Source organism: Cervus canadensis, chromosome X (genome assembly GCF_019320065.1).
Source record: "Cervus canadensis isolate Bull #8, Minnesota chromosome X, ASM1932006v1, whole genome shotgun sequence".
NCBI classification, from domain to species: domain Eukaryota; kingdom Metazoa; phylum Chordata; class Mammalia; order Artiodactyla; family Cervidae; genus Cervus; species Cervus canadensis.
In genome coordinates, this window is record NC_057419.1 from 118,674,213 (window position 1) to 118,735,160 (window position 60,948).

The 60,948-nt window shown below is 39.2% G+C and overlaps 2 protein-coding genes and 1 long non-coding RNA gene across 3 annotated transcripts in view; all 3 read left to right on the forward strand.

Annotated features, from left to right (window-relative positions):
* The window catches only part of LOC122435708 (fibrous sheath-interacting protein 2-like), a 32,251-nt gene extending 21,221 nt beyond the window's left edge, over positions 1 to 11,030 (forward strand). Inside the window, exons 8-12 of the mRNA XM_043459836.1 lie at positions 3,303 to 3,371; positions 6,114 to 6,211; positions 8,885 to 8,930; positions 10,025 to 10,110; positions 11,010 to 11,030. Coding sequence (XP_043315771.1) covers positions 3,303 to 3,371; positions 6,114 to 6,211; positions 8,885 to 8,930; positions 10,025 to 10,110; positions 11,010 to 11,030 — 320 coding nt within the window. The remainder of the gene's footprint in view (positions 1 to 3,302; positions 3,372 to 6,113; positions 6,212 to 8,884; positions 8,931 to 10,024; positions 10,111 to 11,009) is intronic.
* Positions 11,031 to 11,914: 884 nt separating this feature from the next.
* LOC122434476 lies at positions 11,915 to 20,191 on the forward strand. The gene is made up of 3 exons (XR_006267377.1): positions 11,915 to 12,021; positions 16,006 to 16,042; positions 19,422 to 20,191. It is a non-coding gene; the product is annotated as an uncharacterized LOC122434476 (long non-coding RNA).
* A 12,087-nt stretch (positions 20,192 to 32,278) lies between these two features.
* LOC122435710 (fibrous sheath-interacting protein 2-like) lies at positions 32,279 to 55,937 on the forward strand. Its single transcript, XM_043459837.1, has 8 exons — positions 32,279 to 32,796; positions 43,295 to 43,456; positions 46,070 to 46,561; positions 47,704 to 47,804; positions 49,178 to 49,224; positions 51,291 to 51,334; positions 53,420 to 53,486; positions 55,792 to 55,937. The coding sequence occupies exons 1-8, from the start codon at positions 32,749 to 32,751 to the stop codon at positions 55,935 to 55,937; spliced, it is 1,107 nt and encodes a 368-aa protein (XP_043315772.1). The 5' UTR covers positions 32,279 to 32,748.
* Positions 55,938 to 60,948: the final 5,011 nt, after the last annotated feature.

Genomic DNA, 60,948 nt, shown 5'->3' on the forward strand with positions numbered 1-60,948 from the left:
CTAGGTAGATAGATAGGTAGAAAGAACAGGTTTGTAAAGGAGAAAGCAGTAGTAAAGATAATAGCAAAATGTATAAAGAAAGGGAGAAGGAATCAAAGAAAATGTTTTGAAAAAGAAGTAGTATAAACAAAGCAAAAGAAGAATGGAAGGAAGGAGGAAGGGAAGAAAAAAGGAAATGGGAGAGAGAAGGGGGAGGGAAGAGGAAGGAGACAGGAATGAACAGAAGGAGAGAAAAGCAAATGAAAGGATGAGAGAGAGAGCATGGGTGGATGCATGGAGAAAGGAAAGGAGGAGGCAGGGGGAAGGAAGAAAGACATGAGGAAAGGGTGAATGGGCAGTGGACAGCAAGCAGGGAGGAAGGAATGAAGTGAGGGAGGGGAGGGGGAAGACATGCATGCAGGCAGGGAAAGAAGAGAGACAGGCAGAGACCATGAAAGAAATGGAGTGAGGAAAAGACAAAGAGGAGAAAGTGAGAGGAGGCAGGAAGGAGGAAAGAAGGAAGGGAGGATGTAGGGAACAAGGAGAGAAAGCTCTAAAAAAGAGGAACTCAGTTAAAAACAAATAAATAAAGATTCATGGAGAACAGCTAGGTAGTTTGGTAGGTTGATGGACAGACGGGTAAGTAGACAGGATTTTATGTGGAAGATCTAGTTTTTAAAAGTCAATATTAAAAAGATAAGTGAAGAAGAGAAACAGGTTTAAAAGAGGAAACCCAAAAAATGAATATAAGAGGAAGAGAGGGGGAAGGAAGTAAAGGAGAAGGAAGGAAAGGAAGAAGGAGGTCAGGAAGGCAGGAAGTAGGGGAGATGGGGAGGGAAGGAGGAAGGCAGGCAGGCAATAAGTTTACAAAGGATGGGACTTGCATGCTGGCTCAGTGGATAAGAATCCACCTGCCAATGCAGGGGACACAGGTTCGGTCCCTGGTCCAGGAAGATCCCACAATACGGTGCAGCAACCAAGCTCACGTGCTGCAACTACTGAGCCCACACTCTAGAGCCTGTGAGCCGCAACTACCGAGCCTGTGTGCTACAATTACTGAAGCTCTCATGCCCTAGAGTCTGGCTCTGCAATGAGAAGCCTGCCCACCGCAACTAGAGAGTAGGCTCTGTTTGCTGCAACTAGAGAAAGCCTGCAAGCAGGAACAAAGACCCAGCACAACCAAAAATAAATAAAAATTTAAAAATAAAGGGTGAGTCAGTAGGAAAGACAGCTAAAGAAGGGAAGAGAATGTAAGAGTGAAAATGTAGGAACCATTCTCCTACAAAAAACCTAAAACAGTTGTGTGGCAGGGGACAGATTGTAAAAGTAGGAGTCAGGAAAGCAAAGACAAAAATAAAGACAAAGATAAATGGTTGAGAGCCGAATAGGTAGGTAGGCAGTTATACAGATGATAGGTAAGTAGGGAGGTAGGTATATCATTTTTAAAGTGGAAGCCAGTAAGGAGGAATGCATGAAAAAGAGAATGAGGAAGATCAGGAAGGAAAAAATAAAAGGGGAGCCAGCAGAAAGAGAGTAAAAGGAGGATGGGAGGAAGGAAGACAGGAGGGTGGGAAGGGTAAAGATAAAGAAGGAAGGAAGGAAGATAGGAAGAAAGGATGGTGGAACAGAAGTAGGAAATAATGAAGAAAGAAAAGAGGTTTATAAATGATGAGTCAGTAGAGGAAAGTGAGAAAAAGCAGAAAAAGACAATGTGAGAATGAGGGGGAGAACCAATAAAGCCAAGTACAATTGTGTGTGATGGAGGGAGATGGGTTTAAAAAGTAGAAGTCAGTTTTTTTAAAAAGAGAATACAATATAGATGGATAGACGGCTAGGTAGGTAGAGGGATGGGTAGGTATGGCAGATAGGTAGGTAGATGATAGGTAGAAACATACATACATACATACATGCATGCATACATACACACATAGAACTGATTTGGAAAAGGAGAAACCAGTGAAAAGTCAATATGTGAAAGGTAGAGAGTTGGAAAGAGAAGAAATGAAATTAAAAGTGGATCACTAAGTAGTAAAAAGAAAGAGAAAAGAGAGGACAGGAGACAAGATGTGTTAGGAGGGACAAAAGAGAAAGAAAAAAGAACCAGATAAAAAGAAGTTTTAAGGGAAAGCAGAAAAGACTTCACTTTTTAAAAAAATGAGCAAGAGAATGGGTTCAAGAGAACTTTTAAAAAGGACCAGTCAGTAAACACAATGTGAGAGGGAAGAAAGAACGAAAAGTTCGTGAAGGAAGAGTCAGTAACAAAAGCTCACGGTTCAGTTCAGTGAGATGAGGCTGTAACCTTCTGCCTCTGAGACAGTGCATCACTTTAGCAGCCAGCTTTCTCCCTCCATCTTCAACTGTTAACTTCCCCTTCCAGTAGGAAGAAAGTTTCAGGTAGGCACCTTAAACAGTGCCCACCTCAAATGCTTTTTGAAAAAGAAAACATAAAAGAACTTGATGTTCACAGTATTACAGAGGCGACAGGAGAATGAAGATGTCTATTTCACATGTGAAATTGACATATCACTGTAACAAAGCCATCATGTTCTACCACGTCGACACCAAGGAATACACATAACTCTAATGAAAACCCAATTAGCACACATATAGTTTAGAATCCTTTTGTCTATTTCTGAATGATTAGAAACAGGAACAGCAGTCATGTTTTTCACAAATCAGGTATATATATGTATGGTTGCCTCAGCCAGATTTTTGAGGCACAACCAAGAATTGTCATGGCCATTGTGGGGTCTCCAGCACATGGCCTCCAGGGTCTCTAGCACAGGTATTATACTGGTCTGCATCCCTACACAAAGAAAAAGCCATGTGCTTCTTGAGCAGGACAGAGGGATGGAGTTTTTTCCCTTTTGCCAGAAGACAGTTCTGCCCCCCACCCCCGAGTAGAGCTTTAACTATACAAGATAATATTATAAAAGTGATTGTCCTGCCTCCCCTTCACATCTATCCTAAGGTTTCTTAACCTTGCCACTATTAGCATGTTGCACTAGATAATTGCTTATTATGGGGACCATCCCATGCATTGTAGTATGTGTAGCATCATATGTGGCCCCTATCCACTAGATGCCAGGAGAAATCCCCCTCTCTGATTTGTAACAACCAAAAATGTCTCCAGACATGTCCCAATTCCATTGTCCTCTGGTATACAAATTTGCCTCCCACTGAGACCTACTACGTACCCTCTCCATTTTCTCCCCATATACAGATTAGGATATGGTTCTCCCCCTAGTGGGCATAAAAGGATAAATAGAATCTATCTTGAATAACTTTGTCATCACCACTATTTATTTTTTTTTTATTTTAAGCTGCTTATCCAAAGATCAAGAAAATGAGTGTCACTGTCGGTCACCAGACGTCACACCAAGGACAAAAAAGTAATTGAAATAATTAGAAATACTAAAATAGTCATTTGTGCTTCTTTCCCAAAGGTGTTGTCTGGGGCAAGAGGTGTGGCTTATGTTTTTACTCCTCTAAGTGTCAGCAGTATGGGCATCACTGAGGCACAGTCCTAGGCACTGCCCCAGTACTGAATCAGAACCTGCATTTTCACAAGACCCCAGTGCATGACATGCACATTGACTTTTGGGGAACACAGGCTTCCATAGCTCCATGAAGGCAGAATAAAGTAAGGGTGCTTGGATGACTATTTGTCCTCTGCTTCCTCTGGTCTTCAGAGACATGCCCTATCTCCACTGAGATAGTGCTTGGCCTGTCATCATTCACAGTTAAATTGGCTATCACTGCAGTGACTCATGGTCTGCTCTCGCTGGGCTTACTAGAACCGTCTGGATTTCCCACTCCACCTGAGTCCTGACTGCCTGCTCCATAACACTCTGGGAGGAGCCTTCTTACCCCCAGCCCAATGACTCCTCTTGACGAGCTTCCCAGCTAGACCCTCAACCCTTTCTCAGCCACGTGTATACCACATGGGAACCAAGAATGGCTTAAGAAAGCAAAACTTCAATCTGTATGTAACATTCTTATTTAAAAAATATCTGAAACAAAAAAACAAGAAAGCAAAAACTCAAGGGGAAATAGGGAGAAGTGGGTCAAATGGTACATATTTTCAGCTGTAAGATGAATAAGGTCTGAGGATCTTATGTATAACATGGTGACTATAGTTGAAAACACTGTACTGTATAATTGAAATTTGCTAAGAACAACAACATGATAAATATGTGAGGTGATGGATGTGTTAATTAACTAAATGGGGGGGAGAAATCCTTTCACGGTATACATATATATCAAATCACCACAATGTACACTTTAGCTATCTTACAATTTTATGTGTCCATTATATAAGTCAGTAAAGCTGAAATGTTTTAAAACTGAAAGAAAAAGAAAGCAAAACCTCAGCGAGAGCCTTGCTCTGCCTGACCACACTGTATTACAAAGTTTGGAGTCCATGACCCCGGTGAGGAGGAAGTCGGAGTAGGGGTAGCCAAGGAAATCTCTTTCTGGAGTCTTAAACAGAGAGCTGAGCAATAGTTCTTTTCTCTCCATTAACCTCAGTTATCAGAAGCACCAAGGCCCAAAGTATGTAAAATGTGAAGCCCTGTCTGATTTCTTTGGTCTCCACTCACTCTCACACCTTCCCATTTTACCACCACCTCTGAGATGCTAAAGGAGTGGACATTTTCCCCCTAACTTTCCTAAAGTTATATCCTTTTTCTTCCTGAGCCCAGATAACTCTTATTTGGTAAGCTAAGGGTATCTCCAGGACACTATGAAGAATTTTCTCAACTAAGTATTCCAGGATGTTTCTACACAAAAAGGAAGATAAAACTTAAGGAAATTCTTGAGACAACTGCATGGCTTGCAAGGCATAATGTCTTGGTTGTGTCATCATTTTGGGGGATGACAGATACTGAATATTACATGGATGTTCATCATGGCATTTGTCCTGTTAAAAATTCTAACCTCTCCTTCCTTCCCTAGCTCCACCCCCAGTAAGTGAAAGCCTATGAAAGATGAGGGTAGAGATCTTGAGGGTAGAGATCTTGTACTTAGTCAAAAATGAAAAAGTAATATAAAATTTAAAATATAGCCCTGTTGCATAATGGCTGTTTCTCACTTCTCAAGCCCCAAAAGTGAGTACAACAAAAGGTGGTCTCCAGACCTACATCTAGAAGGCATAATCACCATAAAAAAAAAAGTAAAATATAAAAAAAAAAAAAAAAAGTAAAATATAGAAAAACATGTAATATATGTAATGTGACACTGAAATAAACTTGGGCAAAAGCCATGAACAAACATTTTACTGAAGATACACAGATGGCAAATAAGCGCACAAAACACTGTTTAATATCATTAGTCCCTAGGGAAATACAAATCAAACCACAATGAGATACCACTACACACCCAGTAGAATGTCTAGTAGAATTTAAGTAACTGACCATACCAAGTATTTGCAAGGACTTGAAGCAACTAGAACTGTCTGACATTGCAGATGGGAATGTAAAATGGTACAACCACTGTGGAAAACATTTTGGCAGCTCAAGTTAAACTACATCTGCCATGTGATTCAGTCATTTCACTCCTAGGTAGGTGCCCACAAGATATGAAAATGTATGTTCAGATAAAGACTTGTACATCAGTGTCCATAGCAGCATTATAGTCAAATTGGAGACAACCTAAATGCCCTTCAGCAGGCAAATGGATAAACTAGTGTATCCATACCATGGGATACTACTCAGAAATAAAAAGGAATAAAGTGTTAATACAGGCAACAATATTGATGAATATCAAAATATGCTGAATGAAGGAAGCCAGATCACTACCCTCCCCCGACAAAAAAAAGGGTGGTACAACCCCTGTTTGATTCCATTTATAGCAAACCCTAGAGAATGCAAACTAATTTATAGTGAAGCAGATCAGTGATTGCCTGGGAGATAGGAGTAGAGAGAGGGATGAACTATAAGGGGACACAAGGAAACTTTTGGGGATGATGTAAATGTTTACCTTGATTATGGTGATGGTTTCAAGGGTTTATATATATATGTATATATATGCCAAAGCTAAATGGTATATATTTAAAATATGTTCAGTTTATTGTATTTCAGTTACAGTTCACTCAAGTTTAAAAATTAAATGATTTCTCTTCCATTTGCCTATAGGACCATCCCAGCATTTGTATAGTTCTCTAAAGACTCCTGAAAGATCAACCTCCTTGCATTCTCCACATGATATACAGAGTAACACAACAGAACAAAAGGTAGAAAGCTGTATGTCTCAGGTGCTTTGTATTGGCCACTCATTTATCTGGTTAATTTTTCTTCCTAGGGGAATATCCCCATTCACTGGGCATGGTACTGATTGGCTAGAAATAATGGAGTTCTACACAGATCTGAACCGTCTTCCTGGTAGAGAAGGTTCTGAGTCAGCTTCATGCTAAATGTACCATGTAGTTGAGCAGAAACTAACAAATATTTGATGATGATAACGATGATGATGACGATAGCTAATGTTTATTGACAACCTGCTGTGGGCCAGGTCCTAGTAGAAGGTAGGGGAAGGTGGAAGGAAGGGAAAGGGGGGAAAGTAGGTGACATAGGATACAAAGATAGAAAAGACATCACTGCTCTTGGGGATGCACTGTCCAAGGATCAGACACATAAACAAAAGTCCTTACAGTCAAATGAGAGGAGACTTTCATTTTGTATAAAATATGAAGCACAGAAAGTGTGGAGAAATAGCCCTGCCTAGAGAAATCTAAAAAAGCTTTATAAAAGGAGGGCTTCATTGAATAAGGTCTTGAAACATGAGTGGGACATTTTCAGATGAGTAGATGTGAGGATGTAGTGAGGCAGTATTGCAGACAGGCTTACAGTGTTAAGTAAAAGCATGAAAGTTCAAGCCAGCAAAACCAGAGCAGTGGAACAGAAGAGACTGAAATGGCAGGTTGAAGCCAGAGCTTTGTATCCCTTGCTGAAGTATGAATTTATTCTCTCAGTAGTAGAAAAACATTGCCGGTTTTTGAGTAGGATGTGAAATAAGAATGATTTGGGTTTTAAAAGATACTCTAGTTGCAGTGTGAGATAGCTACACAGAGGAGATTAGAGGCAGGATAGTTATGAGTCTACTGGGATAGTCCAGGTAAAAATGATAAAGGCCTGAACTAAGGCTGTGACAATGAGGGTGAACCAGAGGCCACAGATTTAAGATATTTCAGAGTCAGAGTATTTCAGGATTTGGTGACTCAACAGATGTGTGGACCCAGACAAAAGGAGATGACAATGATGGTGATGATTTAATTTTTGTGTGCAGGTTTTGTATGCTCTCATAGTGCTGAGGCCTACTTCTATCTCAGAACTCATTATCCTCCATCATATTTGTCTGTCTTTTCTACTGGGTGATAAACTTCTTGAGGTCAGGAATTATGTATCTTAGTTCCAGGCAGTGTACTCCATAAATATTAGACTGGATTAAACTGGCCTTATCTGAAATAAACAGAACAATTCTATGCTTTCTGGAATGGAGCACTGGATGATTATTATTGGTTATAGGATTATTATACCTATAACCAAAATGTGGAAGACAGACAAGTAGCAAGTTTGAAAAGATAGGAAAAGATAGTGTCAGTTCAGTTCAGTCGCTCAGTCGTGTCTGACTCTTTGAGACCCCATGAATCGCAGCACGCCAGGCCTCCCTGTCCATCACAAACTCCCGGAGTTTACCCAAACTCGTGTCCATCGAGTCAGTGATGCCATCCAGCCATCTCATCCTCTGTCGTCCCCTTCTTCTGCCCCCAATCCCTCCCAGCATCAGGGTCTTTTCCAATGAGTCAACTCTTCACATGAGGTGGCCAAAGTATTGGAGTTTCAGCTTCAGCATCAGTCCTTCCAATGAACACCCAGGGGCTGATTTCCTTTAGGATGGACTGGTTGGATCTCCTTGCAGTCCAAGGGACTCTCAAGAGTCTTCTCCAACACCACAGTTCAAAAGCATCAGTTCTTCGGCGCTCAGCTTTCTTCACAGTCCAACTCTCACATCCATACATGACCACTGGAAAAACCATAGCCTTGACTAGACGGACCTTTGTTGGCAAAGTAATATCTCTGCTTTTTAACATGCTATCTAGGTTGGTCATAACTTTCCTTCCAAGGAGTAAGTGTCTTTTAATTTCATGACTGCAATCACCATATGCAGTGATTTTGGAGCCCAAAAGAATAAAATCTGACACTGTTTCCACTGTTTCCCTATCTATTTGCCATGAAGTGATGGGACCAGACGCCATGATCTTAGTTTTCTGAATGTTGAGCTTTAAGCCAACTGTTCACTCTCCTCTTTCACTTTCATCAAGAGGCTTTTTAGTTCCTCTTCACTTTCTGCCATAAGGGTGGTGTCATCTGCATATCTGAGGTTATTGATATTTCTCCCGGCAATCTTGATTCCAGCTTGTGCTTCTTCCAGCCCCAGCGTTTCTCATGATGTACTCTGCATATAAGTTAAATAAGCAGGGTGACAATATACAGCCTTGACATACTCCTTTTCCTATTTGGAACCAGTCTGTTGTTCCATGTCCAGTTCTAACTCTTGCTTCTTGACCTGCATATAGGTTTCTCAAGAGGCAGGTCAGGTGGTCTGGTATTCCCATCTCTTTCAGAATTTTCTACAGTTTATTGTGATCCACACAGTCAAAGGCTTTGTACCTGGGTACAATATAAGCTTCATTTTAAACTAGTTAAAGTGAGGTACCTGTAAAAGATATCCAGCAAGAGGTTAATAATGTGTATTAGCATTGAGACCAGCACCTAGTAGAGAGGTAGAGATGAGGGGAAGGGGGAGATAAGATATTGTATTATTCTGATTGCTTTGGAATCAGCAAAAGTGTCTTTTAGAAGAATAAGTACTAATTAATTTTTTTCTTGAATGTTAAACCATACAGAAAGATAGAGAAACAATTAGGACATCATATTCTTCAAATGATGGAGGTAAGAAAATAAACAGTATTTATAATTGCTCTGATATCTTTTGGTTAAATAATTCATTTTGTCATATAGTCTTCAAAGTTGTGCTTTTTTCCCTGATTATAAGATACATGATTAATTTGATAAAGGAAGATAGAAGAATTATTCATGGTGGTAAATATAAGCATCACCTTTATAAGTGATTGCTGGGAGAATAGGCCTTCTGGAATCGACAAGGTGTGAGGAAGTTAGAGTCTGCTGTGCCTGCCCCTGTAAGTTCCCGACAATGTGGCCATTAGAGAGTGCCAGTGAAGAGAATTCTCCCCAGGAAGGTCTCTTTCACCATCTTTTCTCCCCAGACATAAAAATCCACCCTGTTTCCCATCTCCAGGGCTGGGCTAGAGATTAGCTAAGTCTCTATTCATCTCCGTAAAAGATTCCCATGCATACCCTCCACACTTACTAAGAGCTCTGGGACATCTTCAGCTGGGCGGCCCATGAGTACCTCAGATCCAACACGTGCAAAAGCAAATTCATCCCCAAACCAGCGCTCTGCTCCTCTTAACTTTATTCAGGCACAAAACCTGAGTCATTTTTGACTCTTTGCTATTTGCTCCAGTCTAGTCTGCCTCCTTAAATTCATAACTTTCCCTTCCTTTCCATTCATACTTCCTGTGCCATTAAGCACTGTAATAATTAGTCTCCAATCTCTTTTTCTTGTTGATCTGTCCTACATTTTGCTATGAATGTAACCTTCCTGAAATACAGCTTTGGACATATAATTCCTCTACCCAAAAGTCCTCTATGGTTCCCCTTTGCTTACTGAATGAAGTGCAGAACAGTTTGTTCTAGGGCAGGGGAGTGGTGGGAAGTTTAGCTGGCAAAGTAACTTAGAGCCAGTAGTCAAGGAGTTCAGGCTTGTCCCTAATGGCAGCAGTGGGCCCCTGGAAGCTGGTAAGCAGCGGACTTCAAAAAAAGGCATCTTATACTTAGAGATACTGCCTTAACTTCCATAAATAAATATATTCTTGATTATGGTAATTTTAGACTTTATGGCAGCCCAGCAAGAAGAACTACATAATTTTTTCATATTTAAAGTTACCTCTTCTTTTCCCTAGAAACTACTACACTTCAGAGTCCAGATGTTTCTGCGAAAACACCAGGTGTCTATAGATACTCTCTACAGGATACTTCAAAACAACAGGCAAGTATACTTTTCTTTTGTCCCAGATACACATAGAACCAATGAAGTATAAAATGAGGATCAAGATTGACATAACACAATTTCATTCATTAAATAACAATTCAGAACAGTCTTATCCCCTGAAATTAACCATCCTATAGTAAGATTTTATTTTAAAAAATTGAAATGCAAATCCGCAGTAATAATCTGTTACTTCAGACTTCCAATGCTTATGGCTATCTGTTGGGTTAGTGTTGCCATACTCTAAGTGTAGGGAATATCAATAACAACTAGTAAGCTAACAAAAGAAAAATGGTGAGCTTGAGATTTTAAATGTGTTAAATAGATCCAAAATTTGAATATTTGTCTCAATTCTTAATAGAAATTACCAGAAACAACGTGAGTGTTCTCACTTAGCTCTTAGGTATGTAGGCTTCTTAAAAGATGAGCTTCAAGTCCATTCACACAGGAAGCAACACATTGGACTTTCATGAATCATTTCTCTTCTCATGCTGATGGGTTGTACAGAAACAGCCATACTGCCTCATCCTCTCCCCTTTGTAGTCAGTGATCACTAAGTTGATGGTGGGAAATTGACAACAAACATTTAGGGTACAGCCTCTGGTCACAACATCTGTCATCTCTGTGGGTCACCAATTGGTCATTCACTTTCAGACTCAAACCCACATCCTTGGCTCCGTTAGCACTGTATTAAATGACTCACCTGTTCTAAAAAGTTAACAGATTTTCCTATATCCTATGTTAAATGCATAGTAAGTGACAGACTCAATTATATGTAACTCTTCAAATGTAACATGTTAGCCACGATATGCTTTTCTATATAAACAAATATTTATGAAACACCTGCTATGTCCAGGGTACTGTGCTACTGTATTAACATCCATAATCTGTATTCTCAGTATCTGAAGAAAGAATCTTAACTGCCTTAAGACAGTATATTAGTTGCACATCAGGAGTTAATAACTTTTCTCACTTGCCTCACTGTGCATGTATGCTAAGTCGCTTTAGTCGTGTCCAACTCTATGTGAGCCTATGGACAGCAGCCCACCAGGCTCCTCTGTATACAGGATTTTCTAGGCAAGAATAGTGGAGTGGGTTGCCATTTCTTTCTCCATGCCTCACTATAGAGTCAGAAAAAAAAAGTATTTTCTGAGTGTAGTATGGATGGCAAACTTAATACTACCAGTACATATGTTACCCCCAAAATAAGCAATAAACAAATTTAGACCATTTGTTTTTTAATGCTTTAAAATACATTGGACAATATAAGTCAAATTGTCACAAATACCTAATTCATTTTGATAAATAGTATGACCACTTTTATCACAACAAAATCCAGTACTATTTTCCAGCTTATCTCACCCATCCATCAGTGTCAAGAAATGTACTTCTGGTGGTTTGTGTTCAGTTCTCAGGCCTAGGGACAAACAAAGTCTACTCTGTTGGATTTCTCTTCCTGTATGATTACCTAAGCAGATAGAGCTCTTGGCCAGCTGAGAGAGCCACATCCCACCTAGGCAGAAATGCTGCTCTCTGCCTTCCAACTCCCTCACAGCATTCCCCCTGTGCTTAACTTCCTTTAAAACCCACACATATTCTTTTTAGCTGTTCAACTGATTACCTTCCATGCTGGTCAGTGCACTTCAGTTAATTAATTTTAGCATACTAGGAATTCTGTAAGCCTTTGAATTATGTAAGTAATGGAATCCAAATAAAATATGAATATTTATGATAAATAGACTTCTAAAATCACTTTATTAAATTTCTGTGAGACATAGGTGGTGTTCAAATTCTTTGAAAACGCCTTTAAGGATTTTTTTTTGTTTTCATTTTTCTTGTGGCATGTATAGGTGACACGTGCTGATTTGAATGAGGAAAAGGCCAAGAAATCAAGCTTAAACTATGAGCCAGGTAAACATTATCAACAGCTATTAAGGAAATCCTGCAATCCATTAATACACTCGACTAACATTTACTAAGCTTTTGCTACATGCCATGCACTGTACTAATTATTGAACAAAGTAGAGAAACCATGGTTCCTACCCTGGATTTTACAGTGTAGTATAGAACAGTCATGCCAGTAATCACAACACAATATAATAAGTGCAATAAAGGAAGTAAATACAAAGTCCACTGGAAGCATAGGGGAGACAAGGAAGCTTTTACAGAAGATGCCACAATTGAGCTGAGACATGAAGGATGAGAAAGAATTTTCTAAGCAAACAAATGGAAAGAGAACTTTCAGGAGAAAGGAATACATTTACCAAGATATATACATTAGAGCCTAGTGGGTCTGTGGAAATGCAGATTTTTTTTTCAGAATTGTTTTAGCTAAAAGTTCAAGTCAGAGAATTACAGAAGATGAAGCTTGACTGGTAGATATCGGTTGATCATTAAGATTCTGGTAAGTTGTGCTAGGAGATCTACCTTTTATTCTATTATCGAAGTGCAACTATCGAAGAATATTGACAGGAACCTGAAATGGTCCGAATTTGCGTTTTCTACCCACAGAGATAGAAAATGAACTTCTGGTTACCAAAGGGGAAAGTGGGTTGGGGGGATGAATAAATTAGGAGTTTGGGATTAACAGGTACACACTACTATATATGAAGTAGATATACAACAAGGACCTACTGCATAGTGTGGGGAACTATATTCACTATCTTGTAATAACCTATAATGGAAAAGAATCTGAAAAGGGATGTGTGTATATATATATATCCACACACATGTATATATATATATATACATATATATCTGAATTACTTTGTTGTACACCTGAGACTAACACAACATTGTAAATTAATTATACTTCAAAAAATGACCCAAAAAAGAAAGAAAGAATTTGCCTTTTCTAAAAAAGGAAAGCAGAATTGGAGGTAAGGAGACTTAAGACAATGAGACAATAAAAATAATAGCATATTGAACACTTACTATGTACCAGGTACTATGCTAAACTGTATTCTATCATTTAACCCTCTGAACAACAAAACTATTTTACCTACCATTTTACACATGAATAAACTAAGTCTCAGAGTTGTAAATTATCATGCCCAAGATTTTACATAATATGTGGCAAAGCCAAGGTTTTAAAAGCCAGGTCTATCTTACTCAACCAATCCTAACCACAATACCACACTGCCCCTTATTACAATTAAGAGGCTATTATAATAGTCAAAGCTAGAAATGAGTCCTGAACAAAGTCAGTGGCAGTAAAGATGAAGGGCTGGGCACAGATTTGACTCAGACTAAGAAAGTCAAATGGATGAGATCTGGCTACTGACGGAATATGGGAGAAGAATGAATTGAAGACAATGCCCATATTTCTAGTACGGGCAACTTAATGGATTGTGGTGCCACTCAATAGATAGGCAATACAGAAAGATGAACAAGTTTGGAAGACAAATATTTAGTTCAGCTTTGAATATATTGAGTTTGAGCTGCCTGAGGGCATCCAAGTGGGACATCTAAGTGTAGCAGTCAAGGGGGCAGTTATAGATATTTGTCTGGGATGCATGGGAGAAGAAATGAAAGGAACACCTTATGTCAAAACCTATGGGAAATAATAAAAGCTGTTCCCATAGGTTTGATATAAATGTTCTTTTTAAGGTAGATTATACTTTCTTCTCTTTATTCCATCTTTGATCTAAGAGTTATCCTTAGGTTATGTTTCTTAATTATAAAAAAATTCATATTTTCAGTCACATTTTAAAGGTTAGATTCAGAGAATGTAGCCTGTAAATATTTGACACATTGAAGTTGTTGATGTTTTCTTTGTGGCCAAATATGTGATTGATATTTTGAAAGTGTTCTATAGACATACAAAAAATATATATTCTCTATTTAAAGGCTGTAAGGCTCTAAATGAATTTTAAATTCTATTTATTGATTATATTATTCAACTGTTATACATCTTTACTGATCTTTTGGTCTACTATTTGCTGAATAACAAATCATCCTAAAACCTGGCAGCTTAAAAAAACATTATCTCACAGTTCCTGTGGTTAGGAATACAGAAACAACTTAGCTGGATGGTTTGGATTCAGGGGCTCTCATGAGGTTACAGTCAAGATGTCATCCAGGGCTGCTGCAGTCATCTAAATCTTGATTGGGACTGAAGAAGTCACTTCCAAGGTGGCTTACTCACATGGCTGTTGGCAGGAGCTCTCAGTTCCTCACCATGTGGGCATCTGCATACATCACTGAGTATCCTCATGATATGGCATCTGGCTTCTCCCAGAGTGGGTGGTCCAAGAGAGAGGGGCTGAAGCCACACTATATTTTATAGCTTAGTCTCAGCACACTCTCACTTCCACTCATCACTTCCACTCTCTTCATTGGAAGCAAGTCTCTAAGTACAACCCACACTCAAGGGGGGAAAGAATTAACCTCCACCACTTGGAGAGAGTATTATCAAAGAATTTGTAGACATATTTAAAAAACACCACAACAGTATCATCTTTACACTTATTTTTTCAGGTTTGTGCACTATTAATTCCAGCTCCTTCCTTTCAAAACTGTATACACTCAAACATACACTCACAAAGAAACTTAAGAACGTACACAGAACTGAAGTAAACTTTGATGCAGATCATTGGAATTCATTGATTATTCAAAATACATGTTATACTTATTGGGAGAAAAACATCTATTCACCTTGACTTTGAACTGACTTTTAATTGGTAACATTACTTTTTATTATTCAAAGTGTTCTGTTTGTCTATGACTGTTTAGTCATGTATATGCATAACTGATGGCCTTCCTCAATGACTCAGAGGTAAAGAATCGGCCTGCAATGCAGGGGACACAGGTTCAGTCCTTGAATTGGGAAGATCCCCTGGAGAAGGGCACGGCAACCCACTCCAGTATTGTTGCCTGGAGAATCCCATGGACAGAGGAGCCTGGCAGGCTACAGTCCATAGGGTTGCACAGAGTTGGACACGACTGAAGTGACTTAGCACGCACACACATGCATAACTGACATACACCATACCAGTATTCCTATGGACATACTCTACATGAAGACTTGCTTTAGTATCATTATCCAGAAATAGTTATTAAAATCCACGTATGGAACTTTGCTAGATGGCATACAAAGCATGTTAGTATTTAAGTGGGAAGAGATTAGTGACAGAAAGACTAATGAACAAACATTGAGCCAACACATATGTTAAAGAATTAATTGAACAGACAAATGTTCTTGAGTGCTTACTATATGCCAGGCGCTGTAAACTAGTACAATACAGCATAGTAAGTCCTATAACAGAGGGATGTACAGGGCGCTTCAGGAGCTTGACAGAGAACACCTGTCCATCTGGGCAGATATAAAGGAACACTCTCTGAAGGAGGTGACACAAGCTGAATGAGTCCTAAAGGATGGGAAGTTTTAAAAAGGGACACTCGAGTTACAAGGGAAATAGTGAAGGCAGAGGAACTGTATGTTGTTCAGTACTTCTGGAGCAGAGAATATATGTAGAATGGTGACTATAGATGAGGCTGATGAGGTAGGCAGTCACCCCAGATCTTAAGGTATATTTGATGCCTGTCTGGTAGTCCCTGGAGGATTTAAAAAGAGTGTTGACAGCAGGGAATGAAAGACCTATTAAGGGACTTCCCTGGTGGTCCAGTGGGTAAGACTCCGAGCTCCCAATGCAGGTTCGATACCTGATTAGGGAACGCGATCCCACATGCTGTAACAAAAAAATCCCATATGCCACAACGAAGATGGAAGATCCTGAGGCTGCAACTAAGACCCAGCACAGCCAAATAAATAAAGCATTTTTTTTTTTTTAAAAAAAGACCTACTAAGATATGTCAATTACAATTTTACAAGTAGCCTGTGAAGGATACCAACAAATGGTAATTTTCTTTTTCTCTCTGAAAATTCATCTGCAGCTCCTGGAGTCTCCTTTATTCACGACTCACCAATTAGGTAAGTATCTAAGAAAGCTAATAAAGGAATGTGTTATTTTAAAGTAATATTTACATTATTACACAAGAGTGCTGCTTGAATCCTCTACTCTTGTGGTTTTACTTGTCTGTAGTAAAACTCTCACCTTTTGCAACCTCTCAGGACTAAGCTAAAATTGTAAAGTAGGCAAAGTTAATCATTCATGCTCTTCCAGTTCCTTCTCTGATCTCACTTTAGTCCTGGGCTCTCCTCCTAGGCAATACTTTGACTCCCCTTTCACGTAGCACTACTACTTCTAGGATCTGGATCTGTTCTTTTCCCCTGTCCCCACTCAAAAATGCATTACTTGTACCATTTGAGGTTATTGGTTTTCAAATGATGATAAATTAGTTTACCATGTAGTATTAATGATGTAATCTGTTACTCCCTAAGGATATTTGCATTTTCATCCAAAGTAAATCAATCTCTCATGATCTAAAATAAAGGCCAGTGGAGAAGTTTTCTTTTGGCCTGGGGCCTTTCAGCTCTCAAACACCGATGGCCACCCATTCTGCTGATGTCCTGTTCCCCTCAAACTTGAATAATATGCACATAATATATCTCCTGATGGAACACATATACCTAATACTATCATCTTTTATAAACCCTCAACAAAACCAAATTAGGTTCAGGATAATTTTTATAAATCCCAAACTCTGATGAATTGGTTAGGTAAAGGGAAGTAGTGTATGGTGGTAAATGGTGTTGATGTTCAGACCAGGCTTCTTAGAAAAGGATTTTGAGGTAGGAGTAATTGCAGTCAGTTTGATTTATGGAGAGCTCATGGGGTACAAGGATGCTGAAGGAAGGAAACTGACTAGCTCAGTATCAAGGTAGTTTCAAGAAATAAAGGTGAGAGAATGTGTGCATTATAGAGTGTTAATTCTTGCCTGCCTCTTCTTCCTGTCCCCACTATCATCCTAGACTACAGAACTACAGAATCACTTGCGTCTTTTCAACAGCAAATGTTCTGGATAGCCCTTTATTATAAAAATCAGCTAAGATGAAGAACTGTGCTCAGGACCCAGAGCTGCTCTCTCATTCCTCACATATACACAGGTTAAGATACCTTTAGCTGAGCCTAGGACAATTCCAAGCCAGAACACAAGAAAACACAACTAGAATACCATCTGGTATAGCTCTGCCCATTGCACCCATGCCACACCTCTTTACCTTACAGAAAAAAATATGGGTTCAAGGCCTTTGGCTTAGTCCTCTTGATCTGATGCAGCTCCTTGCTCCCTAAGACTCAAGTGTGGGTGCATTATGTCTGTTCCATCACCTACCTCCTCTCTCTTCTCTTCCTCCACCTCCTCAGTTCTCTATTTTTTCTAATGCTAACATAAAGGACATACACAGTAAACTTAATAAAATAGAATTAGGAACCAAAAAAATCAGGACAAGAGGATGCCAATGTTATAAGATAGTGATGGGGTAAACAGTAGTAATAATTAAATGGATTTGGCGATAGAATGGACCACACGTATGTATGATCAGCAGGTATCAGGCATCACCCCAAGCTAGGGGCCTGAGGTACCAATAGAGGGTCACCAATTAGATTAAAACTTAGATATTCAGAAGGATTAGGCAGATGGACTAAAATTTAGTCTTGTTACATTAATCTCCAAGGGGTGGTTGGCCAGTCATTTTCTGGACTAAAGTAAGGTTGTATGGAGGAAAAGTCTAGGAACAGAAAGGTTATGTTTATAGTTTTATAACATGGCAAATTAAACTGTGAAAAACTGGGCCTTATCTTTGGGCCTTCTAAACTAATTGTCATTAATATCACTGCCCTCTTTATTTAAGAAGTAAAGAGTTGGCAGCACAAATGACCTAAACCTTTGACACTTTAGTAGTATCAACCTATCAGGGAAAACCACCGAAGACTAGAGAAAAGTGGATGTAATATCATGGCACTCCTAGGATTGTGGTGGAACTTTGCCACATAACAATGAGTTCATTTGCATGTTTCTGCTCAGTTGACTCCAATGAGAAACTGATAATTAGTGGCAAACTGCAGATTTGTATCCAATATTACAACTAGTTTCTAGTGGTCTTATATAAGGTTTTTTTTTATCTATATGGTTAGTTTTGTTTTTAGGTTTGTGCTGTTTCCTTTTATCTAAAAGTATGCCTTTGGGACAGAAAGTCTGTGGAAACAGGTAGAAACACACACAGGACTCCACTTGCTGCCTATGGTATGAGGTTAGGGAGAGCAGGAAAAAAAAGAATCTGGGTGCGTTAGATTGCAGAGGATCTACAAAAAGGAAATTGTGCTGGAGATGGCCTGAGAAACTGGGTCTCAGAAAAATTAATAAAGCCAAAGGATAGGAACTATGTCACTGATGGTGAGCCTTCATGTTCCAGGTTCCATATTGCAAAAAAGTATTAATCTGAGGATGGGCTATTGCTGCCTAACCCTAGCTGAGAGACCTTTTCCTACTAGTGTTTAAGTTGTCATTACGCAGTCTGACTGTATGTCTCAAAATTGGATTGTTAGGCCTTGATAGAAAAAAGTAAATTTGATAACAAGGGCAGGCCAAGTAAAAATGAAAATAGAGCACTATGCTTCCTTTAAGAGGGTCAAGAGGTTATGGCAAGCGGTCCATGGAAGCAGTAAAATATGAAAGTAAATCAGACTTAAGCTTTGTTTTTTTTTAACTTGTTATCCTATAATCTACATGATTTTGTTCTTCTCGCTACAATTTAATAAAATATAATTTTGGTTCCATGTAGTAGATCAGAATAAATAACCCTGATTAGAACATAGAAGAGAATATTGTGATACCAGAAAGGGGCTCCATCTAATTTGGCTTTACATGTGATCTGAAACCCATTATTTTAATGTCATTGTCCATAATCATACATAGATCTTTTCCTACTGTGGGGTGAGGAGAGGAGATTAGGAATTTTGAGGGGGTGAGTAGAAAGTGAATTATCAGAAAGCTTTGATCAAGCAGGGCAAGTGGAAAGAACTAGCCCATTCCCTGTCTTTCCAACCCCATGCTCTTCTCAGCTCACTACAGAACAAACATGGCTAAGGTGGATCAAGAGTGGCAATATCAAGTGTTAGTTTATACAGAACCTATTATTCTACTGTTTATGCAGCAATTATTCTGCATAATAATTCTTCTGGGTAATAGAGCATGTCCTATGCCCAGGGGCCAATATCTAAATAAGAGGCTAAATTGAGGGATTAGATTAAAAAAATAAAGCTTATTCTTCTTTGTGAATTGCTGGGGAGAAAACAAAACTCCCAAGCACAAAACAGGTAATCTGATTCGATGATTAGGAATTTGGAGGAAACTTACATAAATGATTAACCATAAGTAATAAAATCAATCTCTTTTTACTTTTTCAGACAAGACTACCATCCAAATCGCTGTCAAGAAAAAGTATGTATGATGAAATTCACTATAGAGCAATTAAGGATATTTTCTAATATGTTATTAGAGAAAAATCTGTGAATCAGACAACCAGCAAGATCATCTGTTGATTGTAGTCAGTTTTCCTCTTTGCCTTTTTCTCTTCCTTGACTTTCACTCTCTGTTAATCTTGAATTTTGCCAAGGTCTGAAATTATTGTTCAAAGAGTTATTGTTATTGGGGGGTACAAAGTTACTGTTATCGCCATTTTGCCCAGGGGCCTCAGGAGGGTAGATTGGGGGAGCTTTGGGAGGTTTAATCATCACAAAGAAAATATCCAATACTACACACTCACTCCATAATGGGAAGGCATTACAGGAAATGCCTTTGCAGACCCTTGCAGATCTGGCTCAAGGGCTGAGCACCCTGCCCCTTAGGTAAGTGAACCAGGATGCCTAGATCTATTTCATAATTCTCCTGGGAGTAAGAAGAATCTTAGGATGGCTACTCCATCAAAAGAAGGGGATCACAAAGAGAGCTGCAACTTGGACCAGGCGAAGAGCATAAGGTAAGTCTGATAAGCCCCAACTTTGGGGCTAGACAGAGGGATCATGAACTAGAAAGGGGTTCAGGGGAGTAGCACATTCACATACTTTTTCACACGTACATGAGAGTTTCATAGACTGTCCAACAAACACAAAGGCTGAGACATACTGGCACCAGGAAGATATTTCTTGATTTAATAGTATAGTGAAAATGAGCTAAAAATCAGATTCTACTTATCACATTTCACTTCATTAAAAACTTGACAAATGTCCCAATTTTATATGTCAGAGTTGGACATACTTCTTCTCAGCTACCCTAAGAGCAATCATGTAGGTCTACTTACTGTACATTATCTCTGGTAATAAGAAAATAATATGTATTGAAATGCTTAGCTCATATGTATTGGAACAGATTTCGATCAATTTAGACCAAGAAGGTGAGTAACTTATTTATTAATGTTTAAATGTGATTCTTAGAAATGTCTGATTTAGGTCATGTTTATGTAAAACAAGTGTTTTTCAACCATATGCTGTCATTTCAAACTGTTAATATGTTCTTCAAACTCAGTAGCCATTTTCTGGTCTGCACGGTAGGTGAAAAAAAAATGCATTACAAGAACTAGATAGTAGTAATGTTTGCATAACACTGTGAATGTACTTAATGCTGCTCAACTGTATAATTTAAAATGGTCAATTTTATGTTACGTGCATTTTATCACAATAAAACATACATTAAGAGATTTGGGAAATGGATTCTAATAACACGACTTTTCCAGGAGGTGTCCTTCAAACCTTCTCTAACTGGTCAGGAGAGAATATGCTGCATTCAGCAAGGTGTTAACTTTTCTCTGAATGTTGGCCTAACCTTGAACAATCTGAGGCTAACTTCAGAGATAATTGTGAAGTAACAACCACATGATAGGGAATCCGGTGCCCAAATGCCAGGATATCAAACAATGCACAGCTAAAATGCCAGGCATCCAGCCTTTGCTGCCACTGGCTTATAGCCATAGCATTGAGAAACAGTTCCTGTGGAAGGTACACATGCTTGGTCTGGCTGTTATTGAGGATAATAACAACTTTAAAAAGAATGCTATTTTATTATAGGAAAAAGGATTTTTATGACCCCCAAATATATCTGCAACAAGTAAATGTACACAAACAGTTATAGAGTCTGGCAGGTGCACTTGTTATCTGCCCCTGGTCCCCTATCTATGCTGTAACAATAAACAGAATTAACCATGAGGAAATGGCTGTTCAAGTCCAGGCCCTGGGTTTCTACTTCAGCACTTACTGAAAGAGACCCCAGCTTCCCTCAAGTGCTCCACCTTCTGGCTGTTTGAGCCAAGTTTGGGCTCAGCCTTTTTTCCTTCTGATATTAATGTGTTTCTTTTTTTTTTTTTCCCATTTATTTTTATTAGTTGGAGGCTAATTACTTTACAATATTGTAGTGGTTTCTGCCATACATTGACATGAATCAGCCATGGATTTACATGTGTTCCCCATCCCAATCCCCCCTCCCACCTCCCTCTTCATCCCATCCCTCTGGGTCTTCCCAGTGCACCAGCCCTGAGCACTTGTCTCAGGCATCCAACCTGCGCTGGTGATGCGTTTCACCCTTGATAGTATACTTGTTTCAATGCTGTTCTCTCAGAACATCCCACCCTCGCCTTCTCGCACAGAGTCTAAAAGTCTGTCCTGTACATCTGTGTGTCTTTTTCTGTTTTGCATATAGGGTTATCGTTACCATCTTTCTAAATTCCATATATATGCGTTAGTATACTGTATCAGTCTTTATCTTTCTGGCTTACTTCACTCTGTAAAATGGGCTCCAGTCTCATCCATCTCATTAGAACTGATTCAAATGAATTCTTTTTAATGGCTGAGTAATATTCCATGGTGTATATGTACCACAGCTTCCTTATCCATTCATCTGATGATGGGCATCTAGGTTGCTTCCATGTCCTGGCTATTATAAACAGTGCTGCGATGAACATTGGGGTGCATGTGTCTCTTTCAGATCTGGTTTCCTCAGTGTGTATGCCCAGCAGTGGGATCGCTGGGTCATATGGCAGTTCTATTTCCAGTTTTCTATGGAATCTCCACACTGTTCTCCATAGTGGCTGTACTAGTTTGCATTCCCACCAACAGTGTAAGAGGGTTCCCTTTTCTCCACACCCTCTCCAGCATTTATTGCTTGTAGACTTTTGGATAGCAGCCATTCTGACTGGCGTGTAATGGTACCTCGTTGTGGTTTTGATTTGCATTTCTCTGATAATGAGTGATGTTGAGCATCTTTTCATGTGTTTGTTAGCCATCTGTATGTCTTCTTTGGAGAAATGTCTGTTTAGTTCTTTGGCCCATTTTTTGATTGGGTCATTTATTTTTCTGGAATTGAGCTGCAGGAGTTGCTTGTATATTTTTGAGATTAATCCTTTGTCTGTTTCTTCATTTGCTATTATTTTCTCCCATTCTGAAGGCTGTCTTTTCACCTTGCTTATAGTTTCCTTATGAAATATAGATCAATGGAACAAAATAGAAAGCCCAGAGATAAATCCACGTACCTACGGACACCTTATCTTCGACAAAGGAGGCAAGAATATACAATGGAAAAAAGACAACCTCTTTAACAAGTGGTGCTGGGAAAACTGGTCAACCACTTCTAAAAGAATGAAACTAGAACACTTTCTAACACCATACACAAAAATAAACTCAAAATGGATTAGAGATCTAAATGTAAGACCAGAAACTATAAAACTCCTAGAGGAGAACATAGGCAAAACACTCTCCAACATAAATCACAGCAAGATCCTCTATGACCCACCTCCCAGAATATTGGAAATAAAAGCAAAAATAAACAAATGGGACCTAATTAAACTTAAAAGCTTTTGCACAACAATGTATTTGTTTCTTGAGCTGTCCTCTGCCTCCCAATCTAAGACAGTTTGCACTGATAATCTTTTATTGGACCTAAGCCTGTTCATTTCCCTTAAATCATCAGTGCTAATTGTTGCCCATTGATTAAACTTAAGTAGCTGTGGTGATTTGCATATGCAAATCAACACAGTCAATTGACCAAGAAAGGCAGCAGCAGACCAGCCAGGGAGCCCACAGGCTGACCTTTCCACAGTGAGGCTTTATTTTTCACCCTCATCTCCTAGCTAAACAGATGCCTAAGTAAAAGGAGGCTCTGTCCACAAAGGCATATACATGTTTGAACTGCAAATTTGTTTCATGAGATAGTTTGTTAGAGGTAATCTGGTTTTTTTTAAGTATCGCTTGGATCATAAAATAGTCTTACCTCTTGCTAGAGCATTTGTTTTCTATGAGCTTGGCTATTTTTTTCTAACCAAGAAACCATTTACCTTCAGTAATAAACTATTATATAGTTCCAAGGGATTTTTTTTGTTTTTTTCTGCTTTATTTTTCAATGGGTGTACTACTTTATTAACATTTAAATTTCACCAACAGTGAGCTCAAGTATATGCTAGGCATATGTTCAGATTTTTGAAATAAAGATAAAACGGACAGACAGCTTTAAAATAAATATTCAACAATTAGACAATCTAGGGGATGGTATAAGTATACATTTAGGAGCACAAGTATAGCATCCAAGAGATTTTGAATCAAAGGAAATCTTATTCAAAAAATAGATCACAGCCATAGAGAATAAACAAACTTGAAATTAATCCGGTGTTCTAAATAGATTTCCTATGTTCTCTTTATACACCATGGCTGGATTCTAACTATGCATTGTTTGATATAAGGAATTAAGTTAGTTGCTATCCCTAAAACAGAGTAATTTATACATGATTTCCCTTCTATCCCCACTCACCTCCTTTCTAGGTAACTTCTGAAGAACTGAACAGTATAATTCAAAATATAATGACCTGGGTCGTGGCTGCAGTGACCAGTATATTATACCCAGCCATCACAAAATATGAAGAAAGATTGCAAAATATTACATGCCCAATGCCTGATAACTCCACCCTCTCCTCTGATAGTGAGAGTTGCTGCAGCACATGCTGTGAGACATCTCTGTATCAAACAAGTAAGATGGTTCAGGCAGGGCCCTGTACAGAGGCAGCTGACAGGTCAATAGAGCAACGAGTGGCGCCATCAGAATCATCTTTTGCCCGTAAAGAAAGAACAGATGTAGAAACAACATATCACAGGAAAGAACACTTGGAAAACAAACCTAAAGCCCCCAAACCTAACGCACCCAAACCTAAATATAATGAGGTATCTGAATCCCCCAACCTTAAACCCTGTAAATCCGACAGTCACCTTGTTGTACGGATTGAAACAGGCACTAGGAAATGTAAAGATGCTACCACTGAAACAGATGGCCTAGAATGCCCACTGTCTTCGGATGAAAAAACAAAAGCTATCAGTGAGATGCAGGAGTTAAATAATGTTTTTATTAACTTTCACCATCATCTAAAAGAGGAAGTTGAGTTGATTTTAGGAAACATTTTTCAGGAAATGGTGTCTGAACTAACCCAGACCATCCCCACCCTTCCCTCTGTTACGACCGAAGCTTTGCCTGCCCAAACTGACACTGACAAAGAAGACTTGCTCTCCAATGTTGATATTTCCTCAGCAGCTGCTGAAATTATGGAAAATGTGTTTGAAAAGTTACAGTCTGCAGTTAAGAAAACATGTACTGAGGAATTTTCACCAGAAAATGTATCAGTTCACTTTAAATCAAATTTAGTCAGTGGAGAACATTGTATTTCTCCAAAAGAAAAAACTTCAGAAGTTTCGCTGCCTTATGCTTTGGAGAACATGAATGATGTTGCAGAGGATATGGTTCGTGTGATTTTAGAAAAGCTGACGGTCCTTGCATCTTCTAAGCAAAGTGAATTGGCTCATCTTAAAATCACTACTGACCCAGCTTATCAGCAACACAGAGAAGATCCAACGTATACGTTCCTTCAAAGAGCCAGCAAACGGAAATCCAGTGCTAAGACTGATGCTGCCAGTTTGATTGGCAAAGAAGAAATACAAAATTTAGTGTCAAATATTTGTTCCCAGTCCTCTCTGGTTGGTTATATAAAGGAAGCAATCAGCACTATACTAGGTTATATACAAGTTGGACTTAATAATGAAAGGCTAGTTGCAACCAAAGAAACAGTGGTCATCCTACAGCTACTTGATGCTCTCTTGGCTCAGCTCCATCAGAAACCAGTGAAAACAGATGTCCGAAAGAGCAGACACTCCAGAATGAGCAGTCCCTCTGGCACAGAAGAAAGGAACAGACTCACCAGCACTGGAGTAGCTAGTGCTCCTAGGTGTAGGAGCCCGTTTCCACCTATTAATGTTCCTGGTATGGTCCTTTATTCTGAAGACGAAAAGGAAGAAATAGACAGAATTGTAGAAAATGTATTGATTTCATCTACCAAAGACGAAAAAGCAAAATTACAAGAACAGGTTCCTGACTACTGGTTAACTGGGGCAAATGCTGATTTTAAACGCAAAAGAAATATGAACTTACCTACAAAGCCTGCTTATCGACGCAAAGTAGCATTTCATGATCAGGGATTAAATACTGACCTTCCAACTTTTAATAAGGACCCTTTAAAGGACAAGCCAGGTTTGAATAAAGACATTTTGCCTTTCAGCCAAGATGAAACATATCAAATACAAAAAGCCTCAGAAGATATAATTAGGAGTATCTTAGCAGAGATACTCAAAGATCTATCTTCTGGGCCATCTGATCACTCAGATTATGAAGATGGTAGAGAGGCTTCACTTCTTACCTCAAGAAAACCACAAGATCCATCACATCAAGAATGGATGGACCAGATGTTCTCTGTGTCAGAAATCCATACGGTATCTCAAGATGTTGTAGATGATATATTAAAAATACTTCACATAACTTCTTGTCATATTATCGGACATTCTTCATCAGTACATCAAACTTCTCTAAATAATGCTGACGTACCAAACAAAGAGTCATTACAAATATGGTTTGACAGTAAAAGGAAGATGAAATTTTTATCTGCACTTAGCGTGGACCCTACAAAACTTCCCTGGGTAGAATCTGGAACAAGTGGCTCAACATCAGAATCTGTAGATAACCTTATTGATAAAATCATTAACACAGTTTTTAAGAAGTTGAACTCATTTATTTGTCCAAAATTACAAACCTGCTTCAAACCAGAAAGTCATGCTACCCATTCAAAGCCTGCTCCCGACAAGAAATCTTCGTTTCGATCTCACCTTAGTACTTTCACAACTAAAGTGGTAAAAATTGTTTTGGATGCTATCCATAAAGAACTACGACACAATAAGAAAAATCTAAATGTTAGGAAGAATAGCCCTCCCAAGAACTTTAGAGATACAGGATTTTTTGCTGACGCTGAAAATGAATTAGACTCTGTTGTCACAAAGCTAAATAATGACATTATGACAAGTTCATTAGCTACTTGCATTTGTGAGGTGTTAAGTGGAAATACAGATAAAAGTAATATTTTAGTCCCTTCAGATAAGCTAAGGTCTAAAATCTCACATGGGACTGATGGCATTGATCAACAAAAACTTTTGCCTTCTCATTGCCCTTGCATGCAGGAAGAAGTTCACCAGTGTACTAGATTTCAAGTGTTAGACAGAATTGGAGATGCCTTGTATGATATGTTATGCAAGCTCACTGGAGACCACCCACATTCTCCCCTATCTGATGAGCAAAATACAGAGGGGATCAATAAGAATTTGAGAACAACCAGTACACTGCGGTCCAGTATTAAGCTCATTTCTCATACAGTTCTAGAAGGTATTGTTTCAAAACTATGTGGTGTTGACACACATGGCATTTTCAAAAATTCAGAATTTAAAGCTATCTCAGAGCATATTGACACTGACAGCCTGTCATTTGCTTTGCTTCTTGAGGAAATGAGCAGATGCTATGATGTAATTTCAAGCATAGCATCCAGTGTGACCTGGCCAGGTAACCAAGAGGTAACTAACAAGGGGAAAACTACTGCCCCCAAAATAGTAACCACAAAAGAAAAGCATCTGAATAAACTGAAAACCTTAGCTTCGGACATCTTTGAAATGGTTTTTGCTACGTTGGAAGGGTTTGCCAATAGAAATTTAGAAAATCTTGGTGGAAATAAAAAGAACAAGACATACTGTGAAAGTGAAAATACCAACATTTGTGGTAACACACATGAAAAACGATTGCAGTCGACTTTATACAGGCATGCAAAGAAAGTGTCAAGTACTATTTTGAAAGCTCTTCAAACCGAAATAAACATGAACTTGCCAGATTTGGACACATGTATAAGTAAGCCACTACAAGAGAAACAAATACTTAAGAGTTTAGTCAATTTCATTTTAGAGGCAATTTCTCCAGATATGTTTAATGAACCTGAACCAGAAGAGAGAGGCATTAAAAATTACAGATATAGGCCAATCTATGGAAATTTTCTTCCTGGAGGAGCTGACCCAGATTCATATCTAGAAGATCCTGCAGATACAGAGAAAGAAAGTGCTGGGGAGGAAAGACCAACAGAAGATGAAACTAAATCAGATTCTCTTAAGCAACAGGAACTAGAAAAAACACTAAAAACTTTTGAAGTAGAACTCAAAGAGCCAAAAAAGTCCCCACTTGTGCCCATTGTAAGAAGTATTTTGAATGAAATTTTTCAGAATGATTTAATTGGTCAGTTAAAGGCGTTCACTCTTCCCCAGTCCCATTTATGTGACACTCCTCATGCTGATGATGAACCATTTGCTCAAACATCTGTTGAATCCCTGGATAAAACAGTGGGCCCTTTAGTATCTGAAGCAGATGTAACCATTGTTGCAGATGATGTCATTAGAACCATATTTCAAAAACTTTATTCTGCTGCCATGACAGATAGAAATGAAAGTGAAAATAGGTATAATACTATCACCTTTCCAGCAGATATCTCTTTTCCTAAACATACCCGTGGAGGAAAGTCCCCTGTTTGTTCTACCATACTGGACAGAAATCCATGCACACTTCAGTCCACTTTCAATATTGGTAAACTGACCAAAATAAATTTAGTTGAAGATATTATACAGTCAATATTAACAAATTTAGAAGCATTTGCTACTTCAAAAGTAAAGGCTCTCTTTTGTCCTCACATTAGTTTCACAGTTCCTATGGCTTTACCTTCACAGCAGGATGAGATTGCTTTACAACAACCATGGTTATCAACCAAAGATTCATATTCTGAAGACCAATTTTCGTGTTGCTCAATGGATCACAGTAAATCAGGAAAGACCACCTCGATATGTCAACTGAGTGCCTCTAAATTAAATATGTATGCAACAGAAGTGGCTAGACAAATTTTACAAGGAATCAAACATAAACTAGATCAAGACCTAAGAAGTCCATTCTTAACTCATAGTGTTGTGGCTTTTGAAAGTATTCCAAGTCAAGTTGTTAGCACAGTGTTAGATATTGTGTCTACTAAAGGCAAATATGAAAAAAATGTATTTGACAGAGAGACTGATCCAGTTGCACCAGAAGATATTATTGAAAAGCTATTCAATAAAAGTAATTATCGTAAAAAACTTCAATTTCAAATACTAGATACCATTGAAGGTATCTTAATTGACATCTGTGAGGAAACAATAGATGAGAATAATCTCCCACTTGCTGTATCCACTCTTAACTGTAATGTAAGTGGGAGACATTTAGAAACAAACTCTGAAAGGGACCCTAGGCATGTAAATAAGGCTATTCTTAAACTTTTAGTTCCTAAGGAGTGCGTTGCTATGATTTCCAATGATATGGTGGATATTGTTCTTCAAAATCTCACTTCTGCTATCATGGTTTGCATCAGTTCAAATGATTCCATTTCTCCAATATTGTCTACAGAATTTTCTGATGCATTTTCCAAAGCAGAGCATCAACAATCCCCTAGTAAAGACTCAGTGAATGGAAGGGCAGAGCGTCAACAACCTATTGTTACAAACTCAGTGAATGAAAGGGCAAAGCGTAAGCAACCTCCTGTTATAGATTCAGTGAATGAAAGGAAAAGGGAGAGATTTCCGTTTGCAAGAAAAGGAAGAGATGTTCAGCTGAAATCAGCTCTTTCTGATGATAATCAGACAACTGTACTTAAGAAACAAGATGCCAAGAAATCTACTCCTGATCCATGTAAGGAAAATGCTCACTTTATTACTAAAACTATTTTGAATAGATTAAAATCTTTTGCCACAGAAAGAATAGATTTGCTACTTATTCTTGATCCTGAGACTAGAGAAAAACCAGATGTTGGCTCAGAATTTACAAATTGTAAACAAAATGACAGTGTGTTTCTTGAATCAAACCAAACGCCATTAGATGTGACTGTCCCGAAAATATCAACAGCTGGAACCATTCTCAGTCAAGAGGTCACAAATTACACATTAGCTAATTACAGAGAAAACCGTAGACCTGCAATTCATATATCACAAGCTAGTCTTAAGGAATATGCTGACCTAATCGCCAATACCATTTTGACGCTTATAAAAAATGACATAGACCTAGAAATCCAAAAGATGTATACATATCAAAACAATACTTCATTTCAAGAAAACATCATTGCACGTGAAACTGTCAACAACATCTTAAAGAGTTTATGTAATAAAATATCTTTGAAGGCAAGTGGCTTTTACTTAAAGCAGGACCCTGATCTTTTTACCCAACTAGCTGTACAAAATGAAATAGTGCCAGGTCAAAGAGAAATGGAAGACCACACCAAACTGTCTCTCTTTTCAAAATACTCAGGTGAAAACCAAAAAACACCAGAAGTGGAAAACCAGAGAAGGACATTGGAAGAAATATTTAGAAATGGAGAATCTGGACAGGAAAAAACAAATTCTTTATTAAGTGTAGTTAAGGAAATTTTAAAGAAGGCATATCAAAGGGTATGGGAAAACACAGAACGTTGTTCTCCATTTAATGAACTCCCCCACTTTACATCTGATTCTAAAATTAAAACATCTGCACAAAAAAAAGCCTTACAGTCACATATAAGCAGTGTTGCAAATGACATAGTTGAAAGTGTTTACAGAAAAATTTTCTCAGTAATTATGACCTCGTTATATGAAAACAGTGAGACCAGAGGAGAAATGGAAGCCTCTGGCAGTGATGGATTACTGATGAATCCATCATGCTTTAGAGAACTTAAACAAGCAGAAAAAAGCAGTGATCCCCCTAAACCTGTGATACCACAAGTTTATCCTTACACAGGTATTGGAAGTGTCAGTTCATTAGAAAACACCTCATTGCAATTTTCTCCGTTGCGACTGGGCGAACACTTGGTTCAACAGGTTCTCAAAAAGATCACAGATTTTGCTCTGCTGAATCTAGAAGAGAGTTCATCCCCTAAAGGTCAATCTGATGAAATTCTGAGGCCATGCAGTTCTAAAGGTAGCCCCAAGGGCAGCCCTAGGGCAAGTGTTAAGACAAATTTTAAAACAAAATCAAAAGTTACCTCTTTAGCTAAATTTGGAACAAAACCACAGCTCAGACCTATTGGAGCTAAAGCCCAAAGCAAAACCAAGTTAGGTCCTAGAGAGAAGACCCTAAAAGGTAGCTGGTCCAAGACTTCCGTTGGGCTCCCACACCTACTGTCAATAGGGGAGGCCAAAACTCCCTCACTAAGAGCAAAACTCCCCACTGCAGAGCTAAAAAGGTATGCCAGGGATATAGTACATAACATTCTGCAAACAATTGTGAATGAATTTGAAGAGGTGAGGCAAAATAGAGCAGTGGTAAATGTAAACACTTTACTTTCTGATCAAATTGAGAGAGCAAGTGGAATAGTGAATGCAGTTTTGCAAGGACTACATGCTATGAAGAATAATTTGGCCAATCCAATAAAAGGCTCACATTCAGATGATATCAAACTTCCACGGGGGTATTTTAGTACAACCTCTGCTGCAAATCCAGAAGCCCATTTCACTTTGGAGAATGTTTCTTCACAGTTAGACAAACTCTTTCCCAAAGAAGATATTTTTAAACAAATGTTTGACAAATGGCAAACAGAATCAAGCAACATGGAAAACGAAAAAGATAAGCTACTGATGATAGCCAAGGCTGTTTTGAATGAAATTTCAACAAAAGCAGGAGAATTAGAACAATCTGTTTCACTTTTAACTTTGTCACTTCTTGAGCCTTGTGAAAGCAGGCACCATCATTTTAAAAGAGCTGCTTCTAGAGTTGAGGATTCTCAAGCACAAATTAATATATTTGGCCAGGAAATCATTAAAAAACTATTTGAAAAATTAGAGTTGTGCTTCTTGACTCAGATGTTCACAACAGATAGTAAAGAAACACTACAAAGCAAGAAAGAAACTGCTGCTAGAAGAAAATGTGGTTCTTTAGGAACAAACAATCTCAACAATGAACCAACTTATAACACAAAGTTGAAAGACAAAACACTGGGGATTGCTGGCCACCAAATTACTCAAGAGATCTTGGAAGGGGTTCTGAACACCTTAGAGTCATTTGTAGACCTACAGTTTAAACATGTCTCTACATATGCTTTTTCTGAACTTGTGAGAACACCTATTGAAAACTTTTTTGCTATGCAACAGAAACCACCAATGAAAACAATATTTCCCAAGTTACAAACACGGACTACATTTCCTGATGAATCTAAATCAAGTAGTATGATTTCCCAGGAAAACATAGACAATGCCCTTCAACAGCTTTACTTTTTCCATTCAGAATTGCTTACTTATGCTGTTAATACTGTCACTGACATGCTTAGTATAATTAAGAACAAACTAGACAAAGAAGAATGCCACAAGGAACCATCTTCAACTAGCATATTTGAAGAAAACATCGTAGCAAATCAGATCATCAGCACACTGATGGACCAGTGCACTTATTTCTATGAGTTGATGATCAAAAACCATCCAAAGGAAAATCTGCTCCAAGGAGCTAAAAATGCCTGCACTGTTAATTGCTCCCGATTTACAACTGGACCAGAAATATCCACTTCAAAGTCAAAGGGAATTAGCTGCTGGGATGATCCTCCACAAATCTCCAGCTTGTTGTCTTATTCAGAGGAAGATAGGAAAATAAAGGACAAGACTTCCTTAGATGTACCTGCATGTGTCAGCTACTCTATAGGAGATTCAACTAAAACCATAGAGCCAATGGAAGGGCTCGAATCAGAGTTTAAACCATCATCTTCTAGAAGTGAAGCCCACGTCTTCAGCTACTTTGATCAAGCTGTGAAAGGAGACTCCTCTCTCCCAGAAGACACTGTCTCACAAATTTCATCTCAGAAATCCAGTGACCCTGCACGGGCAGCACTAGAGCACCCCATGTCTTTCAGAGAAACGGAAGAGGGTGAAAATCAAAGAGTGCTTCACTATGAGCCCCTCAAACCACTTGTTAACCCAGATGAAATACAGACTACCATTTCTCCACTCAAAATATGTTTAGCTGCAGAAGATATTGTCAATACCATGCTGACAAGTTTTGGCCTTTCAAATCAAACATCACACACTACTGAAAATACGGAAACCATGAAGCCGTTTTTTATATCAAAGGAAAGCCTTCACTGCCTAACATCTGAACAACTAAAGAATGAGAAAAGCCTGCTTAAAATATGGGAAAAAAGAAACAGCTATGGAACTGAAGAAGAAAACAAAGGCCTTGTGGCAAGTGGAGAAGATTCCGTTTTACTGGAAAAGTGGAAAAATAAGTACCTGAAGTTAGAGAAAACTCTTGAAGAGCCTGGAGTCATTGCTTTTGCTGATCGGGAACTGGGACCACATGAAGTCCACCTAGTAGCAAGATATGTTACTACATCAGTGGTCACACATTTCAACAACTTTGAAACCAGAGGTGAGTGAGGGATGACTTATAAAGAGATAGCATGATTTTAGGGGCAAAAAAGTCAATGACAGCGTTAAGAGTGTTGTTTTTAGCCCTCACATGCAAGAAGCTACATTCACCACTTCTCTGAAAATAGCCTTAGATTTGGGATGGCTGTTTATCTACCTGTATAGCTGTGTGTTTTTCAACTGGGCAATATGCTAAAAGAAAAAATGTTACCCATTTGCATAATTTTTATATGGAGGAGTGTTTTTCAGTTTTCCCTATCTACAGATGAGATTAAATAGGCATAATTTAAAGTGGGATATTTTGGGGGTTTTTCCCATTTATTTTTATTAGTTGGAGGCTAATTACTTTACAATATTGTAGTGGTTTCTGCCATACATTGACATGAATCAGCCATGGATTTACATGTGTTCCCCATCCCAATCCCCCCTCCCACCTCCCTCCCCATCCCATCCCTCTGGGTCTTCCCAGTGCACCAGCCCTGAGCACTTGTCTCAGGCATCCAGCCTGGGCTGGTGATCTGTTTCACCCTTGATAGTATACTTGTTTCAATGCTATTCTCTCAGAACATCCCATCCTCGCCGTCTCCCACAGAGTCTAAAAGTCTGTTCTGTACATCTGTGTCTCTTTTTCTGTTTTGCATATAGGGTTATCGTTACCATCTTTCTAAATTCCATATATATGCGTTAGTATACTGTATTGGTCTTTATCTTTCTGGCTTACTTCACTCTGTAAAATGGGCTCCAGTCTCATCCATCTCATTAGAACTGATTCAAATGAATTCTTTTTAGTGGCTGAGTAATATTCCATGGTGTATATGTACCACAGCTTCCTTATCCATTCGTCTGCTGATGGGCATCTAGGTTGCTTCCATGTCCTGGCTATTATAATCAGTGCTGCGATGAACATTGGGGTACACGTGTCTCTTTCAGTTCTGGTTTCCTCGGTGTGTATGCCCAGGAGTGGGATCGCTGGGTCATATGGCAGTTCTATTTCCAGTTTTTTGAGGAATCTCCACACTGTTCTGCATAGTGGCTGTACTAGTTTGCATTCCCACCAACAGTGTAAGAGGGTTCCCTTTTCTCCACACCCTTTCCAGCGAGATTTGAATTTTAAATGGGCTTCCCAGCAGAAGTAAAGATTTCACAGGTGGGAAATAGACATTTGAAGAAAACTCAGTTCCTTTCTTGACTAGGTTTTTCTATTTCTTGAGTAAGGTATACCCAAAGTGAAATTCATATATAAAATATTGCCAGTATTTTGAATGAGCAACATTGTTCCTTAATGCATGTTAAAACAATACCACTGTTTTCTGTTTCAAGGTCCTGTTGATGAAAAAGTATCTATTAGTTCCACACTACTAAGCAAAAAATATGAATCAAAACAGCCTCTAAGAAGCATCAACACTGATTCTTCACTTAATCAATTTTGTGAACATCTCACTGAACTGGTTATTTCCTATATAATTTCAAGCATTTCTGATTGCACCAAAGATGGTGAAACAAAACAGAAATCACTAGGAAATGAAGACACAACTTGTAGCGAGGTTATTTTAGTTCATTCCCAAGTGTTTGAGCATCGGTCAATTTCTATCAGAGGACTTGCTTTAAGCATTTCTGAGGTCATTATTCAAATCCTTTTAAATAGTGACATATTAAAGGAAGATGTTACAAAAGTGGCTTCTGTGAAAGCAAAATATATTTATTGCCCAAAAGCAGCTGTGGCTGATTTCAGCGATCTCTTTCAGGATCTCTTAATAGGAGTGATCCATGTTCTGTCCAAAGAAATAGGAATAAATCATCACCTTGACAGCAAAGGAAAAAACAAATCACTCTCCACACCTAAAAGCCATCGTTTGCTTGTTTGCAACAAAGCAAAAACTATGAAAAGACAGATATGTGCCAAAGGTTGGAAATCAGCTCCTACTCACCATCTTAAGCAACTAATACAGAAAAGTAAACTAAATTCTCTAGCTTGTAAGTTAAACACTCTGGTTGGCAGCCTAAGATCTCCTGAATCCAAAGAAGTAGTCAACAAAATTTTCAATATTGTTTTCAATTTGTTTTTGCCAGATGAATGCCCAAATTGGGATACAGATTCTGGTAAAACAGCAAGAAAAATGTTCTTATCTTCAAATAACTCGCAAAGTCATAGAATTCCTAGAAATAACCTAGGGCTCTCCCCTAAATCAGCTTTTCTCCTGAATGTTGTGTGTGAGAAACTTATTAGAATGCTCTTGGAAGAGTGCACAGCCAGCAACTTCCTTACGAATAGTCCTTTTTCTGACGAAATATCAACAGAACGTCAACTATTCAACACACTTCAAAGAATAGATGATTATTCTGGCTTAACAATGGACTATGGCTTGCCATTTGAGGAATATGATATGCCAGACCTTTTCGAAAATCTGGCAGAAATAGATCAAGAGTCTATGCTTAATATTATTTCCCACAGCTTGGTAAAGTCCTTAATGGAAAAATTGTCATGCGGTATACAGCAACCTCCCAGAAGTCCACCAGTTACAGACAAACATTTAACATACAGGACAAGTGAGAGACCTCCCAGTTTCCCCAAAGGAGAAAGGCCAGAATTAAAAGAATCAAAACAGGGTAAAAACTCTGTGCGATTCATGAGTTATGATAGCAAACCTCTGACAGGACCATCAAATAATCTTAGGGTGATTCATTCCAAGATGCAAACCCCATTCAGTAAGCAATTTTCAGGAAAATTCCCTTTTCTACCTCCTCTTCGAAGACCAGATAAAAAGGCAACAGCCTTTCTTAACATACAGTATCCAGGAGGCATGAACACGGGCGTGTACTCTGCCACATTTCTGGAAGAAATAATTGTGGACATTTTTCTTAATCTCACCACCTCAGTGCAGGGCAAAAATGTGAATGTCACTGAAGCCCAGCTTAACGAGATGAATATATTAGATATCAACTGTGTGGTGAATGAGTTTAATACCGCTCAAGTCACTGTTTTACGGGACGTTGAAGAAAAGATGTGTTTTCCACCAGTCTATAAAGAAACTGTTAGTAAGATTGTTGACTCTGTTTATAATGATGTATTATGGGATTATACATTGCAAGTTACCTGTAGTGATCATTTGGCATATGCTGCCATGTCAGTAGCAGAACAGATAACTAGTGGCATATTGAAAAACAGTATAGACTACCAGCTCCCATTGTGCTTTATAAGAAAGCTCATGCCTAATTCATATTACCCTCTCAAAGCTGAAAATATACTACTGAAACTTCAAAACAACCTAAGTGAACTTAATTACCAAAGTCAACATTCAACAGGCTATATCACCATGCTCTCATACTCATTTTTAGCAGATGTCATCAGAAGACTATTATCTCAGCTCATTCCATCACCCAGTGAGGCTTCATGCTTAGGAGGTAAATACTTAAAGACTTCAGATTTTAATGAGCTATCCACCTATATAATAAATAAAGTTTTGTTAACCATTTCAAAGCATAAGATTTGGCTCACTAAATATGATTATCAATGTGTATATAGAGAACAAAACCTTCAAAATATGGTGGAGTCTATTTATAATAATATTTTGCAGATGTCTGACTCACTTGGGTCAATACAGAAAAGTATAGAAAGTCAAAGCCCAATTATGGTTGACCGAATGGCCAGTCTTATTATTCAAGAGATTATTGAAAATCATCTTCAACCCTTTTTGTCTGAAGAGGGCTTACCTCATTCAACGTCTCCATTGGATGAAATATCAAATATGGTTAAAGAGGTTCTCGGTGAAGTCACAGGGTCACACAGACCCCAGAAGCCATCATCATTAGGTATAAGCTTTTATCCTAATGCATTTGTAGAAGAAATTGTTGCCAGACTATTATCAAAGGTCTTCAATCCAAAATATAACATGGAGTATGATTTGGATAAAATGACCCAAAAAATAGTTAACTCAATAAACAACCATTTTAACAAGGCTAAAATCTGCATTCTTCATGATGACCAAGAGCAGCCATTGCCCACTGTAGATACAGACACCATGGATGAACTTGTCGATTCAGTTTATAAGAATGTTCTGAAACAGCATGGGCTGGCTGTTGATAGTAAAGACCTCAAAGACAGTGATATTTTTGCAGAAAATATCACCAGTTTAATTGTAGCAGCTATATCTGATTATCTTTTTCATCCGCTGTTTTCTGGAGATTTGTCAGCTTCTTCCTACACTATTTTGACAGCTGAGAACATAATTCAGAAAGTCTTTAGAGGCATCACTAAACCTACCCAGCCAAGCCAGCATTTACCTCCATATAAGACTTTGCTGCCATACACATTTTTAGAAGAAATAATCAGAGTACTATTATCTAGAATCTTTCCTTCTGCATCTAACATGGTTCCATACAGCGAAACTCCAAAAGATAGATCAGAAATTAATCACAGTGAAATCTCTTCAAAGTTAATCAGTGATATTAGGATGAAAATTTCTCAACATGAGATTCGATTTTCAAAAGATGAAGATGAAACTGAATCTGTTTATTCAGAGGAGGATGTTCAGCGTCTCGTTGATTCCACACTCAGAAATATCGGGCAAAACTCTGGGTCTCAAGAAGCAATTGAGCACGATATCACAAGCAGTGACAATGTTTTTATTGATAGAATAGCAAGTTTTATCATTAAAAATATTTGCCAACAACATCTTCATCCATTTTTGTATGGAAAGTTGCCATTTACTTCATCATATAGATACTTTGATAGTACAAGAAGAGGACATTCTTTTTTTGCCAGTGTTTACCCCTCAGCCTTTTTGGAAGATGTGATCTCTGGAGTTTTAAGAAAAATATTCCACAGAGCATTAGGTATTGTACAAACAAAATCACTAAGAGATTCAGAAAAAGAACTGTTGGAAACAGCCGAAAAATTCATATATTTGATAACAGAAGAATTCTCAAAAGTTCAAGTTAGTACCCTAGAAAATGCTGAGGAACAATTGTGTTTGCCACCAGTAGATAGAGACATAGTGATAAAAATTATCAATACAGCATATAGAAAAGTTTTACAAGAATATGAACTGGAATCTAATAAGGACTTTTTCAGTGACACCAAGACACTGGCTGAGAGGCTTACTAAAATTATCCTGGCTGAAGTTTTTGATTTCCAAATTCCTCCATATTTCATAGCAAAGCTGCCTTTCAAGTCATATTCAAAACTCAATGCTGATGTTTTGATAAAGAGAGTTCATTATGCAATCAATACATTAAGACTCCGAAGACAGACTTGTACGACATATACCACCATATTGTCACATACACATTTGGAAAAAATAGTAACTCAGGTTTTATCTCAGATAAATCTATTGAACTGCAGTGCAGAAGACCCATACTTTTTGCAGTCAGACTTCAACAACACAGCTGTGAGACTGATTGATGAAATCATGTCAATAATTTCTAAACATGCAATATGCATCATTAAAGATGGAAGTGAAAAACAAAATGTAATTTCAGAAAACAATATCCAGGCTATGGTTGATGCCATATATATTGACATTTCTCATTTAAAGCTATACCAGTCTCTTTTGAAAGACAAAAAAGGCATAAGTAATATACCTGTAACAAAAACAGCAAGTTATATAATAAGGGAAATATTTAACCATCATCTTGAGTCATTTTTACCTGGAGATAAAACTCTTCCTTGTACAATGGAGCAAATTTATCAGCAGAGAGCAATAGATCCTAAACAAAGAGAATTATCCTTCATTGTGAATTCAGCTGTCTTTTTGGAGGAAGTAATTTCTGAGCTTTTATGCAAAATTCTTTGTATATTCTCATATGTCTTGGCTACTGAAAATCCATGTAAAGCAAAAGCCAATGTTACAGATATTGTTACAAGATTAGTAAAATCAATTGTGCTGGAATTCACCACTTCACAAATTTTAGTTGCAGATCACTTGCATGAAAATCTCTATTTTTCAGAAGGATACAAAGAAATGGTTAAAAAAACTGTTAATATTATTTATGAAAAAATATTAGATGATTATCAATCTCTGGTTCATGTTTATAGAGCTATACAAAATGATGCTGTTAGTTTTGGGGAAAAAATATATCATCTTCTGTTAGAAGAAATTTATGATTATCAGGTGGAGTCATTAGTTTTAGGAAAATTAGCAACTTCTTCGTATTCCTTCCTCCAAGAGGAGAATATCATCAGAAATGTACTCAACACCATCAACAATGATAGCCATGACTTGCCATCATGCATTACTGTATTGCCTCGTTCCCTTTTAGAAAATATGATTTACAAGCTTCTGGCACGTATGTTTCCTTCACCTGAGACTGAAATAGAGCCAAACGAGGAAGAGGTGCCACCAGATTATGAGTTTGTGAATGCAGCTTCAAAACTAACTGATGATATTATAACAGAAATTTCTGAACATGAGATTAGACTTGCCAAGGCAGAGGAACATGTGGAAAATTTGCAATTAGGGGCAATTGATGACTTGGCTGACTCTATATGTAACAATATTATTAAAAAAATTAAGTTTGAAGATGAAGTACAGAAAGATACATACAAAAGAGGAGGCTCATTCCTTGGGAGAATAGCTGGTTTCATTATGAAGGAAATTGTGGACCACCATCTGCAACCATTTCTATGTGATGAAAAATCATTTCCCAGTGACTTACCCAGAAATGATGATGTCACTGAACTCTTGAATCCCATTAAAGAAAAAATACAGTCCTTCCCCCAGACTTCTGTATACTCTGCTACATTTTTGGAAGATGTCGTCATTGACCTTGTTCGCAAATTTTATACTCTACCAAGAATTGCTGAAAATCCTAAGGACAAAGAGATATCGGAAAGAAGTATCATGGGCCTGGCTATTAAATTTGCAAATGTTCTGATAGGGGAATTTAGGAAAAGCGAAATTAAAGTTCTAACAAATGCTGAAAAAATGTTTTCATTTCCACCAGTAGATAAAGAAACAGTTGATAAAGTATGTAATTCTGTGTATGATGAGGTGACAGAAATATATGGATCTAAAAATATTCAAAAACATGATAGAAGTAACATTGTTATAGAGACGGTTGCTGCTTTAACCAAGAAGGCAATCTCTGCTTTCAAGATTCTGCCACTATTTTCAGGAAGCTGGTCTTCCACCTTGTTTTCATTTCTAGATGTGGATAGCATCATGCAAAGAATTCAACACCTACCATATAAAACCTTTACAAAGATAAACAGAAGCTTGAAGGAGAACCCAGTTTCTTCACTAGAACGATCATCTACACTTATTCCTCTAACCTCAGAACTGAAAAACAAAATGGACACTTCGGAAATAGATGGCAGAGCAGTTAATGGAAAAGAGAACTTCAAAGAGAAGACATCAATGAAAACAGGCAGCATCCAGCAGCCAATATGTATTAATATAAGTAGTATTATGAAGAGCAAAGTAACTACCATAGCATTAGAGGCAGTTGGAGGTATGGCAAAGAAAAAGAAAGGGGATGAAAAGAAAAAGGAAACTTCAACTGCAAAAGATGAGAACATATCAAAACTTACTTCAACAACAACCAGTGTGAAAAGTAAAGATACTCCGGGGCTGGATTTGGGTACAGCATTTACAAAGAATGAAATCAAGAAGAAAGACCGCATGGCTAGAAAAGATGAGAAAGGGCGAGGTGATGAGCTATACCAACATCTTTCACCAGCTATGGATGATACAAAAAACAAAGTTGTCCTGGAACCAGGTTTTGAAATATGTGGTAAAAAGAAGAGTGACAAGAAAAAAGGAAGTTCATTAGGAAAAGGGGATAGACCTCTTGAATTATCATCTCTGAAATCCAAGGTGAGAAATACAGAGATCCAAGAAAAGAGGAGGGATTCTCCAGCTTACCCAGCTACAAATGACAAACAGATCTTACATTCTAAACATGCCCAAAATGTCCCTGTAAGCATTTACAGAAATGTTTTAGAAACATCTCTCCAAGGACCAGTGGATGATTTAAATTACCCAAGTCTTCTAGGTGAAAATGCAGCATATGTAACTCAAGCTTGTGGCAAGGATTTTGCCCAGCCTGCCTCAGTGAATTCAGCTAAAGAAAATGTTCCTGCAAAAGAGGAAGAGAGTGAGATCCAAAGGCAACCTCGTAAATGGGACAATCCTCAGAACCTACTAGAAAATAAACCCAGGATTTTCCCTGCTAACTTTTTAGAAGATGTTATCTCTGAAATAGTTAACAAACTGATTTTTTCTTCCTCACTGGATACATATGATGCATGTCAAAATGTAACCAATGATGTAAATCCAGCTGAGCTCTATGGCATGGCTATGAAACTGATTGATTCCCTGTTAAAGGAATTTTCGGATGCTCAAATTAAAGTATTAAACCAAGATCAAGGAAGTAAGTTCCTTCCATCTGAGGATAACATTTCATCAGTTCATAAAGCACCTCTCAGGCAAAACGAACTGTCTGTGGTTAAAAGACCTTCCAAGAAAAAGGTAATTATGGATACTATACCACCCATACATAACATGGCACCTACAACTAAAATACCTTCTTCATATCAGACACCTTTTATGGCTAAAATACCATCAATTGATAAAATGTTGGTCAATAAGATTGTTCACTCCTCTATATGCAATATCTTACAGGATTATAGATCTCAAGACTCCATCTGCGAGGACATAAATTTTAATGTTGAAAAATTAGCAAAAAGGCTAGCTAATGCAGTAATAGAAGAAATTCTTCAGTATCAGCTAAACTTGCTACTTTATGATGAGGTTCCAGATTCAGAATGTTTGCCCCTAGAATCTAAGAAAGTTATGAAAAAGGTCCATAAAATGGCCCAGACAGCCTGCAAAGAATGTCAAACATCATCGCCATATACCATAATGCTGCCTTACGAATTTTTAGAAAGGATAATTTCTTCTCTTCTATCAAAAATTTTCTCAACAGTAGCCAACGCTAAAACAGAAATATCTGAAGATAATTTGTACACAGAGTTAGATTCCCTTCAAATGAAGTTAGCAAGTACAGTTAAAAGAGAGATCTCCAAAGATGAAGATATGATTATACAGTATGTAAAATCCTTACATCTTAACGATGAAGAAATTATTCAATCAGTGGTTCAAACTATTTATAATAATCTCTTGCCTCAATTTGGATCTCAAGAGAGCATACGAAAGTGTATTAGCAGTGGTTGCAAAATCCTTTCAGAAGCCATAGTTAATTTAGTTGTACAGGAAGTGACTGGAAATCAGTTACAAAACTATTTTTCTGGAGAATTAACACCACTTCAGTGTACAGAAATTGATAATACTATTGAAAATATCCTTAGAGGTGTTATCCAAACCAGTGAAGTTCCCCAGCCTCAACCATCCCGGGCTTACAAACTGCCTTTTAGCATAATAGAAGAAATTGCTGTGAAGTTTTTGTCAAAGCTTCTATCTATGTTTCCAAAAGCAGAAAGGGAGCAAAACAATCCTCTGAACACTAAAATGCAAGAAATAAGCTCAAAAATCTTAAGTTCATTCCAACAATATATCTCTAAAAGTCATATTACAGTAGTACCACAGGTCATAGAGTCAGCCACTGTATCTTTAACAGATAGTGCAACTATTGAAAAAGTAGTTACTTCTGTTTATAGCACTGTTTTAAAGCACTGTGGCTCCCATATTTCAGTGTACAAAGATTTAATGGGTAAGAGCAATGTCCTTTCTGATATAATAGGATTTTTAATGGTGAAGGAAATTTCCAATTCCGAATTTCATCCTCAAGAACAGGATGAAACATCAAGTTCAGAGTTAGTTCTAGAATCTGTCAAAATTATGGAAAAAGTGGCTAAGATTATTGATGATCTGAAGTCAAAGTCTCCCACCAAAAAAGAGGCTGTATTAGATGCCAGGTTTTTAGAAGAAACAATTGCCTTGTTCTTGGCTAAACTAGTCAAGTTGCCAAGTGCCTCAAGCAAAGATGCTGAAAACTTATCAAAGCCTGAGTTAAATAAAATTGCATCTCAATTGACAAAATCCGTGACAGCTGAAATTTCCAGAAAAAACATTATTGTAGTCGCCAATCCTGAAGAATTCTTTTTAAATCCAGAAAGCATAGAAATGATTTCTCAGATGGTTGATTCTGTTTATAATTGTGTACTACAACAATCTGGAACACATGAAGAACTTTATCGTGATATGAAAGATACAAACCACATCTTTCCTAAAGAAGTAGCTTCTTTAATTATCAGGAAAGTTTCCAATTGTCCATTAGAAATGATTAGCTCAGGAGATCCATGTGCTAATCTCTTTGGTGATTTGGACATTGATCGAATTGTTGAAAAGGTGCATGAGTATGCTATCAAAATAGTACCTGGACTAGAGCAAAAAGGGTTAGATCAAGGTTTAAGGCAAGAGGAGCTTTCAGTTAGGATAATTCCGCACCTCGGCAAACAACCAATTAATATTGATCCCGACATTGTTGCAGAGCACTTAGGGGTCATTTCTATTAAAACACAATCTCTTGACAAGCTACAGACGGAGTGTTTAGTTAGAACTGGACACAGCATTGAAACATTGAGAAGAGCATCAATAAGTGGGAAGAATTACTCAACTGAGATACCTGTTGCGGGAAACAGAAAGAAAGAAAAACGCGTTTCTTTGGATCAGATGGGACGACTGAATGTAAAGCCTTTAGAGGTAAGTGCAAAAGGCAGTGGTGAAAGGAAATGAGCAGTTAGTAAGACCTGTCTGTCCTTCTGTGATTTCCTTTTTCAGGGAGGTCTGTGGGAATGCACTTGTAAAGTCTGGTCAGTTTTCTCTTGCCCAGCCCAGTAGAATTAGGGACCCTGATTCCTCCAGTACAATCCTCTGCTTTCCTGGGACTAACCCATCAGCAATGTGGCCCATGTAAAGGTGGCAGGCTAGTTTCCAGGAGCTAGTCAAACTGAACTGCCATTTCTTGAAGAATGGGAATGCAGAGAAACACCTTAATAGCAAACAGAGCTGATTGGAATTGTAGTTTTCATTTGGCAACTCAGAGGAAATACAATTCTGACAGTTACCACAGTTCTTTTTAATGGATATACATTGTCATGGTACTATATGAGTCCAAAAGGGCCAGTTAGAATATCAGCTAAACTAGTCTCTATTGGATTGAAATCCTCAATCTTAAAGCTCCTCAGAAGTACTGTTTTCACTTAGTAACATTTATCAACAAACATTAGACCAAAAGCTCTTCAGAGTTTTCTTCTTATTTCACTTTTGTTCCCTTTGTTTCCCAGTTCTCTATATACATCCTCAGCACGAACTAAGTTTCTTTCCCATTCTAGCCTTGTTCTGGATCGAGTTGTCTTCGTGCTGCTGTTTTTATGAACTAGTTTCTCTGCAGTCCCATATTTGGGCTCCAAATGTACTTCAGTAATGGGGATCTGAATTGCCAAAATGCTGTCCTTAGTACAATGCAACTATTTGAAAAAGTAGTTCGTTCTGTTTACTGATCTTAGGGGCAGTGTTGCCAGGAGATAGAGTTCCACTGATAAACCCCATTTTCTCACTGAATACCAAAGTCCCTAGGTGTAAATGAGCCTCTTGCACTGTGCACTCACACACCTGTGGCTCACAAACAGAGCAGAGTTCTATGGAACTAGCCTGCCTGGAGCCTAAGCCCAGGAGCATGTTTTCCTTAACACCATTTTCCAACTCACTGAACTAAGTCTCAGAGCTAGTGAGTACATTGATGGGTACTTTTTTTGTTTCAAATACTGAGACTGTCATACACTGATGAAAATCCCCTTGGTCCTTAGTTTCTTGGACTAGATAAAGGTCCTTTCTAGCTCCCAAATGTCCTTTTCTCTCTGGGCTTTCAAAATTATATTAACATTTACTTAGTAGTCTTCATTTACATGTAAATATAAATGGGCACAAAATCTGTCTAAACTATAGAACATGATTCTTATGTCATTACTTCTTAACCATCTGCAGACATACCCATCAGTTCTTCTTCTTGGTTACCTGCTTTCTTCTCTTACATCCTTTATCCGTAGTTTAACTATCTCTTTATAGCCCAGAGGAACTTGAAAGAGAATAGCTAATCCAAAACAACTACCCCTGCTAACCGTAAGGGAAGTGAAAGTTGCCTTAAGGAAAGTAGACATAGATAGCGCAGCATGCTTCAGTTGTTTTTGATTCTTTCCAGCTATCTGAATAGCAGTGTCATGATGAGGATGAGGGTTACAGAAAGAACAGATTGGTTTAGAAAACCCAGACAACTCTGTCAGAAATCCTCAAGCCAGGCCTCATTTGCTATTTTGAGGTACCAAAACTTCCTAATACACCAGACACATGCCTATTAAAGCTCATACCATGCCACATTCCAAAGCCATATACAATGATCTTTTTAATTTTTTTTTGACCCCTTTCCCTCCACCAGCACAGATAACCAAAATTGATTATTTCCATTTCTTACAGAAGTTCTTTAATTTTGTTTTGCACAAAGGATATTCCTTTAAGGCAGCATTTATCTGAAAATCTGGTTTGCAGTGTTACAGAAAGATCTAAGATTGATAACTCAAATTAACTTAAAAGTTCTGTGGCATCAAAAGGCTACAGAAATGGGAAAAGTTATTTGTTTAAATGTAATGGTCTCTTCCTTAATCCGTCTTTAACATTGCAAAATGGAAAGTAACATTTGACTAGGGAAGTGAGGAGAATGAAAATTTACTCTTTGAAGCTTCCTTTGGAAAATATGTTCCAAGGATTAGGGTGTTGGGAGGGGTGAGGAGTGAACATTCAAAGTCCTTCACAATTTTGCCATTATTCATCAGTTTTAAAAATCCAGGTCAGCCAACACTTTGTCTTTTTCATGAAAATTTCTTATTTAGATTGGTGTGTTAGTTCCCTAGTAAGAAGTTCAGAAAAACATGTTATTGTGTCTAAATCTCTTATAAGACTTTCAAAGCAAATGGTGAAAACAGTGTACTTAAAGTATGCATTTTGCATTTCTTGATGAGTAAAATGTAAAATTTGAAGCAAAAGGAGGAACCTTAGTTAGGGTCTCTTCTTTGAACTGGATTGTTAATCTTGAATGCAAAAAAGGATTATAGAAAAGAGCAAGTATTGCTTGTGGTTTTCATTTATTTTTTCTTTTAAACATATGACTAATATACAAGTAAAAGGCACTTAAAGATAAATAATTTTACTACATTGAAATAGAAACCATGTGAAAGTTGCCTTACTATTTAATACAATAGAACCACAGCAAAAATGACTGAACTGATTGTTTTTTAACATTCATTGTCTCTTTAATTCCAGACTTCTAGTAGGAATTCATTTCAGAGTTTAATAAAGCCCGACATCACCAAAGTGGAGCTTTTAAAAGATGTCCAAAGCAAAAAAGATCTTATCATTCGGTTAATAACTCATGATATTAGTCAAGAAAATTTAGAAAGGAAAGAAGAAAGCTTAGCTTCTGATGAAGATGAAGTTGTTTTACAAGAGGTTGTTAAAGAAGAAGAAGAATTTCCAGAAAACTCACTCGAAGATCAAGTAAAAGAAGACATGAAGCTCGCTACCAGCACAGTGGCTCACCCTAAGCCACCAGTTAGCAAATGCAGTCTGAAAAAACTTTTGTCAGTAGGAAAATGTCAGCCCAAATCCAGTGTAACTATAATTACTGAAGGGTCACGGGCAAAACAGATGGAATCTGAACAGACACTAATGAGAACTGTTTCTAACACTGATGTAACTACCTCAGAATGCTTGACTGACACAAACTCGCCTTGGGAGAAAAAGACACAACTGAGCGTAAGTGAGAAATGTAACTATCAGTGACCAGGTTTCTATAGAAAGGGTAGAGAGTTTAACAAACTTAGTCCAAGTAATACACATTGGGTAGGAAGGTAAGGGCATCAACTGGATCCCAAGTAGTCTCTCCCAACTCTGATGATATTTACAACAAAAGGGAAATGATTAACAGATGAAGCCAGGAGCCTCAATTGAAGAAAAACATCATGGAAAGAGTCCTAGGCTATTTAGAAGGACAAGAAAAACAGAAAATGGAAACTGGTTAGGAGAAACACAAGCTAATTATTTTAAATGATAGGTTGTGGGGGTTTTTTGTACACTGACCTGTAAATATTCATTGGAAGTTTTGTGTGTTCCAACTCCATTCCAGTGGGCAGGACCAGAAGAGGGACTTGAAGGGGAGTAAAAACATTCATGCAAATTCAGCCTATCTGGGTTTGAATTCTGGCTTTGTCACTTAGTAGCTATGTGACTTTGGGGAAAGTTTTTAACCAACTATCTTCTTAAAAATTACTTATCCAGCTTATTAGTTGAATATGTTGAATATTCCCCCTGTAAACAGCCCTTAAACTCCAGCTCTTATCCCTGGTTCTGTACCCTTCTAGTGATGATCTGGGCCTCACTGACCTCTTGGGTTAGCCCTACCCCAAAAATTGTACCTTACTCATATGTATGGGGATTACACATGATTTAGAATTTCCTAGTAAGACAATCCCATGGATTATCCATTTGCAGAAAACCTGGGTCCAATCCCTGGGTTGGGAAGATTCTCTGGAGAAGGGAAGGGCTACCCACTCCAGTATTCTGGCCTGGAGAATTCCATGGACTACAGTCTATGGAGTCGCAAAGAGTCATACATGACTGAGTGACTTTCACTTTCACTTCTTTCCAATTAACTCAGAAGCAGCAATGAACCAGAAAAAACAAAACACAGGGATATAACTCTGGCCAGTTCAGGAGTTCATCAGGTCAATAGCCTTACACAAACTCTATGTATTGGGATCTGTTTACTTACTAGAAAGTCATGTGAAATTTCATGGCCAAAGTGTGCCTGGTCAGAAAAGCTGACTATATAGATAACTAAGGAAATGTGGTATATTTTATTTATTATAAACTCTCTTTTGTGTCTTGTATTTTTCCAGGAAACAGAAATGAGATCTAGCACCGAACCAACACATCACTTCATCCATAGAATGATGAGTGCATCTTCATATAATGAAGAAGATCTGCCTTCATTTTCTAGGTACAGTCAGTTAAAGTAATACTAGTTGGCTAAGGAAATAGAAATCTGAAATGAAGATTATGTTGATGGGAAGAATGAGCCCCTCAAGTAAACCTGTGAGGAAGCCAGTTTAGCTTCACTCCTCACTCCTTTCCCTAACTCCCCTCTGTGTTTACTTCCTGGGCCCTCCCTTCACACCTTCTCTCCTATTCCTATTTATCTGGTCTCTACTTTCTTCTCCTGGGATCTACTTTCTAGCAGTGATCTGTAGTATAGTTACTTTGAGTCCTTAATGTGTTAGGTTCTTGGATCTGGGAGACAGGCTGTGCGTCAACAGTCCCCACACTTAGTTCATGTATGCACCTACATGCTCAGCAGGGTGGCACTGTCAGAAGAACCCCAAGGACATAGGGGGCAATGTAAATTAGAGCACTCAGGGAAGAATTCTCAAAAGCAGTAGAGTTGGAGTTGGGATTTAAATGATGGATAAGATTTAGATAAGACCATCCAGGTTGGAAGAGACTAACATAAGAGAAAGGTTGGACCATGTGGTATCTATAGGGACAGTGGGGGACAAAGTACACTGAAGTCTTAATAGTTTATCTAGAATAGTCAAACCATGTCTGAAATTGCCCTTGTGTTTATAAGAATATTCACAAACTGGGAACAGTACCAGTCTGTTTTTGTTTTTTAATTTTTTAAAAACTTTTTATTTTATATTGGGGTATCACCAATGAACAATGTTGTAATAGTTTCAGGTAGACAGCAAAGGGATTCAGCCATACATATACATGTATCCATTCTCCCCCAAACTCCCTTCCCATCCAGGCTGCCACATAACATTGAGCAGAGTTCCCTGTGCTATACAGTACATCCTTGTTGGTTATCTGTTTTAAATACAGCAGTGTGTACATGTCCATCCCAGCCACCCTAACCATCCCTTCACCCCACCCTCCCCCCGCTGGTAACAATAAGTTCGGAACAGTAGCACTTTGTATCATGGGAGAAATAGGGCATAAGGAAGAAAATCAACCCTGTTCCAACTATATTCTTTTCTACCTGGCTTCTTTTTGATCCGATGCCATTTTAGGACACCCACTCCTGGCCCACCACTGGCTTTATCTCCACTCACACTTGTCTTAACATACATAATTAGTATTGCAGGCAAATCTCAACTATTGGTATCACTGCATAAGACAAGTGGGAACATATAAAACCAAAGTCAATGTAGCTGTCATTTTTGAGAACTCACAGACACACCATTCCAGGTTTGCATCTATATAAATAAAGACTTGGACAGATGGTTCTTTAACAGTCATTATTATTCATTAATCATTATTCATTCCTTCATATAAAATACAAAGAAAATGAAATGTCTTCTATCTTTTCTTTAGTTTTGATGACGAACGTCTGTCAGATCCAAGTGCCAAAGTTACAGAAGGTTGGATTGATTTTTTTTCTTACTTTAAATTGGATTGTATTTTAAAAGAGAGTTGGTTCATTGCATTGATGAATACTGAGTTTTCCAGTAGGCTGATCTAAATTGGGGGAATACTGAGTCAGTTAACCAGTTAGTCTGATGAACTAGTTTGTTTTTTCTGAAACACTAGTAAGATTCCATTAATAATTGTGGTGAAAAGTATGTGGTGTGACTATAAGTTTACAGTTACCATGATCCTGTGGGAAATATCCAGGAAATAAAGGTTTATCACATCTACATGTAGACTACAGCCCATGCTACTAGGATTTAATCATCTCTTTAAGAATGTATGCTTGCTTTGTATAACTAGGTTAGCCCTAGTAAAATATACTTAAAAGCTTTTAAAGCTAAAAATTAAACCTACATTTATTTGCTTACATTAAATCCTGGCTAGGGTGGACCCCACTTTAATTCTGTCTCTGTTAAAACTGACTCATTAAGATATTTATGAGTTGAGTTTCGGCCTCTATTCTTTTAAAGCTCAAAGGATCAATGTGGTTCTAACAATGGGACAGCACTGAGGTAGGGGTATCATGTTTACTGTAAAGATCGCCTGAAAACTCCAACTACAGAGCTGGAGTTGGCCTTGGTTGTTTCAAGCCTGCACCCACTCAAGAAGTTACTCAAGAAATATATCCTCTCCATTTGAGAGTGGGAATAACATTCATTAAAAGATGAACCACAGAATGTAGGTAAGTTTGCCAGAATTCCACAAACAGGTCGTTGTCAGAGGATGATGCATCACTGGTGTGTTTCCTGTATTATGGAATCATAGGCTGTCAGAGCCAGAAAGTAGCTAGTATAACCTTATTTTACAGCTGAAGAGACTGAGGTTCAGGGTAGGGAAGTGACTTGTCCAACATCATACTGTCAGCCAGAATATAGATCCCAAGTCTCCTAAATCTGAATTCAGTGTCAGTTTTCTTCAACTACACTGCATGAGTCACGCTTAGTTCCTATGTCCTATGGTAATATTTAATATTGCACCTGTACAGTTCATGCATTCATTCACATTCAACAGAGTCACTGAGCACTTTCTTCGGGCTGGACACTGTTCTAAGTTGTGGAGATACAGCTGCGAATTAGAGACCAAGTCTTTACCTCCTTCTAATTGGGAAGGGGATATAAACACAATAGGGCTTCCTCTGGGGTGGTGAAGAGTTGGACAGGACTGAGCGACTGAGCACAGCACATAAACACAATAATTCTAGATAGGAATAAGTACTTCCCGTTTCACCTAGGATAAAAGCCAGGGTCTTTACAATGGCTTACAAGGCCATGCATGGTCTGGATTCCGCTCTCCCCTCCTGGTGACCTGTCTGACCACCTCTCTTTATGATCCCTCTTAATCACTCCACTCCGGCCATATGAACATTCATCTACTTCAGATCTTTGCTGAAATATCATATTTGAAGTAAAAAATTCCCTGAACATTTTCCTTTAAAACTGAAACCCCAATGCCACCCCAGCACTCCCTGCTTTAATTTTATCCCTAGCATTTGTACCATCTGAAAGCTTTTTTAAAAATTTGTTTATTGACTCTCTCCCTTCCCTAGAATGTTAGTTCCATGAGGGCAGGGATTTTTCTCTGTTCACTGTATCCCCACGTGTCTACAAAAGAAGCACAGAGATACTCAGTACATATTTGTGAAATTCATGAATGAATATGGAAAAAAATAAAGAGCCCAAGTGATATAGAATGACTGGCTAGACTAGTTTGGTCCAAGAAGTCTAGAAACATCAGATCTTAATCATGGGAAGGAAGTGACCACAAGAAGATCTGGGAGCATAGGGTCCCACACACAGAGTTCAGTAGGTACAAGGGACCCTAGATGGGATGAGCTTGGCATGTTAGAGGCATCTTCCCTAAGACCTGTGCCCAGAATTTGAGGATCTCACCTCTTTCGGTTTCTTCTGCTTGCCTAGATTCTGCGATTCTCTGATGAAATTATTGAGGTTATTTTTTGTGCCAAAATGCATACATGTCTCAGAAATAACTGTTTTCCAATATTGTGTTTTGATCACAGAGAGTCTTGAATGTCCACCTCTGGAGAATTTGAGCAGTCTTAAGGTAAATATTTTTCACTGGCTCCCCTCATTGTGAGCCAGTGGAACCCTGACAGAAATGAGGGAGTGCCATAAAGTAAGGGTGTGGTGTGCCTTGAGGGGCCTCAGGAAGCACTCCCAGTTGGGGCCAACCCCTGGTTGAAGTCATTGTCCCCGAGTAAGTGCACAGAGTAAGCCCCTTAGCACCTGAGGGCAATGGCACGCAAGGAGTGAGTCCCTGAAACTGGAGGGCCTGGTGGGGGCAGCAAGGGAACAGATGCTTCAGAGAGGAAGGGGCACTGGCTGAGGGAAATGAACGCTGGTTCCAACTGCTTCGCAGGGCACCCTTGCTAGGCAGCTCTCCAAAAATCTGGCCCACTCCTTAGTGTGATCCCAGGAAATTCCCTCCACCCAAAGCCCTCTTAGGAAGTCTCTGAGGACACTGAAGCTACAGATCCTCCTCTCTGTTTTGTATCACTTTTGCTTTACTCTTGGTTCACTTTAACCATCCCCCAGCATGCGTGTACACACACATAAACACAAACCATCCCCCTTATCCTGCATTATTTTCTTCACAGCACTTAGGTCACCATTTAGTCACTTATTCAACATTTATGAAGTGCCTACTGTTTGTCAGGGGCTAGAGATTCAGCAGTAAATAAAATTGTCAAATATTCCTGCCCTCATCCTCTGGCAGAGGATTCACTTGAGTATAAGCTTCATGACAGCAAGGGCTTGTCTCTTTCACTCATAACTGTATGCCCAGCACCTAACACAGGACTGAGATAAAGTAGATGCTCAATAAATGTTTGTCAGAAGAACAGCCTTAGCACCATCAGAGTCAAATTTCAACTAAGTCAGGAGTGCCTCAACTCCTACCCCCATGAAGCAGATGGACAGCCCTGTGTGGGAACTATTACCCGGAGCAGAGGTTCTCAACCCTGGCTGCACCCTGCAATCAACTTTAACAACTGACACCCAGCGTCCCATCCCCAGAGATTCAGATTCAGTTGGTCTGGGTTGCAGCCTGGACCCTGGGTGATTTTGATGAACAGGCAGTGTTGAGAACCACTGAGTTAACGGACTTGTGTCTGGCCATTTAGTAGCATCTGCCCCTTCCCCTCCTTCCTTTAGATAAGGAATTCTCAACCTGGCTTCACACTAGAGTCACCCAGGCAACTTAGAAAAGAGAACAATGCTTGCCTCAGCCTCAGGGATTCCTGTTCATTTGGGGCGGAGTCCAAGCATGCCTATTTGTAATATTCCTCCAGATGGTTGTGTTGTGCAGCCAACGTTGAGAACCAGTTCCTTAGATTGTTCTGTTCCAGTTTATCCGTTTATGTATCCTATCCTCAGTATCGTAATCCATAAACTGCCTCAAATCCAAAACTTTCACCTTAATACTCTGCTCTCCACACCAACGATGGGTGTTGGTGTGGAGAGCTTCTCTCATCTTGCCTTCATTGATTTGCCCCATCCTTTTTAACCGCCCTCATCATGGCACACCTACCCTGCAGCCCAGCCACCTCCCCCAGGCTATTGCAGGCCCTTCTGGGACCCTGCTGCTTCTGCATTCCAGGGGGTGAGGAAGATCCACAGAGCAAAGCCAGCACCTGGGCCACCATCTCTGCCCTGCCCCCTCCAGGCTGCTGCAACCTCACACTACCACTTTCTTGCTCCAGAGCTTCAAAGAAGATTGGGGTAGTAAAATGGACCTCCCCTTTCCTCCTCCTTCCCTTAAGACCTCCACTATCATTATCTTTGCTCAGAGAAGGATCGAAAATGTTTTATTTGTTCCAAGCTCCAGGAGGCGAAGGGCAGCATGGCTGACATTGTTTTGTGACCTGGGACACGTGAGCCCTTGAAACTATCCGCCAGGGGCAGCCCTTGTCTGAGTCTGGGGCCAATCCTGGGTGTCCTAATTAGCAAGAATTATGAGAAGTCGTGCCTAGGGATAACCAAAGTCCCAGAAGATAATTCTTTGAGACCGAGGGGCCGTGAGATTACTATGTACGATGCCACAATGATTGTGCTCCCTTCAGGGTTTCTAGTGTTCGCTGTCCATCAAAGGGCAGAGGCTTAAGCTAGTGTTACACCTTTGTCTTGGCAGTTTATCACCCACTATCAACGCAGAAGTAACCTGACCAGCCAATATTCCTCAAACGATGACACTTCAGGTACAACAAATTTATCATTTTAGAATGAAGCTCTCAATTATGTCATTTTGAACATAGGAGTTTTGATCATTCACCCCCCTTGCCCATCACATTGAATGGCTCTTGCCTTGAAGCACACCCACCCACCACCAATGTGAGGATGAAATATGACTTAGTATGTATGTGTGTGTGTGTATGTGAGTTTTTCAGTCATGTCTGACTCTTTGTTACCCCATGGATTATAGCCTTCCAGGCTCCTTTGTCCATGGGATTCTCCAGGCAAGAATACTGGAGTGGGTTGCCATTTCCTTCTCCCTTAGTATGTATGTAGATTGCAATTTGCAGGTTATTATGCAGTTCTCTGACTCAAACCTCACAGCAAAGGGGTAACAGGTACTGGGAGTAACATTTATTAGGGACCGGCCATGTAACAGGCATTCTGCTAAGTGCTTTTCTCACATCCACCCTGTGAAGCATCATTTCCATTATATTGATGAGGTAACAGTCACTAAAGCTTATCATACCATGCTTCCTTGCAAGTCTTGAAGGTGTCTCTCAGAGAGGAGAAAATGGAGGCAAATGACCTGCCTGAGGTGGCACAGCCAGCAGGTGGCTGAGCCAGGGCTCAAACATCACAGGTCTTGAGGCTCTATCCCATATTCTTTTTCCTGCCAAACAGGGGCCACATCTCAGAATCACATCTCAGAACTAACCAGTGACCAGGAACTGCCTGCAGAGTTCAGTGATAAGTAGAAACGATCCCATCTAGGTTTCCAAGTAGCATGTCCAGTCAAAGAGTAAAATCACATTCTTCTGTGACTTCAGTTTGATGGGGACACCTCCTCCCAATCCCTACATTCTACACATTAGAGGAATTCACTGAGAAGCAGTTCAGATAACCTATTTTTGCTCTGCTAAGGGCTTTTGGAGGAAGAAATGCAGAAATGGCTCACCCTGTGCTAAGGTGCTCAAAGTAGTAAAGCTCCCCACAGAGGACAGTTTATTTGAAATTACCATACCTGCTTAGGAAAACCCACCAAAAAAGAGGGGACCAACACAGGCTCATTACAGCTTATTTTTCACAAATAGGATTTTGGGGCAATCAAAATCAGTTCATGGTAAGATGTGTCATTCCATAGCTCTTGGCATGTGTCACGGCCCATCCACTTTGGCCACCAACACCCAGGTACATTTCTCTCTTCAAGAGTGACCAGTACCAACCAAGTGAAGTCCATGGTGCTGCCCACAAAGCAGATCAAAGCAGCAGCAGAATGTCTTGAAGGAGACCTAGAAATGGTGACCAGGCATCTACATTTTTAACAAGACCCACAATTGCAGAAACAAAGCTTTATTTTTCCCCTCAAGATTTTCAGAATGTGGTCTTGCAGTATATGCTTGAATTCTGTAACTAAGTCTTTGTCTAACTTTTTCAGAAGAGATCTCTCCATTCAAGCCTTTACCTTTGCCTTTGCAAATTTTGGCTTTTTCCTTATTAATTTCTTGTTTTTTCTTATTTTGTTTAAGCTATCAGCACATTCCAGTACTGCATTATTGATCTGAAGAGCTAAACTATCCCCCCCCCTTATTTGGGGTTAAATTTGCTATCTGCTACCTTAGTTTTAATCATAGATCCTTGAGGTTCCTAAGGTTATATTGCTAAAGAGAAAAACTGAGGAAATGCAAGAGGTCTAGGAGAACCATGTCTTTTACTAGAAATAAGAAGGTATGTGCTTTACTGCCCTGTGTCTTTTTATGACATCCTATCACAATGTATCAGCAACAAAGATAAATGCTCATTTCTGTCTTTACAGATACAACAATCATTTTGTTAACATAAACTATGAGATGCTTTAAGAGCCCTTTGCACAAGACAAGTGGTATAGAAAAATGAGTCCAAATGGAGACTTTTATTGGCCACACAAGTCCTGTATAGCTCACATAACAAACAGATCACTGGGGGTCAGACAATTGAAAATGTACCCAGAGTGAGTGAGAAACGATAGCCTTTTGTAGTGCACAGCTGCTTTTGCCTGGACATTTTGAAATGGACACCAGTGCTGTTGAGAGTTGAAAGTTACCTTCTCGTGTGGAATTAGCTCATCAGGCTACCCACGTGACCTTAGACAAGGCATCTGACCTCACTGGGTTTCTCCTGCTTTCTTCCCAAGGCTGTCAGAAGGAGCAAAATACTCTTTGCGAAAACACTTTCAAAAACAAAAGCTATTATATAACTACTTATTTCTGAATCCTAAATGATCACTCCCTGGGCCTGATAGCAATTGGAAAGCCCGGTAACTGATCACATTTCTCTTTTGGTTGTTCACAGACTTTGAAAAGCACCATACTTCTTCGAGACAGGGGTCTGAAATGATGAGGAAGATATCATCAGCTTTCTTGAAAGTGTTTTCAAGATCTAACACCAGTGTTCCGAAACCTTCCTCACCCTCACCCCCTCACCAGGACAGAAAGTGAGACTGTAACACCCAATAGCAATAAGCATGCTGACCTTCCTCAAAAAATAAATGGTTGTTAAAGCTGACGTTGTGTCCTACACATTGATTCTTATAAATATTGAAAATAAGAGCAAAGAAAGCATAAAAAGGCAGTTGGAGAAAAGGAGGGTTTTGATAAATGCTTCTGACAAGCATTTTGGGATGAAAAGAGCAGCTTTGTGTCACATATAGATGCATCTAGCAGGTAGTGTGGGGTTGAAGCTCTGCTCTTGAGGGCCCTGCAGCCTTGCTGGGAAGATGAGAACTAACTTCAAAGCAAAAGTGTGATACCAATAAAACAACGTGTCATCACATCTTTCAGGCACCCTAGGTGTTCAAAGAAGGGAGTCATCACTGTGGGCTGGAGTGGTCAGGATACATTTCCTGGAGGAACTGGAATTCAGACAATCCTCAGAGGACCGTTAGGATTAGGGAGGCCTTGACGGCATCAGGAAGGCTATCCCCTCAGGTCACACACCTGCATACACTGCTGCCATGCCTGAACAATTTAGCTCTGGCCCATAGGACATCCTACGATGATGGAAATGGTCTGTATCTGCTCAGTTTGTTACAGGAGGCACCAGCCCCTCGTGGCTATTGTCACTAGCATGACTGAGGAACCCAGTCTTTCCATTTTATTTCAGTTTAAATAGCCACATGTAACTAGTGGTTCCCTTATCAGACAGCACAAGTCTAATTGGTACAAGGCCTCAGGGACAGCAGCCAACTCCAACTAGGTTGAAGGATTCCCTGAAAGTTCATTTCCAAAGTGTATCCTCAAACAAAGACGTATAGAGATCTAACTCCTCAGGGGGGCTTTGAAGCCTCCAGGCATCCTCTTGGTCCCTTGAAGAGACATGAACCACCAATGTGGCCAGAGAGGAGCTCATGGTTTCCAGTCATATTTGTGCCGCTGCACTTGTCAAAACCCAATTGATGGAGAAAGGATAAGCCCCATGGAGAACAGCAAAGTCAGGGAATCACAAATAGAAAATCAGAGCCTGCATCTGCCAGCTGGCCTCAAGCAGTACTTGGCTAGAAACGGCTTCCATGAGACAGAAACACATGAAGAAGATCACTCACTAGTCATTCTCATACCCCAGCTTTACCCAGGAATTTAGGTCAGTGGAAGGTCTCAGCCTTATACTAATGCCCAAGGGAAATATTTCTATGCAAGTAAATTTCCTTTATGCTGTACCTATAGTCCAGAAATGTTAACTGAAGTTTAATAAATAGAATGGCAGGCAGTTCTGCCCAAATATCACATATATCTAAATTGGGCTGCCTTCATCTCATTTTCTGTCCTTACATACTGAAGTTGATCACACGCGGCAGCATAAGTTCTAAAGTTAGCTTTTAAAGATCCACAATAATGACAAGCACTGATCTTACATAAGCCTTTGTTTTTATTAAAAAGTAATACCAAAAAATAAAATTTTTTTAAAGTAACAGCAATCTAGTTTGGAAATCAATAGTTATAAAAGCTATAGTGAAAAGTTTCCCTCTCCTCTCCCAGCTGTTGCCTGGTTCACCTCTCCCAAAGCAATCTCTATTACCAATGGGTCCAGTATCCTTCTCAGAGATAGGCTATGGATAACAAGTGTATTTTCATATGAACTTTAGCAAGAAGTCTAATATCCTCCCTCAAAAAAGGCAGAAAATAGAGAGGAAGAGGGAGGGAGGTGAGAATGGATGGAGAGAATGCATGCATGCTATCTGACAGCTACTATGTCCTAATATCACTGCATTCATAGTCTCAAATAAAGTCAATCATTTTTTAAAATGCTCTTTTGTCTAATGAACTAAATGTCAAAAGGTGAGCACCAGAATGAGAGGAAAGGTGCTTACCATAGCTCTTCAAAGTCTGCTTGCCAAAATACATTAAGAATGTATGAGCTGGTAACTACAGTCCTTAGAGATGGAACCATTTAAATATAAAAAAAATGAAAGCACTAAAAATAACAATGCAGTGAAAGAAAATGCAAATTAGAATAACTCAAATGTATCACACTATATGTTTCAGAGAAGAAAAAAGGAATAAAATGATAAAAATCCAGTGTTGCCCAGATGTAGGAAATTACATTTGAACTCTACAGTGGTGAAAGTCGCTCAGTCGTGTCGGACTCTTTGCAACCCCATGGACTGTAGCCTACCAGGCTTCTCCGTTCATGGGATTTTCCAGGCAAGGGTACAGTGGTGACAATCCTACAAATTTGATCTTTCTGAAAAGCAATCTAACAATAAGATGAATTATGGTTCCAGCTGTACTTTTGGACCTGGTAACTACATTTAGGGAAATTTTGTCCAAGGGAATAATATAAAGTGAAAAAAAATGTAAAAGACTATATAAAAATGTACATAGCATTACTATTAATTATGAAGAAAAATTAAAACAATCCTAGTGGGACACATGTGGTGTATTATCAGGAAAGAATGCTATACAGGCACTGAAAAATGACAAGAATAGTGAAAATATAAACACAAAGAAATGCAGATATGAAATAAGTAAAACCAGCACACAATAAGATGTGAGCACAAAGTAAGACCCTGTTCGGGCCTCCCCACACAGGGGCGCTGGAAGGGGAGGCGTCAGTACTGACAGGAGCCATAGGAACACTGGGTTTGGTTTTCAAGGGTGCTCTATCAAGAATCAGAAAAGCAAGAATTCAGACTTAGAACTCAGCATATGGGATTTAGAGGGCTTCCCAAGTGGCTCAGTCGTAAAAGAATCCAGCTGCAATGCAGGAGACACAGGAGATGCAGGTTCAATCCCTGGGCAGGGAAGATGCCCTGGAGGAGGGCACGGCAACTCACTCCAGTATTCTTGCCTGGAGAAGCCCACTGTCAGAGGAGCCTGGCAGACTACAGTCTAGGGTTGCAGACTCAGACACGACTGTAGCGACTGAACACACGCACACACACACACATACAGAATTTAACCCCCAGGTAAGAACTGCAGGGGGTGGGCAGTTTCCACTGAGGTGGCTCACAGAAGACTGGAGAAAGTGCTGGTCACCACTAAGCAAAGTAGAAACACCTGAGCTGTCCTGGCAAAGGACCAAGGAAGGAATTAAGAGGCCAAGGGGAGTAGGTATCCTGGAGAAGAGAGATTACATGAGGTAAGAAACCTCACCAGAGGGTAGTATTCCATAGCAGGGTCCAGAGGATATCCCATTCACCGAGGCACACACTGGTGAGAGGGGCACCAGTGTCATTAGGTTCAGAGGTGGCCTCCTCTGCAGGCCAGGGATGGCTGTAAGAGACCATCACAGAGCTGAGGCCCCACAGTAATAAAAACCTAGGAAGTGCCAAAGAATTGGTACTTTTGAACTGTGGTGGTGAAGACTCTTGAGAGTCCCCTGGACTGCAAGGAGATCAAACCAGTCAATCATAAAGGAAATCAATCCTGAATAGTATTGGAAGGACTGATGCTGAAGCTGAGGCTCCAATACTGTGGCCACCTGATGCAAAGACCTGACTCATTAGAAAAGCCCCTTGAGCTGGGAAAGACTGACGGTGGGAGAAGAAGGGGGCAACAGAGGGTGAGATGGTTGGATGGCATCACTGACTCGATGGACATGAGTTTGAGCAAGCTCCAGTTGGTGATGGACAGGGAAGCCTGGTGTGCCTCAGTCCACGGGGTTGCAGAGTCGGACATGACTGAGTAACTGAACTGAACTGAGTGGTGCTTATCCACCAGAAGCCAGGAAGACACAAATACTAATACGTGTAAATCCATGGCTGATTCATATCAATGTATGACAAAACCCACTGAAATGTTGTGAAGTGATTGGCCTCCAATTAATAAAAAAAAATAAAATAAAGTGAACCTCAAGGTCAGAAGGGCAGCCAAGCAGGCTTCACCCACATGGGCTCATGGAAATGGCGCAAATGGACCATGGTGTCCCTAGAAGCAATACAGAGAGCAACCAAGGGTTATCACTCAAGATCTACAAGCTGAAAAAGGCAAAAGTGGAGAAACAGGGGGCCAAGGGAGGTTCTCCCCAATAAAAAGTCCAAATTCCTTGCTCAATTTCCAGACATCGGTCCATCCTCAGATCTAGAAGAGGTAGCGGGGCCCCTAGAAGGAAGGACAATGCCATGTAATGCTTCTCCCAGCACTAACTAATGAAGGGACCTAAAGCCACTCATTTGGGTGTATGTACACTGGGGCAAGAATAGCCAGACATTTGAATACTGGATGCAAGATATACATGGCATATGTAGATATATACACACATACATATATGTATACCCTGTTTCTCTGATAAAACCCTAATTGATACATAAATCAAATACATATTCCATGGAGATGCAGTAGATCAGCACTGCTGTTGAACACCTGACTGATGCAGACAGTGGTAGGCTCTATGGTAACTCTGCACCTATGGCCATATGGGGATTCCTGTATGACCAGCTGAAGGAGGAAACAGCTTGAGCCTGGTTTACAGATGGGCCAGCACTCAATATCTAAGTACAAAACAAAGATGGGTGGTATCTATATAACAGCAGATACATTCACGGGGGAGAAGGAACATTTTTCCAGTGGATGGAACAAGCAGGGCACTTGACTTGGTGTGGAAAAAGTGACCCAAAGTGAGACCGTTTATTGAATACATAAGATTCCTGGAAGTGGCCAATGGCTTGACCATCCAATTGGAAGCCTGGAAGGAAAAGGGCTGGAAGATCAGAGACAAGGCAATCTGATGCAAAGGCCATGGACTGACACATGGGAGCATGCAAAGTGTGAAGATTTCTGTATCATATGTTAACAACCGCCAGAAAACATCTGTTATGGAAAAGGCACTGAACTACCAGGCAGACACAATGACTCAGCCAGGTGCAGGGGCCTTCATCAGTTACTACACAACTGGCATGATGGACACGAGCAGAGTGGTCACGATGACTGACAGAGGTCCAGCAGCAAGGATGCCTGTTTACCAAGGCTCATCTAACTGGGACTCCTCTGACAGGTGACTCTTGATCAAGGG

Bases quoted from the DNA above. Each gene is read 5' to 3' on its own strand.
- LOC122435710 (XM_043459837.1), top strand. From the start codon at position 32,749: ATGTTACTACATCAGTGGTCACACATTTCAACAACTTTGAAACCAGAG. The intron at 43,457-46,069 runs GTAAGTGCAAAA...CTTTAATTCCAG, and splicing joins TGAATGTAAAGCCTTTAGAG to ACTTCTAGTAGGAATTCATT. The intron at 51,335-53,419 runs GTAAATATTTTT...TTGTCTTGGCAG, and splicing joins AGAATTTGAGCAGTCTTAAG to TTTATCACCCACTATCAACG.